This window comes from Equus caballus, chromosome 2, assembly GCF_041296265.1.
Source record: "Equus caballus isolate H_3958 breed thoroughbred chromosome 2, TB-T2T, whole genome shotgun sequence".
In the NCBI taxonomy this organism is placed as follows: Eukaryota; Metazoa; Chordata; class Mammalia; order Perissodactyla; family Equidae; genus Equus; species Equus caballus.
In genome coordinates this window covers 87,304,919-87,377,007 of record NC_091685.1, presented here as the reverse complement: position 1 = coordinate 87,377,007, position 72,089 = coordinate 87,304,919, and the positions used below count along the sequence as shown (strand labels likewise).

Genomic DNA, 72,089 nt, shown 5'->3' with positions numbered 1-72,089 from the left:
CAGGTAACTGTGGGGCTGCTGGGGCAAATGAGTTAAGGACCAGAATGGAAGGGAGAGAAGGAGGAAGTAAGGGAGTTGGCCCAGGGGACACTGTCTCTGCCAGCTGTGCATTTGACTTCATGATGCATCTCTGGAATCCAGGACTAAGGTCTCTGCCTGGAAATAAGATGAATAAATAAGAAGGGTCACTAATTTCCCATATTCGTTGTGATGATTTCAAAATATGTCCATGAATTCTTTGTCATCCTTCCCTTTAAAAGGTAGAATCTAATTCCCCTTTCCCTAATTGTGGGCTGTCTTTAGTGACTTACTTCTAACAAATAGGATGTGGTAGAAGCCACAGTATGAGACATGTCAGATTAGCACATAAAAGGCATTGTGGCTTCCTCTTTGTTCTCACTCTTGAATCACCACTCCAGGGGAAGCCAGCTGTGGGTCACGATGATGCTCAAGTAGCCTTAGGGGAGGCCAACAGGGTGAGAAACTGAGGCCTCCTGCCAACAGCCACGTAAGGGAGCATCTTGAACACGGATCCTCCAGCCCCAGTCAGGCCCTCAGATGAGTGCAGCCCCAGCCAACATCTTGGCTACCACCTCATGAGAGACTCTAAGCCAGAGCTACACAGCTAAGCTGCTCCCGCAATCCTGACCCACAGAAACTAGGAGATAAATAAATGTTTGTTGTTTTAAGTCACTAAGTGTGGGGTAATTTGTTATGCAGGAATAGATAATTAATTCATCATAAATATCAGATATCACTGGAACCTGAAGCAAAGGATTCGAAGAACCTTCTCTGGGAGTTCATGTGCAAGTTGGCTGGCAAGACCATTTTCCTAGTAAGCCCCTCTCCCCTCACTTCCATAATCAGTGCTGAGATGGGGTTACACGGCCTTTCGCGTAAAAAACGTAATTGTCAACCAGAAATCTAAAATGGAATCACATGGGAACATTTAAAAGTTATACTGTCTGAGTCCCTCACCCAAGGATTCTGCTTGAATAGGTGTGGGAGTGGCCTGGGCTTTGGGAGGCTCAATCTCCCTCAGGTGGGCATCATGCCGCCAAGGGTGAGAACCTCCGGCGTGGCATGAACTGTTCCCAGAATGCACCCCTTTCTGCTTTGCATCCCCTCACCTATTTTCAGCTCAGGCAGTTCATCTCTCAGGTGGTCCTGTTTCACCTGCTGGGGACTGGACAGAGTTTGATGAGTTCTTCTTTGAAAGGTGCCCAGGAGATTAAAAGAACTAACCATTAACACTATTTTTTAGTGGAATATTTTTTCCTCAATAGAGTAAGAGCAGGAGGCAATAAAGAAAATACGGAAGGAGAGAGGAGATTGAAAGACCCAGCATTCATTTTAGCCCCGGGCATTTTTCCAATTGTCAGACAAACCAATGGTCAGTGGATGCTCAGGAGGCAAAAAGAGAAGTGGGCGCTTGAGTGACAGAGCCCGGGTAAAGAGACAAGGAGAGGGGGAATGACGCTTCTTAGTAGCAGAAGCATGACTCCCGCTGAGGGGCTTGTGCAATGGTTTCCCACCGCCCGCGCCACCCCTGACAGATGTGAGACCTGAAGCCCCTCCTTCCTCCCTACTCAGTACGTAAGGATGCAGTACCCCTATCCGAGGATCAGTGAAGAGACCCAGGGATCCAGAGAAACTTCTGCTCTCAGTGATCCCTGATAAAACTCTTAAGTTAACTCGAACCAAACACGTTTAGGTCTAAGTTGGGTGAAGGGGGTCAAAAGGTACAAACGTCCAGGTAGAAGATAAATAAGTCCTGGGGATGTCATATACAGCGTGGGGACTATGGTAAACAATACTGCATTGTGTATTTGAAAGTTGCTGAGAGAGTCCATCTCAGTTCTCATTACAAGGAAAAAAAATTGTAACTAGGTGAGGTGACGTATTTAACTAAATTCGTGGTGATCATTTCACACAATATATACATATATCAAATCATTAGGTTGTACACCTAAAAGAAATACAATGTTATATGTCAAATACAGCTCAATAAATCTGAAAAAAAAAAAAAAGAACAGGTTCACTTGCAAATGGTGAGGCAGGCTAGTGCTGTGAACGAGGGCTCAGCTCTGGACTCCTTGGGTTCAAATTCCTATTCCGTCTCTCATGACCTGTGACTTCTACTCTGCTTCCGTTTTCTCACCTGTAGGCATCCACTCCGTAGGCTGGTTCTGAGGATTTAAGGAGAACTTTTTTCACACTGGTAGCATCTGATGACAATGTAGGGCACAGGTGGTGACAAGGCCCCACCAGACTGTGTCCTTATTGGAGAACCATGGCCAGTGCTTGTGGAGAATAGCCTGTGGATAATGAGACACAGGCTTGCCTGACTTACTGCTCGTTCTAAGGTAAGCCAGCTTTATCTGCTCACTAAACCTGACCAGAGTTTTCCCCAGGTTGCATTATTAAGGACAGCAAACGCAGAGTGTACTGGGGGCTGCTTCCCACCTGTCCTTGCCTCTGAGCTCCTCTTCTCTACTGAGCCCACGCTCACCAGCTCTGGCCACTGTCAAGGTGCCCAGTCCCCACGCTCTGTTCTGATTCTTTCAGGAGACTTTTTCACCACTGACTCTCTGCCTGGTGAGATGGGCTTTTAATCTCTCTCCAGAAGTCCCCATGTTCAGGTGGGACAGTTCTGGCTTTGGATAGAGCCACCAAGAGTGCAGCCTACCCCAGGGAAGGAAAGTGATGTCCCTGTGAAGTTCCCCTTCGCCGTCAAAGGGCGCCTCAGTCCCAGGAGAGCAGTCACATTCCCAGGGCTTTGGACGCCCAGAGAAGACCAGCAGGTGCCACTTCTGCGAGTGCCACACACGAAGACCAGGGCTGGGGTGGGGCTGTTGCTCCCTCTGAGCACTTTCTCCAAAATGAGCACCTTTCCAACAGTCTTCCTTAAAGATGGGAAAAGGTCCTATGCTGACATGTTGCTGTGATAGCTGTTGAGACGATCTTAGAGGAAGCAGTGCGAATTAGGAGATATTTGCATTAGGGGCCAGACTGTGGGGCAAGTGAAAAAAAAGGTCTTCGAAGGGCAGAGCCATTTTTCTGTGCTCTTTCTTTCACCAGGCCACAGCCTTGCCCTCTAAGCTCAACCACCTGTACCCCCCGCCTCCCTCTGTTTGTGATTGAAAGCTAGTGGTCCCTCTGGTTCCTTTGTGGACACTTACCTGGACACAGCTAACAGGGCAGGCCCCTGGCAACGTATTAAAGGAGACTGATTCAGTCTTTAACCTATTTTCTCTGCAATCTTTTCCACCTCCATCCCACTCCTACCTCCCCCCACACTGGGCACAATGATTTCCTACTCCCTAGTCTCATCAAATGATCCCAACAGGAAAGGATCTGGTCACTATGTTATTCTTACATTAAAACACACCAACACACTTTAAAGTATATATTTATAGAAGGAGTGAAAGGGCAAAATGTCTCATGAGGGAGACTGAGACACTAGTCACAGATGGGAAGATTATCCTCTGGTCATGGAAAGCAAGTCATGCTTAAGAACATACATCATTTTAGAGCCCTGGGAACTGAGTTAAAAAGGACAGAGAGGCCTCTGAGATGATCCCTTTTCTAAGCCCTAAGCTCTCCATCTCTCCACCCAGATGTCAGAGATCCAGAAATGTGAGTCACCGCAAACATATGTGCAGTGCACAACCTACACAATCGTTCAGGGCGGCCCTGCTAGCACTCTTTCCATTGTGCCTTCTCAAAGCTCTATGCCATCATTCTCATTTAGCAAACCCTTATTAAATGTCTACTACGTGCCAGGGACTGTGCTAGGCATAGGACAAATCAAAATAAATAAAATTCCTCCTTCAGAGGGCACGGTCTAGTGGAGAAGATAGATGCCTGGAGATAAATATCTAGTGCTAATAAAGTTATGCACAAAATATGATAGAAGGAAAGAGAGAAGATTTAATGTTGTCCAAAAAGATCTGAAAACTTCAAAGAGGAGGTGACTTTTGGGACAGAATCTTGAAAAAATAAGAGTAGGAACTTTCTAGACAAACAAGAACATTCTAGACATAAAGCACAAGCCGGGCCAAGGTTTGGAGACCTGAGGCAGGGCGACTTCTGCACAACCATTTGTCTTGACTTCTACCCCAGATCTCCCCACCACACTTAGAGTCCCCTTAGTTCCTCTTCCCTCACAAACTCTCAGGCAACTCTGCCTCCCAAGCTTTCCTTCATCTCAAGGGCTTTTGTCTCCAGGACCAGAAAGTCAGGGAAGCAATTCCTGCAGTGTGTGCAAAGCTGGGGTCCTGGAGGAGGAAGGCTCTTCGCTTGACCGAACAGATCCCGTGGTGTAGATGAGCAGTAAGTCCTTATCTTCTACAACAGACTTCCTCTAACTGCACGATATTCCCAATCAGTGAACGAGCATTGGGTTTCTTTTGTGTCCCAGGGGCTGTGCGAGGAGGTATACGTGTAAACCAGACACACATGCGTTTGCCCACAGGAAGCTTATTGGTGTGTTTCATATGTTCAGTCTCCCTGGACCCAGAATAGTGGCTGGCTCTGCTGAGGCTGAAAAGTGGAAAGACCATTCCTTTCCAGCCCAGGAGCCACTCCACCTTCTTTACCAGCTTTAAAACTTCAAGAGCACCTCCGAGAACTCTTGAACGTGTTTTAGAGACCCCTAGGTGTTTGGGGAAGTCCACATGGGACACTAGAGACAAAAGGAAGGAAAGGGAGATGGCAGGAAACGGAAAATAACCATTATCCTGCATAGCTTTGTCAGGGTCTGTTAAGACAATGAAACATGAGTGTATCTGCAGCCATGGGCCTCTATCTCCAACCACACACAGGTCATCCGTGTTTATTGCCATTGACTTTTCTTTTTGGCTCTTTCTTCATTTCTCTTCATTACGTTTTTTTCCCTTTGACTTTAAAAATAGTCTCTTCTCTTAGCACGGAAAAATACGTTCATAATTTAATTCTCACATTTAAATCATAATTTAAATCACATTTGACACATAGTTATCCAAAGTTTGTATTTTATTCAAATAAGAGGTATCAGTAAGTTCTAGGTCAGTAAAAAGGGAAGATGCGATTCATTAAAATCAAATGTTTTCGGAGTATGAAAAAACGTTCCCTGCCAGCCAGCACGGGCAGGAATCCCAGAGGCCTGGGGCAAGGTGACTAAGGGTTCCCAGTCCCAAGTGAAGCAGTATTTAAAAGTATTCATTGCTATCGGAAGGAGGAGGAGGCCGAGGCAGAGGAGGAGGAAGACCGGGAAGGAGGAGAGAGCGGGAGGAGGATAAAAGGAGAAGCAGCAGCAACTGCCAAGAGACAGTCGTTCAATCCAATAAAGTAATGATCTGTACAGACTCTAATTATTGTATTTGCAAAACAATACATGTATAATTTGTGGCCGTTTCCCCCCTCTATCTAACACAATAAAGGATTCATTTCACGAAAACCTCTTATGTTTTCTTTAGAAGATTTGGACAAAAACAATGCATCTTTAACTCTGCAAACAGAATAATGGATCCTTGGAAGAATTACTTGAAACCAAATGCAGTTGTCATTCTGTATTGATAATCTTTGCTTTTCATTATCATATTCAGCCCGTCGTTTATATGCAGATGACACTATCACTTATGGTAGTAGATTATGCTGGGAGAAAGCTTAATATTGTCTTCAAGCTGATTTAAATGAGCTTTAAGATCATCTGGCACAATCTAAATTACCCTTAAATATTAATGAAACAAAGATCATGTTATTTGGCTCAAAACAAAAAGTTGAGAGAACTGAAAAATTGGCACGCAGTGTGACTTCGGAAAGAGTAGACAAATGTCAAATAGTCAAGATTTGGAGATACATCCCACCTTCATTGTGACTGATAATACAACTGATCAGCAGTGAAGGATAGAAAAATCCCAACTCCTTACTCAAGTATATATACTTCTTAAAGAAAAAAACATGTTTTCCATCTCTCTAATGTCCCAATTATGTGCCTTGGGTTTTGTTGGTTTTATTTATCTGACTGCAGCTCCACATTTGTTAGCCAAGTTAAAGATGCCTTATCCTCTCTATCTGGACAGATTTGCCTTGAATTATACATCTCACAAACACTACCGTCTGTCGTCTTTTAAACAATTGGCTAAAAATTAGAAGACTCTCAACATTTTGTTGGTATAATAGTTTCCCTCACACTCTATTTCCCAACAGCAGACCACTTAACTCTTCTTTTTCAGTCATCCACATTTCCTCAGCAAAATTTGGTGAATGGAGAGAAAAAGCAATAGCTGAGAGAAGCAATCCTTTGACAGCCCATAATATTCAAGCTGTGCGTGTGTGCATGCGTGAATGTGTGCACACGCATGTACTTAAGTAGGTAAATGTCTTAAATTATGTAGATGACCTTTCTGGACCCCTTTTACTCTCAAATCTCTCACTAAATGGATGGAAAATCTCTCAGCTGCCAACCAGGGGTGTGATGGGGCTCATGGGATGCTACAGCTGAAGCAAGAACGTGGCCTTTTCTTGGCTCATTTCCCTGGAGAGGATGTAGATGAGCCCCAGGCCTGGCCAGGAGACAGCTCAAGCCTTGGCCAGAGATGGAGCAGAGCCATCTTCAAGGTAGGAACTGGGGGTGCTCAGGATGACAATGATAAAAAGTGTTCTTGGGGCAGACATCCATCTTTGTTGATGTTACTGCTAATGGTTCTCCTTTACTACAACCTGCCCGACTCGAAAAATTCATCCAGCTACCAGTGTAACTGAGCTACGTCTCTATGGTCTCATCATATCCATTGGCAGCAACTGCTGCCTTTTGGGTGCAGCGATTTTGTTTCCCAGGGACTTCCTGAAGGGATTGTCTTTTGGGTGTGAGTGTACATGTGGCTCAAATCTCATGTTTATTTTGTGCACTGTCTCTCACTTGCCAATGTTTCTCTGTCTCTGCTGTCCTACGAGAAGGGAGTTGAATCAGAGAAGGGTTGAGTGTGTGGGTAAGCAGGTGAATGATGGATAGATGGTGACTACATGGAGCAAGAAATTAGGGATGTGTTTTGTTGCTGGTTCAACAGACCTCCTCTCCATATCTTCAGAGAAAAAAAATGAGAGTGAGGAGAGGAAGAATAGCTTGGGAAAGCTATGGGGATGATACAGTCATCTCTCCAAAGGAGTGCCAGCATGACAAACTTCACATGTACCAGAGAAGTGTGGAAACCCGCCCACCTACTGGCAGAGCTTAGCTAGGCCATGCTTGTGTCGAGTGACTATTTTTAAGCTTATTTCTCAAGGCTCAGTTCAAAAGTTATCTATGACACTCTCTAACTCTCCTGGGAAGACTTTATCTCTCCCTTCCCTGTACTCCCATAGCAATTTATTCATACCTCATTCAGAGCCCTTATTGTTTGTGTGTGTTAGAATTGCGTACCTGTTGGACTCTCCACTGGGCCAGTCCTGGCAATTGTCTACCCAACAGTCCTTGCCACCCTCTTCTTCACTGGCAGCACAACCTAACTTGGTTTACTGTCAGACGCCACGTGCTTCAGGGGTGAACTCTGCTCCCTCTATCCAGCTATGGTGATTCAGTTCTGCATCCGGGGCAGAACCAGCATGTGAGGTAAGTCTTGTCAAAGAGACAGGAGGGGAAATGCCGGGGCAGGGGCAAGGGAGGCTTCGGAGAAGTGTTTATTCTTAGCAAGAGAAACAGAGGAAGAACATTCTCATGCAAGCTGTTGTGGGCAGAGATGCCCACTGCAACCATCTTGTGACCACGAGGGAACAAACTGAGGACAAAAGCCAAGATGCTGAGGAAGGCAGAAAGATGGAAAGAATGTGAATTCTTGTTAATGTCTGTCATAGAATCAATCCAAGGACCACCCCATCTCCAGACTTCTTGTCCATTTTGAGTTGTGTCTTCTATGACTCCCAACGAAAAGCATCCCATATCAAATATCCTCTAAACTTGTGCTGTCCAATACAGTAGCCACTTACCATATGTGGCCACTTAAATTTAACTTTGAATTAATTAAGATTAAATAAAATTTAAAATTCAGGCTCTCAGTCGCACTAGCCGCATATCAAGTACTCAATAATCACGTGTGGCCAGTGGCTACCATATTGGATAGTGCGGAATTATAGAACATTTCCAAGACCTCAGACAGGCACATTGAACAGCGCTGCTCCACACTGCAAACTCCTGGAAGGCAGACGCAGGATAGTGTTTGTCTCTATTCCGAGCTCCTAGCATATTATCACACAAAAATAAGCAAATTAGTTAAATTGCTAAATAAGGGAATGAATGGTCTAAGTATCCTCTATTCTGAAGGAACTGGTCCTACTGGGTTCTGACTAATTTTTACCCCACTGATTCTTGAGTCCACGCAGGTGGCAATGTCTGTGGTCACAGTCACTGCTCCCACTCACCCCCTGCACAAGCAACAGCTCCCTTCAAGCTGTTCACTTCTCTCCTTTTGCTCCAGGAGTCTGACTTTTCCCAGCTTCACTTAAAACCTCTCAAGATCTCCTAAACTCCTGCCTCTAAAAGACACAGCTACAAATAAAATAGTCATTGGATCTGTGTTTGCTCCATTCTTCAGAGTAGTGTAGACACAGGAATTATGTCCGTGTAGACAGAAGTTGCCCACACACTGGCCAGACATGACAACATTCCAGCTTGGCCTGTCAAGAGCCGGAGGCTCCATGGGGCAGCATTCCTCCGCAAACCTGATACTTGTCTTGGTGCCAAGATGCTTCATCCCTGAAGCCCGAGGCATTCTCCCACCTCTCGGGGTAAGGGAGTGCACTTGGAATAAAGCCCGGGTGAAAATAAACGTCACGTGTTCCACGGAAACTTCTGCAGAAGCATGCTGCTACTCCTGTGGAGTCCTAAAGCAGGCTTTACTGTAGGGGCCGGGGTGAATGGCGGCCCTCTCCTTCAGACCCGTGTTTCTGGAAGGTACTCTGCCCTTCTCCCCCAGAGAAGTCCACCTTCTCTTGTTTGAATGGCCCAGGGAAGAATCTTACCTGAGCCGGATATGGCATAAGTTAGGGTTTCTGCTGCCCTCTCCCCACTCCCACCACCCACCCGAAGGAAGTGCTACAATTCTGCACCCAACTCCAGTGTGTGAGGAATTCTCTGACACGAGCTGCATGTCGTATAATTTAACTCAATTCTGACACTATCTACCTGGAGATAGCATCAGATCCCACAGGTTAAGGACTCAGTCCCATGAGACTGCTGCCCCGCTTCAGACACCAATAGAAAGTCCGGGTTGTTACCTGTGCTTCTGACAGACAGGCTATAGACTAGAAGTTCCCACAGCCCCTTCCTTGGGTTCATCTAATTTGCTAGAGTGGCTTACAGAACCCAAGAAACTAGTTTACTTACTAGACCACTAGTTTATCATAAAAGGATATAACTCAGGAACAGCCAGATGGAAGAGATGCATAGGACAAGGTATGGGGAAAAGGGCACAGAGATTTCACGTTCTCCAAGGGCCACTCTCCCAGCATCTCTACACGTTTACCAAACTGGAATCTCTCCAAATCTGTCCTTTTTGGGCTTTTCCTGGAGGCCTCATCATATAGGCACAATTGGTTAAATCATTGGCCACTGGTGATTGATTCGACCTCTAGCTCCTCTCCCCTCCCTGGGGGTCTGAGGAGGGACTGAAAATTCCAACTCAGTACTTGTCGGGTTGGTTCCTCTGGCAACCAGCCCCCATCCTTAGGCTACCTGGGAAATTTCTAAAAGTCGCCCCATTAACATAACAAAAGACACCTTTGCTGTTCTTATCATTTAGGAAGTTCCAATGGTTTTAGAAGCCCTGTGCCAGAAGACCAAATACATGGATCCTATTATAAATCACAATATCCCAGGTGCATAGGCACTTTAAATAGTAACCACGTTTTAGAGATTTTGCTCTTGTAGCTGCTTAAAAGTCTTGGGTCATAGAGCAGGTCCACCAGAGGAGGCTGAAAAATTAAGCCCCTTGGGTTCATCCCAGCTCTTTTAGACAGTCTCTCACCACTCCTTCACCAGCAGAACTGCCATTTTTGCATCCTAACCCTTTGCATCAACTTTCCATCCCTTACTTGCATACACTCCCCACAGGCACACATAAACGGCTCAGACGGGCCAAGTGCTGCTCAGCAGATCATGTTTTGGATTTAGACCAATTAAACGTAGATGCTGGGATACTGTTAGAATCTGAGGGTACTCAGAGATTTAGGATCTGTTGATCTTTCTGGGGTGCCAAGGAGGGCTCCCGGCCGAGCTGCCTGAGACCCAGGCCTCATATGGTTCAGACAGGAGCAGAGGTGGGGGAGGGGGTCATATGTATACTCAGGGGCCTAACACTATTGACCCAGAGGTTGGATGAGGTGTCTAATTAAGCAATGTTCATACACTTGGCTTCAATGCATGCCTTCACAGTGCACCGATTTCATGGGCTTGAGCTTATGAGTATGAACTTTGACCTGCAGCGTGTCATGTGTGAAAGAGAAAGATTTAAATTCAACCTAACCAGGGATGAAATGTCCATCAGGCAAAGATGGCGTAAAGAGAACTGAGGTTGGGTCCCATTTTCACTTCAGGACTTGTGCTCTCCAGACTACGACCAGCCAAGTGTCTGTACAGGCAAGCATCTAGTGGATTTGACCTGTAGCAAGTCCACCAACAGCCTCCTCGAGGCACAAGAGGTGGTTGCAAGCTCTAGCTCCAGAGTCAGAAAGCCTGGGGTTCAACACCAGCGCCCTTGACTCATTAGCTGCCTCAGGACATCTGTCTTAGTTCTCTGAGTCTCAGTTTCCTCACTTCTTAAAATTTAGATTACAATAATAGAACCTTCCTCTAAAAGCAGCTGTGAAGAGTTGAAGAGAAAGCGCATGTATAGTGTTAGCACAATTCCTGGCACCATCCTAAGTGTTCAACAAATTAATGGTGCAGTTCTTTCAAAATATAAGTCAGATTGCACCATTTCTCTGCTCAAAACCTGCCAATGGCTCCCCATCTTGCTCACAGAAAATGCCAAAGTCAACAATTTTTTCCATTGAATAATGTGTTGAGTACTATGAGTTCTAGGCCCTGGGGATATATCAGTAGATAAACCAGACAAAAATCTCTGTTCTCATGGGGTTTATCTTCTGACAGGTGGTGGAGACAGACACTAAAGCTAATAAGTAAGCAAATTAATTAATATGTGGGAAGGTGGTAAATGCTAACGAGAACGAGGAGAGCAGGTAGAGCCTGCCAAAGGAGACGTGCAAGCTAGAATCTTAAAGAGAGTGGTCAGCAAAGGCCTCACTCAGAATGTGACTCTTGAGCAAAGACTTAAAGGAAGTGAGGGAGGACAGTGCTCTAGGCAGACAGCTCCTGAGTGGCCAGTTTGAAGGCCCAGAGGTTTTCAAGGAACGGCAAGGAAGCCAACATGACTATAGCAGAATGCATGATGGGAGAGCAATCAAAAAGGGGAGGAGGTGGGTCCCAGGTTATGGAGGGCCCCAGGTCATGGGTGTTGTAGGCTTTGTGAGAACTTTGGCTGCATTAATAAGGTCACATAACCTCAAAGGGCCTTGTTGTTTTTCCTTTGCATGGGTCCTTCCACCCTTTCTACCTTTTTTAACTTATCATTTTAACTTTTTTCTTTTTTGCTGGAGTGATGATGTTTGTTTACTACGTAAGGGACTTAGCAAATAGCTTCTAACAACATGGTTTCTGTACAGTGTCCCTTCCAGATAATCAGGAGTTCAGGGCTCCATGGGAGCCTGGACTAGAGCTTGGGGACAATATTTTATGGCAGAATCTTCCAGAATGTCAGAGTCACTGGCCAAAGTTAGACTCGCAAGAGGTGGGTTGTCATGTCCAAGTGAATGTGGGGAGAAAGCCTACAAGGAACCAAAGCTGAAGAATCAGGGGCCACGGGGCCCTGGTGGACAGGGAGGAGAGCAGCTGGAGGCAGATGTAGCCTGGGGCGTCCTGGGGTTCTGGACACTACAGGAAGGGGTGTGTCCTGAGAGCTAAGTGAGGGTACAGACTGGATGCAAGAGTAAAGTTCCAAATGTGTGAGTGCAGCATTAGTTTGCATTGGACCCCATCCAAAGAGGGAGAATTACTGCCAAATGGACCCCATAATGAGTCTGGTCTTTTTCAATCAATAATGTAGCGGGATGGGGGGAGGAGGCTGGAGCACAAGGCACTTGTGGAACGGGAGGTTTCACTGTCCTAGAGAAATGGCTCATCTCTCCCCAGACTAACAGGGTGGGACTGGAACATGGCCAGGAGGCTGCAGCCCAGAGCTTTGAGGTTGACTGTTCTTAGGTTTTCTCTTTTCTTCTTTCTTTTTTTTGTTTCTTGTTCACTTGTCTGTGTGCGTTGGTGGTTTTCTGTATTTTTTTTCTTGGTGTATTTTCCTTATTTTTGAAGTCAATTTACTTTTGAAAATCCTGTCTTGTCTGGGTTGTGTGAAAGGGAACAAAGAAAACGGACTGCGGCTTTGTCAGTGTTGGACCCAAGAAAGAGAGGTCCTTTGGGGCCAGGAGTGGTGACGACAGGGCCTCCCTAGGGCACTCAGTCTCCAAGGGTGGAAAACAGCATGCTTTGCTCACACAACGACCTTCTGCCACCAGGAGATCCCTCTTCTGGGCTTCCATCTGCCCAAACCTTGGAGGGCTTCCGTGTCCTTCTTCAAGCGCAGGCGGTTCCCTGGGACAGAACCCTGTTTTGAAATATATGTTTTATTATTATTCAGATATGGCAGGACCCACAGATCAGTAAACAACTGCCATTGAAAAGATAGTTTGCTGTATGCACAGATCCCAAGAGGAGGGAGCATGCCACACAACGGAAGGGAGCCACACGGGGGAACACCAGGGTCCCCAGGCAGAGGAGGAGAGGGAGCCTGTGGCGAGAGCCTTTATTGCAGTTTCCATAGGAAAGAAGAGGTGAGGCAGGGTAAGTGGGCTTAGGATTGGCTGGTTTGAGTAATGTCAGCAGGTTCTGGGGCATGGGGTCTGCCCCTAGTTGCCTGGTACCTAGCCCTGGTGTATTAGGACATGCGGTTAGTGGCCTGGAGTGTGGGAGCCTGATATAGGAGGTGGTTGGGGCTGTGGGCTCTGGAGTGGTTGGTTTGTACATGAAAGACATGCTTATTGGCTGGGTGAGTTGTTTACTATCTCTAGGAATTAGCTGGCCCTGGGAGTGGCAGCGTCTCTAGGTCAGCAAGGCCCCGAGGTGTCCAAGCATCAAAAATACAGAATAAAAAGGCCTGATTGGGGGCGGCCCAGTGGTGTAGTGGTTGAGTTTGCACGTTGTGCTTTGGCGCCCTGGGGTTCACAGGGTTAGGTCCCAGATGCAGACCCTCGCACCACTCATCAGCCATGCTGTGGTGGCGTCCCACGTACAAAATAGTGGACGGTTGGCACAGATGCTAGCTCAGCGACAAGCTTCCTCACACACACACAAAAGGCATGGTTAATACGGTCCTGGAGGCAGCTTAGCACAGGGAGGAGGAGCACTGGCCTTGGAGTCAGGAGCCACTAATACGGCATTTAACCCTTCCTTCTTTCTCCTGAGTAATAAAGCAGCTGCAGATCAGCACAAGGACCCCTTGTATCGTGAAAATTCTATTATCTTCATCTAAACCAAATCAATGACCATCCAAACTGACCTGAGAAAGAAAGGGCTGAGGAAATGGAGACCAGGTAGAAAGCCAGAGGAACCCATCCTCGCATCACACTGGACGGGCGGGACCATACAATGAGAGATGAACAGTAAAGTCAGAATTTAGGTAATTGAGGCAAGAAAATAAGGGATAACATGAAGGTTGGTGAGGTGAGGTGTTTCAGGAGTCAAGTGTCCCACATCGGTCCCTTCCAATCCACCTTTTACATGACCTGCCAGGCCAAGCCCAGGTAGACAGCCAGGATGAGATGGAAAGGAAGAGACAGCTGTGAGAGTCTTTGCATAGAAGAAACACAAAGTGCTCAGAAATTAATTGGACTAATTCTCACTAAAGTGATAGTGACTTGTTATATATTTCCTTCCAGAAGTACTTTTATTTAGAAAGAAGACACCAAGAAAGAAAAAGAGAAAGATCAAAAGAAAAAGTCAATGCCTAGCCTAGCAATATTTTCCAGGCTCAAGCACTACTCCATCAAAAACTGAGTTGACGATTACATAATATTGGGAAACTGCTACATATTCTCTTTCTTGGAGGTTCATCCATTAACATCAGCACCTTCGCAGCTCAGAGAAGACTCAGGGTAAGAGAACCTGTTTGGCCTTGTTTAACCCAGAATTTCCCAACTGATTTCATCATGAAACCCTTTCCCCCTCCAGGTAGAAACTAGTACCACTCAAGCTCTACTTCAGACCCAGGCAGAGCTACTGCACAGGGTCAGAATCCAGGAGAGCCCGAGTCAAGGGTGAGAGAGTCAAATCCAGTACAAGGCAGCATGTGACATTAGGGAGGTGCCACCTGTTCCAGCCAAAGGTAAAGGTTGAAGTCCAGGGGCAGCAGCTGGGTATGGGAGACAGGAATGGGTCACAGGACCTAGACCATGAGGTACATTTTGGTGGTTTGCTCATAGTCTGAAATGGGTTTTACTGTGCCAGTCCCACGGGTGGCATCCTTGGCCCTGTCTTAAAAATACCACACGGGCTTGCAGACTGGTGCCTCTCAAGGCGGACCATAAAGCCATTCCCATATATAATCACGTATTCAGTTAGATGCCCACAGCCACCAAAAATAGTGAGAAAGAACTGAGTAATGACTGCTCCAACATCACTGTTCATAGATAAGGGACTATTACACTATTTTCAATCATACAGACAACGAGGGAGCTAATCTGTTACATGGGCTAGAGCCACCCTGTTCATTAGAGTAAGAGACGATCCTCCTGGATGAAATAAGCCTGTATGGACCCATTCTCCCTACCGCATTCCCAAGGGAGGATGAGTTATCTAACTGGCCAGTAAAGGTCACATTGTCTCCGATGCAGAATTTGGGTGGCACAGACCCGTCAGGATGAGAAAATGTGTCATCAGGTGCATGCACAGTGTTCACTATCACAGAGAAAGTGGATGAACGAGTCCCACAGATTTCCCGATAACAGGGACTAACGTTTATTGAACGCCCACCTTGTGACGAGCACTGGGCTAAGCACTTTACCCAGATTATCTCATTTAGTCCTCACAGCAGCTCCATGAAGCTCGGAAGGTTAAGCTACTTGCCCCGGGTCAGGGTAGCTTAAGGGCTGGAACCCACCTTCAGCTCTGGCAGTGGATCTCCAGAGCCCATGCTCAAACACTGAGTTCTTGCTGTCCCCTCGCTGGGCCCACTGACACTCTCCTTGTCTCACGGCCTTTGCCATGCCCTCCCTCCCCTCCGCATGCAGGGTCCTCTCCCCACGCAGCGTCCTCTCCCCACAGCACTAGCCCATCTCTTTGTGCTGATGGTTAAGTCCTTAAACCATCACTGCCCAATGGATCTAACACCCAATGGGCTATAAGTGAGCCGAGATTTGGTGCCCCATCCTGAGGGACAGTAGGCTGGGACCTGAGGTAGCCAGACACCTTGAGCTGGTAGTCCTGGGCATCAACTGTTAGGCTACTGTCTCCAGGCTCCAAAGCCACCCTTTATACTCTGCTCGGAGATGCTGCAGCTGGGAAGCTACAAATATGTTTCTCCTTTTACAAATGACTCCCTAGACGGTTCTAACTACAAGCAGAGGGAGCCTGGGAGGCCAGAGGAGGAAGGGAGGACTTGCTCCTCCCTGTTTGCTGGCTGTTCTGTCCGCGATGACCTAGCATTGCCTCTGTGCCCCTGCCGCAGCAGTGGGTTCCAGTTTCCAGCTTTTGTCCACCCTCCCAGAACCTGTCTCACCACCCCACAGAAGGACCAGCAGCTGCCAGGCAGTGCCCCTCCCTCGAAGTGGATTCTCAGCTTCCTGGCTCCCTCGTCCAAGCTCCTAAGATACCAGGAGCCGCTCTTCAGCAACCCTCCGCAGAGGACTGCTCCCAGCCCTCCAGGACCCTCTTCCAAGCTCCAGGTCGGATAACCTCACCTTCTCTCTTCCCCAGCCTAGAGATGGCAGCGGCAATTCCCCCATCTGCGTTACTCTGTCAGTTCTGACGCCTGTTTCACCAATTCCCTGTATTCAACTCTCTCTGTTACAATTACCAGAGCAGTTTCTGATTTCCTGAACTGGACCCTGGTTAACACACCTGGTTATCGCATCATCCCCTCCCAACATCATTTTCTATGTGTGTCAGAATTTTTGGAAGCACTGCCCCCCATCCGCCAACACGAGCTCAGGAAAGGCAGCCGATAGACAATAGAGTCAGAGTTCATTTACTAATATACACACCCAAGAAAATAATTCCAAAATCGGAGTTGAAAGGGGTGCTCATGAACACTTCATTGTTCTGGACACATGCCTGAGTCCTCCTGGGACTGGACACACGGACCAACCATGATTGTCATTACCTCTGAGTCACAGGCGTTCCTGAATGGCAGGGGGTGTCTTCTCTTTCCTGCTCCAAAGTTAAGCTGTTATGACACGGGAAGGTTTAAGTTCAGACTACTTTAAATATTAAAAGCAAAAAGTCTGGGATTGCAGCCTTTAGTCAGCTTATCTTTTTCTATTAATCAATCACCCAGTATTTATCGGGTGCCAGTAGATGCCCACCCCAGAAGACGTGCACTTGCAAATGAGTGCGGAAGGTCGCCTCTAGACATGCATTTGTTTCCTTTTACAGCCCAACTGGGCTTTCAGTGACTGCTCAATAGGCACTTTTCATAATTTCCCATTGTTGTTGGGCTATTTTTATCCTTCCTGTATGAATCAAAACGTGACGCACTGTCCCACTGTTAAAATCCTTATTCTGGCAAAGCCATTATTATTATTTGATATCTTCAAAAAAAATTTTATGGCTTGTTCCCCCACCTCAAAGTAAAATTTAGGTGATCTCATCACTAAGTACCTTGTGCTGAACGGACAGAAGCAAATGACATCAGTCAGTAGAGAATTTACAAAAGCAGCAACTTGAAAAGCCAGGTCAGCCCGCATGCCCGTGACCTGGGCTTCTTTTAGAAGGGAGGTGCTGACATGCTTTTAATTCCAGACTTGGGCCAGAATTGGCTAGTTCTGTGCAGGAAACCTAGAGACCAGCATTCCAGATGGCATGATTAGAAATTAATCATGTAGGGCCAAATGTGTCCTAAATAATGGCAATCTAATAATAACAGTAACACAGCAATTCTTCAATATAGCTCGAAATTCTCTACTCATATTAATCCACTGTCATGGACTGAATCATATCCCCCTAAAATTCATGTGTTGAAGCCCTAATGCCCAGGACCTCAGAATGTGACTGTGTTTGGCGATAGGGTCTTTAAGGGGTGATTAAGTTAAAATGGGGTAATTAGGGTGGGCCCTAGGCCAATCTGACTGGCATCCTTATTAGAAGAGATTAGCACACATTGAGAGAGAGAGAGAAAGAGAGAGATAGAGACCAGACATCTGCACACAGAGAGACAACCGTGTGAACACAGGAGAGGGAGGCCACCTGCAAGGCAAGGAGAGAGGTCTTTGAAAAACCAACCACGCCCGTGCCTTGATCTCTCAGTCTTCTTGTCTCCAGAACTGAGAGAAAATTAATTTCTCTTATTTAAGCCCGTCAGTCTGTGGTACTTTGTTGTGACGGCCCCAGCAGACCAATATACCCGTGAACTTTCAAGAGACTCCCTAACATGGAGGAGAGTTTACTCAGCTACAAATCTTTCCCCTGTTTTTCAGTTGAGTAAATGTGGGGCAGGAAAAGACTGGGGGGCTTTGCCTGGGTCTCTCCATTCACCCCTGCATGGATGGGACTTAACCCAATCCCCTCCTTTGTCTGCTGGCCACAGCTCTGTTCTCCAGCCTAAGTGACTGAATGGGAAAACCAGTATTAAGCAGATATTTTCAAAGAGCAATCAACCTTAGATTGTACATTATTAATGTGGAATAGAGCCTACACAGAAAATTAAAATACGCATATATTTCAAAACCCAATATTAGCCATTAACGTCAACCTGTTCAAACACTTTAGACTTCATCAACCCCTGCTGGTTTCCATTGAGGAAAATCTCAGCAGTGTTATGAATTCATCTATTGTCTTTAACTATTCATAATATCTTGGGGTTGGGAAAGCCCAAACTTCTCTTTGATAGAAACATTTTAAAGTTTATATTTATTCTTATGGGGGAAATGGAACTTCTATATACTTCACATGTTTAAATTGCAAATGTTAAATTGACATTTTGTAAGATGGATCTGACATGCAAAATCATTGGTGTAGTCTTTCACAATCCTCTATTTGGAAGAGAGGAAGATATGTTTTCCTAGGTAAGCCAACTAGAACCCACTAAAACATTATCTTAAAATTATAGTGCCAGAAGGGATCTTATAGATCATCCAGAGTCTCACAGATTTCTTTATCTTTTTTTTCCATTTTTGGTAGTAGACCTCTGTTTTTAAAAACAACCTTTTTGGGCAAGTGTGATGTATAAAAAAGCTAAAAGCTGGGCTTCTCTGATTGAAGTGGGCATGGAAGATCTTGAACCTGGCCCACTCAGCCTTCTTCTTGCCCCTTGACCCTGGGACTACAAGGAAAACAGCATGAAAATCACAGGCTTATTCCAATCCTTTCATCTTACAGATTTGGAAACTGAGGCCCACATGAAAAACATTGCCATGGCCAAGGCTGAGCATTTGATAATGACAGAGCCAGGCCTGGAACCCAGGTCTCCTGATTCCTGGTCCATAAACTTCGCTCACATCACATTGTGTTGCTCACACTGGCTATTTTCTTGCTTGACAATGTGGGTCCCAGAACAGCGTCAATGCTTCTATCAGTTACAGCTGTCACTGCAAGGAACATGCCTGTGTGTCGAGACACACATGTCAGCATCAGTTACATTAAGCAAATCTCTTAAGTGCCCAGAATTCGTAGGCAGATTTTCAGACTTCAGGTCTGAAACCCTGAGGTTAAGGATATTTGCCTGATGAAATATTCCCAGATTCTAAGGCAGTGGTTCTCCAACGTTAGTGTGCCTTTAGCATTACCTGGGAGATTTGTTAAAAATACAGATGCCAGGAACTCTGATTCAGTAGGCTTAGGGTATGACCCCAGAATCTGTATTTTAACAATGATCCCAAGTGCCTCTGAGGAAGTGGTCCCCAGACCATGCTTTGAGATAGATAACCTTAATTTTTCTTTGTCGCTAAAGCCTTTCTCAGATGACTAAAGTTTTTCAAATTTCAGGAACCACAAACTTTTAAATAAATTTTCAATCTAATAAGCACATTGTTCCTGCCTCCCCAGATTCAGAGCATCGCACCCCAGAGACATCTTGCTCTCACAGTGGCATCCTGACCAACTCCGCAGCAACTGGGCATCAGCTCAGGTGGTCACACTGGCAGAAGCAACAGGAACAGAAGTAATGAAGAAAACTCTGTTTTCATGCAAATGGTTTCCATAGAAAATTAAACAACCAACAAAGACATACAAAAAGGTATTGTATATAACAACAACAAAAAAAAAGTCTCTTAAGGGATAGCTCATCTAAATTTGAAAGTAGCACTAGCTTTCAAAGGCCATGTGTTCAAATAGTATGGAGGTCAGTGCAAGGAGATGGGAAGCCATCAAAGGTTAAGAATCCAGGGTAAAGATCAGATCTCGCATCAAAAAATCCTCGTGTTGAGTTGTACCAAAACCAGATGTTTTTACTGGTAATTATTATGATGATAATTCATTTAACTAGGAATAAAATAGGGCATGATTGTTTACTGCTGCCTGCTTCCCCAGACATGCAGAGAAATGAGAAGAAAAATCTCAGAGGTTTTACTCTTGGCTAGATGGAATAATTTTCTCAATTAACCAGGAATAAACGTAGCAACAAAATAATTTGCCTTTACATTATACAATGGTTGTAAATAGGCTTCTTACACTTCCTTGCATGGGAAAGTCAAGGTGGAGACAGGCTGCCAAGGAATTAAAAACATCTTGAGTTTGGTTTCCATCTGAAAAGACACAGTCCTTAGAAACCTACTCACGTTGTCAGCCTTGGCATGAGCCTTTCAAATGCTATTCTTGGTTTCTCTCCTCCGTACTGAACCCATTCCAAGGCCACGAGATTGTGGGTTGAACTGTGGTAAGATGAAAGATGCTTCTGGGTGCTTAGGAGAAGCTCAGAGGGACACAGGGGAGAGCAGAGCGCATATCTGAGAGGACGTAGACAGTACTGCTGGTTTTTAGGTGAATCCTTAATATAAACTAGGAATTGATGGTGGTCAATGAACATTCTCATGATCATGGCAAAACACACCATCAGTAAGGGAGCAACTGGACTGTCACTGTGTCAGGCTGATGGAGCCCAGGAAGCGGGCACAGCAGCATGTGACACCCTCACACACATCCCAGAAGAAAAACTATTTCTAACTGTCAAATTTACATGAAATCAGCCAGATATTATGCAAGATAAACCACCTTGCAACAAATAAGCCACAGCCATATTTCTTCAATAACCGGGCAGAAACTGATTTTTTCCCCCTTAATGATGATTTTTAAATAGAGAAACTATGAACACTTTTCTCCAAATAAAATTTCTTTTTATGATTATAAATTAAAATCCTTTTTCCCACCCCGTAGTTATATCTCTTTTACGCCCTCTCTCATTCTCTGCTACCACTACCTCTTGCTTGACCTCACCCAGAATTTCTGGAAGAGACTGGACAGGAGATGTTCGAATCTCCAGGTTAGGAGATGTGACCGTGTCCCACTACGTGATGACGTTCGTGTTCAGGACCAAGGACAGAGGTCCAAGTGCGGATGCTGCCACTTCTCCTAATCCCCTTCCTCTCCCCACCCCCATATTTTAGTCATACCACACCTATGAGCAGAGGAATGTACACCATGTGGTTCAGATTAGAAGCCAAAATAGAGCTGAATTACCATATAAGAAAAGATGCTTTCTCCACCGAAGTCCCTTTTCTATCAGTCAACAAACTCCTCCAAGGTCAGGGATGGGACGTGTAAAATTCAAAGTGTTTATTTACTACTTCCTTGGGGGAGTCTCCCCTGCTGATAGTTCGGTATGTGGCAGTTGTAGATTTGGGGGAGGGGATGGCCGAGTACCTTTGTTTGAGCTCCACAGTGGCTGCTGCTTGCTCCCCCTGGGTCCTCATCCCACTGCAGGGCCAGCTCCGCCCTGCCTCACTGTGTTTCCAAGATTATCATGGTCTTTTAGAGAAGCTCTGTCTGAGGCATAAGGACTCAACACAAAACCCTATTGGCCAAATCTGGGTCCACCAATATACTGGAGTCAGAGATTCAACTCTGAAGAAGCCATAAGTGGTGGGAAACTAGCTTCTTTTTGCACTTTCTGGAGTAAGGTCAGAGCACATGCATCTCCTGGAATGATGTGCTTTTGCAAGATAGAACAGAAGGTGCAGAGGATATAAATATCCTACAATTCTGTTAAATACCTTTCTTTATAGAGATAAAAGTTAGGAAGCGGGATTAATTGCTGCAATATGAAGAAAGTAGAAGCTAATTAAAAATGAACATTTTAGCATACTATCAAAGGGTTGGGGCTCCCTTTTAAGGTGCCCTTCACAAACAGAAAGAGGTTACAGCATGGAAGAATTATTCCTTTCCTGATTTAGTCACCATGTGTTTCTCTCTCTCTCTCTTTCTCTCTCTCTCTCTCACACACACACAAACCCATATACCTCAGTACACTTAGAATATTGAGATCAGAGGAGAAAGTTAAAAGATGGTAGATCCTAGCTAACCCCAGCTTACTACATCCATTGTCTCCATTTTCAGGGTTAAATGAAAGATGAGGGAGTTCAAATGAATCTAGAACCTACATCAAACCTAACAAGACTTCCATGTACCAAGGGTCATATTCCAGGTCTTGACAGTGTCAGACAAGGCCAACAGCAAACAGTTACCACCTAGTAGCATGTGGGGGATCGTGGCCCATTTGGAGATGCTAAGACAAGAGAGAGACAGTCACGGCAGCCTGGAGAGTTACTCCAGCTGGCTGGGCACAGCCTTACCCCGAACCTGTCCAAAGTTACCATTTACTCCTTGGAAAATGATATGCACTGGCCATTTATTATGCACCAACACCCAGGTTATAGCAAGAAATAAGAATGGAGATAAATGAGAAAGGAGCCAGACATGGACAACATTGTGCCAGGATCATTTTTATTATTATTTTAATAAAGAAAACACTAATTCGAATAACAAAGCAAAAAGCATTCTTACAAACAAAGCCCATATTGTACGGCTATTTTAATCATTGGCAATAAAAATTGACCCATTATTTTTTGTCACTGCAGAATTCTCCTCTGTGATATCTAATTGCCCTTAAACTTACTTCTCTGTATTCCCAGGCAACTTTATTCACCGGCCCATTGAGTCTGTCCTATTGGATAAATAATTTGGCCTCTTGGGTTGAGAAACATTGACTTTCATTTGCCTCCCAAACAGAAAACATCCCTCACGTTTTTCTTATCCCCTTCCCCTAAGTCTTTCACAAATCCCAATTTCAATCTCCCACTTTGGTTCTCCTCGCTGAAAAGATTACCCTCCAGCTAAACAAGACATTACCCGGTCTGCTTGGGGGAAGTTGTCAGTTCTTTGCTTTTTCCAAGACTTATTAATTTGGGCAGGACCTTAGGAAAAGGGAGAAGGGACTGGGGCCAGGAATGAATATGCTCTGAGCTGTGGTGGGTCTAGAGAAGGAACCTGGCACTTGCTTTGTTTAAACCTCTGCTATTTCCACCCTGCAGAGGGTCTGTCTACCCTTGCTAAATCAACCATACTAAACAGAGCTGGATTCTTAGCAACACAATGCTTGTATCTGGGTATCTTTGTGCATGATGAGCAATCTTGCTATCTATTCCCCCAGGTACTTGGTGCATAACATTAGCGGGATTTCAATATTGTCGTGAAAAACTGTGGTCTTCTGGAAATGCTTATGTAGGCATCCCCTCCAAATGGATTCTGGTCACTCCCTACAGAAGAGATGGATTTCCTCCCCTAGGACTTGCTTTGAGTCATTTCTCTCAAGCTCTTTCCTTAAGAACCCATCTCCTAGGGATGGGGTCAATCAAAGCCCAATCATACTTTTTCTTTCCAAAGGAAGATATTCCCCTGGGGCCACTGAGGCACAACTAACAGGTTTATTTTACAGAAAGAAGTCTGTTTCAGATGGTCAGTCATTTTTTCTCAGAGATACAAAGCTATTTTCAGCCACCCGAGAAGTGTCATAAATATATATACACATGTATATATATAAAGTTTAAAAAGCAGGTCAGGAGGGGGCCTCTAACACCGCCTAAGATAGCCCAGTGCTACTGCCGAGGGGAGAACTGCAGAGGAGCAAAGGTGATCTTTCCCTCAGACAAAGCCCGATTCTGACCACTCGCGAAATCCATTTCCCCAAAGCCCCAGAATTCCCATATGTACCTTCACCTTTGTTGCCTGTCCTTCGAGACCCTCTCTCCTTCACCGGCAACCTCCCTTCACATGGAGACGGAAATAAATCGCCATCTTGGGAGAAATGATTTTCAGCTACGACAGCTAAGTCCACAAATGATTTTCAGTTGAATGGAAGCTCTTCCCAGTCCCAAAGGGAATTAAATAAGGACCTGTGGAAAAATTAAAATCCTGGATGGCAGCTGTGGGGGCTGAAATGAACCAGCCTATTACCCAGTGCCTCTCTGACGGTGAGGGTTAATTTATCCCAGGGAATCCAATCACTTCTTATAAAACCAGCACAGGTTTCATTTAGTTTGATGAGGCATATTGCAAGATTTCAGAAAATCAATTTTACTGAGAGCCATATTAAGCCCCAGGGAATATAACACTACATGTACCTCACATAAGTTTTTGTTATTACTCAGAGGATCACTGGGGAAATTATATACTTAGCCCAACAAAGGGTAATGGCTACGTTCATTGTCTTGGGCAGCTCCCACCCTGCTTACCTCTGTGAAACAACAAATAAAAATGGTTGGGCTCCAAACTGTACTTACCTAACCTCTGCAGAGCCAGAGGCATGATAGGACTGAGCAAAAGTAACTTGATATGCCAAAGATGCTAACCACACACAGGATGGTATATGACTAACTCACGCTAAAACCTAACAGGCGTCATGGATACTGCCTATTTCGACCAAGGCCCTATTCTGATGGAGCCCTCTAATTTGAATTCTCAGATTAGTATTTGCAGAGGAAGCCACAATGGGCTCAAAATTGCTTTCACCCGATCTGCCAGGTTAATATTTCCGGAGAGGTATATTTCTTAGTAAGAAACTTTTCCACTGCGGCTAAGGAACATTCCTGTCTATACTCCTCTGGTCTCTTGGAAACTTTTGTATACAAGGCAATAAACCAAGCTAGCTTTTTATGGGGTCCCCAACTTGAAGTTAGTGACAGGGAGTGAATACCCTAGCCAGTTTTTGCGATATTTTCCTTCTCCAAAGGCCATTCAAATGGATAGCAGAGGGTATGAAGAGTATGTGTGTTGGGGGAGGGGGGTGATGCTCCAATCATAGTGGATCCCACAAATACTAAAGCTGCTCTTATTTATCTTTGGTCTATGACTGTGCTGTTCCATATGGCAGCAATTATCCGCATGTGGCTATTTAAATCTAGATTACTTAAAATTAAGTAAAATTAAAAATTCAGTTCTTCAGTTACGCTAGCCACATTTCAAATGCTTAATAGCCATATGTGGTTAGTGACTACTGTATTGGATGGCAGAGACAGAACATTTCCACCATCACAGAAAAGTCTATTGGATGTTGCTGGGGAGCCATTCAGTCTGGGGACTTGGCAGCTATTACACAGGGCTGAGAGATTAGTTCAGGCTGAGTCATTGCCCATCTACCCCAAGTGTCCTCATTCCCCAGATCTTCTTTCACCAGCATAAATTGGGGCTGTGCATGACCTCTTTATGGTCTTTAGGTCAGAGAAACTCTCTTCCATCAGACCAGAACCAGCCTCATGAAAAACTCAGAACTGGGTTTGGAAATTAAGAAATAAGGATGAAGAATGTAAGCTGTAGGACAAAGCTGGTATTTGGGAAGCTGGAAAAAAGGTTTTTGTCAGTTGAATGGATGCCCTGTACCCAGAAGAAATTTCCCCACCATTAAGCGAGGAATTGTATTCCCCCTAAATCCATATGTGGAAGTCCTAACCCCTAGTATCTCAGAAGGTGACTATATTTGGAGAGGGGATCTTGAAAGAGGTAAAGTAAAATGAAGCCACTAGGGCAAAGACCACTATGACTGGTGTCCTGATAAGAAGAGAAAATTAGGACACTGACACGCACAGAGAGAAGACCATGAGAAGACACAGAGAGAAGATGGCCCTCAACAAGCCAAGGAGCAAGGCCTCGGAAGAAACCAGCCCTGCCAATACCTAGATCTCAGACTTCTGGGCTCCAGAACTGTGAGAAAATACCTTCCTATTGTTCAAACCAATAAGGCTGTGGTACTTCATTGTGGCAGCCCTAGCAAACTAATACACCTACCAGGCAGATTCTTCACAGAGCAAACCAGACGCCTATGCAACACAGACCGTCTGGATTTCTTCAATTCAAGCTGGAGATTTTTTGAAGATACATTGCCCATCATCACAGTTTTTACCTCAAGCCTAACAAAGCACCTGTTTTCACAGAGGGTTGTTGTTCTGTGTCTTTGCCTTTAGGAAAATTCAGGCTTTGATGCCACTCACAGAACCAGTGGGGCAACTGGAACAGCAGGAAGTGATGGACAAATTACCCACAAGAAAGGGCAGATTTCAGGAGAGGGTTTAAAAAATCATTTTGCCTCCACTGATATTATTCTGTGACATCCATTACCAATTTTTTTACGTCAAGTCTAAATTAGATTGTGTGTTTGTTTATACACATTGAACAGAGTTATATACATACACGATATATAGATTTAGCAGCTGTTCTTATTGTCTCTCCTCTTCGAGGTATTTAACAAAAATTAATTAATGGTACATGCAACTTACCATATGTTCAACGTGACGTGCAACAACTCACAAGGAATGTGATGCAAATTTTAAAGCAAAGTGAAATTCTAATGCTAATATTTTTTGCTTGATAGGATTCCTAGAGCAATCGCTGGTCAACTACCGAATGGAGATCTGAATCTCTAGTTAAAAGAAGGGCTTAATATTATCCAATTACTGATCTGTAGAGCCTAACTGTTATCGGGAATAGAAATTTTAATCTTAACCTTTTTTGCTATTTTTTTCTGGAAGCCTTGCAATATTGCTTTAAAAAAAAACTTTCTGCCATATTGAGCAAAAGCCATATCATTAAAGTAACAATTTAAAACAAAACATTTGTATGACATTTCAGAATTACAAGATGCTTTGAGAGCCAAATTTTCACCTGATGCCCATCACATTTTAAGGTTCAGTTATTAGCCCCATTTTGCAGATAGGAAAACTAAGTATCAGAAAGGTTAAGTGACCTTCCAAAACTTTCACGGCTAGTCAACAGGGAGCCAAGCCAAAATTTAAACCTGGGATTTCAACCGATTTCTCACAATGTCTCCAAAGGCCCTGTTCCTTCCACCACAACACATCACAAACTACAGCCAACCCACCATGAAAGAATGTTAAAACGGTGCTGCTCTGTGAAGCTACCCCCCCTGCCCTTCATTAGTGCTGTTGATAGTGGTTCTTCTGCCTGAGAAGGTGGCTGCGAGGACAGATGGGCAAGTCCAGCAGGACACATGAGGTGACCTAACACCATCTCTGTGGAGTCCAGAGCCTGCCCACTGTGTATCGGCCCCAGCAGCTCCTGCCTCATGCCACCAACCTTTTCCTTATGAATGAGATGGGGCCAGGGATAAGGGATCTAGAGTGCAGAACAGGCTGCTAGAAGCCATGGGTAGGAACAGAGAGGCAAAGGTGAGAAAAGCAGAGATTAGCTTCCTCCTCCTGCATCCCCTGCAGTCTTTACCACCTGCCCAGCCCACCTAGCATTAACGATAACGTGTCTTTCACAAGGATCACCCACCCTACACTGGGGAAAATCACAGAGGTGTTCTGGAGCAGGGTCCATGAGGTAGTAGGAGCCTGTTACGCCCTCAGCCCCCTACTGAAGAATGCTCTTCTAAAGCACAGCATTCTTCTGTCCATCACTTTCTACTTTGATTTAGTGGATCAGTTGTGCTACCTGGGCCACAACTGATTATACCCAGGACTGGTCACCTCTGAGGTGATTTGGCACAGACTCAGCCCAATAGAAGTGCCATGTATTGGATGATGATACACTGACCCAACCAGACGTCTCTCTTGGAGAATAGAAATGGTGGCTGTGTGGCTTGAACTGCCCCAAATGACTCAGCTTCTCCACTTTCTAGTCCTGACTGTGCTAGGCCCAGAATGTCTGTGGTTAAAGAGGAAAAGATGTCCTATTCCCTGTTCCCTATTCCCTTTCCCTGTATCCTGGAAGTAAGCCCCCATCACCCAACGAGGTCCGGGTAAGTCCCTTCTTGGCAACCTTAAATAACCCACTTGATGGAGAACAATTCCACTCTTCGAGGTAAGTCCCAGGGACCCAGATAGAAATGTGAGACACACAAAAATCACGTCACCAGCTCATCAGAGGGACACTGGCTCAAACCCCAATTGTTAAGGTACTCTTTCTCACGTTTTTATTTTCTGCTTCCTGCATCGTTGGACTAAGAAAAAAAGGTACTGAATATTCTCCCCAAAAGACTCCCACGGAAAGTAGCTGAAAACTGTCAGAACAGATAAAGCAGAGATTATTGCTTTCTTTAAGGTCTGTTGCCTGATTTCCCTTAGGGCTCCTGCTGTGGACAGTGGGGATCTGCCTAGGAGTCAGGCGTGTGTTAATTTGCATGATTGTGTTAACTAACCATCAGCCACTCCATCCCAGGCCCTGTATAACCTAAATTAATTCAATAGGAGCAGGTGGTTTAATTTGTACATTATTCATATTTGCTAATAAACAAGCAATTTGGGTTTTAGCTGGAATTTTCTCCTGGGGACAGAGCCAAGGATCTCTGCTGAGGATCTGGCCTGGGGAAATTCATACTGTGTGTTCCTCTCATTTCAGACACCAACACTGACCTACCCTTCAAGCTTTTCATACTGAGAAAATAAGGTTGGAATTCTCCTCCACACTCCACACTATTTTTCAGGATCCCTCCCGATTGGAGAAGTAAACAGCCCTGTTTAACCCACGTTACAGTTCAGGTTCACCTTTGTTGCCAGCAGGACTGGCTGGGCCTCCCCTGTAGGAAATGGCCTTCCACTGCTCTGAAACCCGAGCCCTGGCGTCCTGCCTCTCAGATGGGGTTTCTGCCTGGGTCTAATTCTTCTTGGATTCTTTCTGGCTATCTGCCCACTTTGTCCTTTTTTTTTTTCCTGAACTAGGGGCTGTCTACTCTGACCCTGCTAGCCCCTCTTGTTGAGACCAATATCTCATTGTGAACTCAGTCCAGGAGCTACTAGATGACCACTATCCTTGAAAAGGGATCCATGGAGTCCCTACCACTGCATTTGCTCATCCGTTGAGTACAACAACAATAACAGTACTAATAACAATAGCTAGCATTTATCATGCTATTTCTGCGTGTCAGGAATTTTGCAGAACTTAATGCTAATGTTCACACAATTGGATAGTTGAGGAGACAGGCTCAGAAAAGTTAAGTGTCTTTCCCAAAGTCACACAGCAAGTAGAGAAGAGCTGGAATTTAGCCGAGGTCTATCTGGACTCGAGGCCCACCTTAATAACCATGTTCTTGTTGACTCTGCCTCCCATCCCTGTTTGATCGTTGTCCACTGCTGCCTCTTGACCTCGTTTCAGGGCAGGGAGAACAGGCATGGTTGGCTGGGTTAGTTTGGGTGTTCAGGAACAGAGTTGCGCAGTGGGAGGCTCCCAAATGTACTACAGCTGTGGGGAAGCCAAGGGTAAATACTCTATGCAGTCAGAGAGAGGCCTAAGTGCCAAAACTAGAGAAGCACGTTGATTGTCCGGAATATATTGGAGACTTTCCCCACTCTCATGTGAAAAGGGTATAAGCATCCAGTGAGATCCATAGCTATACTCATAGGGATAGTACCCAAAGTGAGCTCCCTAAGTGGCCTGTGATGGCTATTGAGTTGGAGGGTCTGGTTGTCTGATGCCAACTCAACAGACAATAATGTCATGTTTCCAGGTTATTGTCACATCCACCTCAAATGAACTGTCATCAAATGTGATGGTTGATGCACTTGAGGGGACAATTTCTGGGAAATCACTTAGCTTTCAGAAAAGTTTGCATGATCCGATTGCTAATAAATGTAGTGAGGTTTTGGGGTGTTATAAACCTCCCCTACCCACAAATCACTTATTATCCACCAAAAGGAACCTAAGAGTTGTGTGTGACCAAGTTGGATTGGGTCACTTCTCAATGCATTTCCTTTGCATCACCTTATGCTCAGTCCCTGAGCTCTAACACCTTCACTTTTGACATACTCCTAAGAGGAAAGAGACCAGCTCCACCCAGTGCAGCTCCATGAACTACCCTTCTTTCTCAATACTTCTTCTCTAAAAGAACATGGAGCCTCCATTTTGCAATACTCCCCAGCCCTGTTCTTCACCACCATTCCTGGGGGCCAGCAATAGGCTGTTGACCCTGAGGAAAAGCCAGTGATGAGGAGAAAAAGGAAAGGAGCTCTTCTAGACTGAACATTCATGTCCCCTGAAAATTCATATGTTGAAACCCTAACCCCCAAAGTGATGGTATTAGGAGATGGGGCCTTTGGGGATAACTAGGCCATGAGCACAGGGCCCTGGTCCGAGGAGATTAGCACCCTTATAAGAAGAGACAGAGAGAGCTCTCACTTACTCTCTCTCTGCCATGTAAGGACACAGAGAGAAGGAAGCTGTCTGCAAGACAGGAAGAGAGTCCTCACTACAAACCAGATTGGCCAGCACCTTGATTTTGGGCTTCCCAGCCTTCGCAACTGTGAGAAAATAAATTTCTGTTGTTTAAGCCACTCAGTCTATGCTATTTTGCTATGGCAGCCCAAGCAGACTGAGATCTGCAGACAGGAGCAGGAGAAGGAGAGAATCCAGTACTCAGCATTAATCAAAATGTCCAGTCTATTCAAGAGAAGGTGAAGTTCTGCTTGTCCCACCTTTTCCTAACACCTTCTTCAGGCAATTCCTGCCATATTATAGGCAGAAGCAGTGGCTGCATTCGTTGGGTGACTTGAAGGACTCTGAGAGTGCCTCCTGCTACACATGTCTCTGTGCCACAGAGCCAGGGCTACCTGCCCCTTACCTGGCTGGGAATTCTCCCTGTGGAACTTGCTAACAGGTCTGGAGAAAAGAAGGCCCCTGGGATACTGACCTTCTTTGTTGTTATGGGGATTCTCACTCTGCTTCTCTTTGGCTACAAGCACTTTTCTTTGGCGTAATTCAAGCGAGGTGGGAGCTGGTTGACAAGATCACCAAGGTCTTCAGATCTCAAGGCTCAGGAGCTCAATTTTGTGAGTTCATTGAAGTTCTGGATGATTGGTTCAGGCTAATCAAACTCATGAGACTGGCTGACAGCTGCTGAGTAAATTTTTTCCTAGAGTGGAAAGTATTTTTGAAAAATCAAATTACTAACTCAAGGCAAGGTCATAGAGCAGAGCATGGGAAGATTTTTAATGGTCGGTGTCATCAAGTTCTAATGACCCTCTGCCCTAATGAGCGGCACCCACCAAATGAGCTGGAAGACCCCCAGAGCGAGTCAAGGCACCCACCCCTCCGGACAGGACCAGAGACAAATGGTAACTCTTTAACTCATTCTTTACTTTTATTTTTGTTAATATCCCAAGTAGAGCAACTACTCATTTCTATTATTAATGTGGCACTGTTTCCATGATTACCGTTTGTCTCAGAAAAATTGCATTCAGATTGCATCTTTGCGATGAGTCTGGGGATGCTCTCTAAGCTTATCTGCAGAACACTTGATGGCTAACCACATCTACAGGATGGTGAGTCTTTGGGGCTTCAATTTCAGATGATGGCATTTCCAGACCCTGCCCCCATCCTCTTCTCTTTGGGTTTCAGTATTGAAACTATAAAGTTTAATGAATAAGAGATCTACACGAAAGAAAACAACAATTTTGGAGAGATTCTGGTTGAGCTTGAGGTAGGTTTATCTGACTTCCTCTCATTCAAATTTGGAACTGGGACCCAGAGTCTCTCATTGGGTAGGGTTGGGTCTTATGCTGATGGGTCCTGCAAAACTACCGTTGGAGTGGCCACTTTCCACCTTGGCAGAGAGAAGAGAACGAAGCAGACACGGAGAGATGAAGAAGTAAGAATCCTAGCAGACTCCTTACAGACAAATGGTCACCTCCTCTGGTGCAACTGTATGAACAGCCCCTGGGTGAGGGGATGCAAGTGTGACTTCTTTTGTGGGTGTTTCTGTTCTGGTTTCAGGGTCACAACAGCAGACTGTGATACCTGCTCTTGGAGACTATGCATTATCTATCTCTCTCCACTTTATTTCCTTCTTTTCTCGAATTAGTTTCTGGTAGATTTCTTTTTCTTGCCATCAGTGGGCCTTGATCAGAACATCTTGGAATTCTTCAAGGCCTCTCCTGTGAGTAGATGAGGAAGGCATCAAACTGGTTAGTTGACACATTAAATAAGCATCAGATACAGGTAGGGAGATTTACAAGAAAGTAAAGTCATCTAAAGGACTAGGTAGGAATTGGGAGCCAGCAAGAAGAGATCTGGAGTGAGGGAGCCCATTGGAGGAGACCATGTGAGTTTCAGAAACAGCACTCAAGTTAAAATTTACGTAACGCATAACACACCTGGATACCAGTCAGGTCTACAGGAAATGACTGTCATTAAGGGGACTGAAAGTACCAACTATTTTATCCTCAAAGCCTGGCAATTCCAGAAAAAATAGGCATTTTGGAGCCTGAAATATTTAGACTGGCCCACAGCGCTGATCACATTTTCTGTCTAATTGCTCAGCTCCCCACTTCACGGTACCCGTGTAGATTGCTCTGAGATGTTTAAGCTTCCATAATTTCGCCACTCCCGTACTGAACGAGAGCAGAGCAATTCCTTTTTCAGTCCAGTCATCCTGTCCTGTAAATGCCTGTCTATTCTCTGAAAGTGTAAGTGGATTGAGGGATTTTTGCCCCACCATAGCTCCAAGGAAAACTCAATATTTGTTATTCTCAGAGCTTAATGCCTGCTCATGGTGATTTTAATGCTGCTTTTTAAAACTGCTGTGGTATTTTAATAATACAACATTCTTTCTGATATTGTTGAAACATTACATTATTCAATGTATCCAATTGCAATACATTTTTCTCTGCCCTGGTGGTGCATGATTACTGTGTACTCTTCATAGAAGCATAATTTGGGGAGCAATTTTCTGGCAAACCACTGAAGGTGTTGCATTATAAATGCGAGGTGATGTGCCGCTCTGCTCACGGGACTGCATTACAAGGCCCTCCGAGAGCCTTTTTTCAGGGTAAACACCGTTTCAGCACAATGGTCCCAATGAGACCCACGCCTCCCACCTCACTCACCTCAGACATCCTCACTCTGCCTCAGGAGTCTGACTTACAAATGCAGCTTCTGATGCCTAAGATGTACTGCCATGAACAGCGCCCTGGCTGACTGACGTGGTCACATTCTTCCTGAAGCCATTTTGTCCTTAGAGTTGGATTTCTCCTTGGTGAGGTCACATCGGTCATTTCCTTCAACTGGATTTGGCTTTCTCTAATATAAAACTCACACACTGGTGGTCAACAGATAGCCTCGGACCCACAACTGTGGAGTTTTAATTCTTTCTTAACTTTAAAATTTGAAAACCATTTTTTAAATGGTTGTACAAATTTAAAACTCAGGAGTTTTCCCATAAAAATCAGGACTTCTAGATTATTTTAGCAATCCGTGTGGCACTAAGTCAAGGTTTTTCTCTTTCATGAGGTCATGCTCTCCCGAGTTCACCATAGACCTTGTTATGCCCTACTAACCAACTCTGGAAGATTCACTGAGTTATTGTGCCTGACTATCTTTGTAGGCATTTGAGACTGCAACCCTGCTTTCATAGACATGGTAGGCAGAATTCTAACATGCTCCCCCTAGATTCTTGCTATCTTGTGTACACAGCCATCCCCTTAAATAATCCCCTCCCCTTGAGTGTGAACGAGACCTGTGAATACAATGGTAAATCCCTCTCTGATTTTTGGCAATGAGATTTTGCTGATGTAATTAAGGTCCCTAATCAGTTGACTCTGAAGTAATCAAAAGGGAGATTATTCTAGGTGAGCCTGACCTAATCAGATGAACCTTTAAAAGAGACAAGAAGCATCAGCAGATGCTCTCCTGCTGGCTTTGAAGAAGTAAGCTGCTGTGCTGTAAAAGGGCCACATGGCTAGTACCTGAGGGTAGCCTCTAGAGGAGCAACCCCCAGCCCAGAGCCAGCAAGAAAACGGGCATCACAGTCCTACAAGTGCAAAGGACTAAATTCTGCCAGTAACCTGAATGTGTTCAAAAGCAGACCCTGAGCCTCAGATGAGATCTCAACCCCAGCGGACATTCTGACTTCAGGTGGTGAGACCCTGAGAGGAGGATTCAGGTAACCTGTCCTGGACTTCCAACCCACGAAAACTGCGAGATAATATGTTTGTGTTGCTGCAAGCCATTAACTCTGTAGCAGCTCGTTATGCAGCAAAAGAAAACAAATACAATGGCTTGTCTGTTGGTTCATGTGCTTTCAAAGCTGTACTCATATCCCTAACAAAACCGGAATCATGTCAACTGCTTTCACCTAAGACCAAGAAACACATTAGAGAGAATGGTCTAGTACCTCACGTGAGATAATAAAATTATATATATATATATATAGGTCTCTGCCCCCACTTCCTGGCACAGAGCTCCTAAAACTCTCGTAATTCCATAAGTGAGAAGAGTGCTAGGAGCATCTCTTGTTCTAATATTTGGTCTTTGACCCCATCCCTGACACTGGGCTCCTAAAACCCTTGTCAATTCCTCAGTGGTAAGAGCACTTGGAGCATCTTTTTTTCTAATGAGGCGACTATGGGTGGGCTTCTCCATGGCTCCCGGATGAGGAGTGGTCCCTAGAAAGAGCAAGCCATAGTTAGAAGCTTGGAATTTTCAGCCCTGCTCCCCATTCTCTTCAGAAGGGAGAGGGGCTGGAAGTGGAGTTAATAACTGATCACGCCTACATGAGGCAACTTCCATAAAAACCCGAGAGTAGGGGCTTTGGAGAGCTTCCAGGTTGACAAACAGATCCACGCTGGAGGGTGAGGCACCCCAACTCCACGGGGACAGAAGCTCCTGTGCTCAGGACTACCCCAGACCTTACCCTATGAGTCTCTTCACCTGGATGTTCATTTGCATCCTTTCTCATATCCTTTGGTAAACTAGTAAATGTCTCCCTGAGTTCTGTGAGCCACTCTAGCAAACTGATCAAACTTGAGGAGGGGGTTGCAGGAACCTCTCATTTGTCGCCAAATGGAACCAAAGTTGTGGGTAACCTGGGGACCTACTACTTGAGATTGACATCTGAAGTGAGGAACAGTCTTGTGGGACTGAGTCCTTAACCTGTGGGACCTGACGCTATCTCCAGGTAGATAGTGTTAGAACTGAGTTAAATTGTAGACACCCAGCTGTTGTCACAGAGAATTGCTTGGTGTGGGAAAAATCCTGCACACATTTGGTGACCAGAACTGTTGGAAGCGAAGCATTCTGTGTGAACAGTAAAGGAGACCCACAGGAGGGGAAGAACTGGGTTTTTCCCTGCTCAGAAAGACTGGGTTGTTTTTCAGTACACCTCAAATGAAAGGTGGAAGGATTGCAAACTCAAATGTCTTAAAAATGCCCCGAGGGCCAGCAGCCAGATCTGGGAGAGAACCATGGAATATCAATGCTGTAAAACATTCTTAGATATCAACCAGTCCAGCCCCCACTCCAATTTTCAGATGAGGAAAGTGAGGCCTAGAGAAGTTAAAAGACTTATCCAAGGTCCCACACCTTGATGAGCCATATTCACTTTTCCTACAGTTGGCACAAACCTTACGAATTCTTGAGGAACAACTCCTGCGTCTGGTGGTAGGTAAACATGAGGAGGTTTGAGGAGGTAGGTTAAAGAAGGTCATCCTTTGCTTAGGAATCAATATGAAAGCTCTTGATACTACACTAAGTCCAAATGGTTGTTAATTTAACAAATATCCGTTTCCCAAGCATGGTCAGGAGCAGCTGAGAAAGCAAAGAAGTAGGATGCGTGGCCACTGCCTTTAAAGCATTTCTAATCCTCTCCATGAGAAAGCTCACTGCTCTCAATTTAAAGAACACAGGGGCTGAACAGCAATGCAAGACAAGCAACACATATTTGACGTATGTCTTCCTCTGATAACTTTGCTGAAGACTGGGATCCCTCGGCTATCCCACACCCCTAAACTCCCTCCACCCACTGCAGTGCCTAAGAGTCAAACATACACTCCCGATCTGTTGTTCTGTCTTGCACTGTGTTTTAGAATGCAAGATACAACTCAGCAATGGTCATGAAGTGGGCTGTGGCCCGCAGTTTGAGAAGCACAGATCCAGAAAAGGGTAAGATGTGGGTGGTGCTAAAGAGGAGGTGGCCATAAGCCCATAGTGGACGCTCAGCAGATGTCCGCTACCAGTGGAGAGAACCGGGATGTGGGAATCTTGCCTGGAATGTTGATGGTGAGAGAGATTCTAGCCACTGTCTCACAGATACAAGCTCCTGCTTTGTTTTACCTTCAAGATGTTCAACCTTCTGTTTAAGAAGAACTATTTCATTTAGTTCCCTGGTTTCAGGCAGAGCCACACCCAAGACAACAGTGACAGCTGCCTCCTCTATTATTAAACACCTCTAAGGATAGAGACTCTAAGTCTCCCTCGGCCATCTCTACTGTCTGCTCCACCCCAGCACACCAGCTGTCCTCCTGGTTTCCCCATTTCCATAACGGCTCCACCATTTCCTCACCTACCATCTCCAACCAATTACAACCAATAAGCAATTGTAATTCTCTTTAACTCTGCCCGTAGGTCCAAATGGTGACACAGTTGGGTCCATTCTGTCTCTGATGACTCTGGCATCTACCTTTCTGCTCTATAGCTGTCATGGCTTGTAGGTTACCATGGTCACCTCAGATGGTGGAGGCTCCCCAGCTCTTCAGCATCATTCTCCCCTATTCCTTTCTGTACTAGAATAGACCCACAACCTCTGGAGTTATAGCTGGTCACACGCCTTTTCAACTCAAGTATTACTCAGTCTTTCATGCAGCTTTGTGACTCAGTTTGGGCCTGTGGCACATGAGTAGTGATGTGTCCAGTTCCAAGTTGGTCTCAACCTAAAGACAAGCCATTTGCCCCAGATTTCCTCCTCCCTCATTCCCTTTAGTTAGATAGCGGAGATGGAGTTACATGTTAAGGACAGCCCAGCCAACTGGTCACAAAACAGAACTGCTACCTACCCACCTACATTTGAACTATTATGTGAAAGACAAATAAGTGTTGATTTTTTTTAACTGAGTTATAATTAACACCCTAAAAATGCTCAGATCTTAGGGGTTCCCGTCACTGAGCTTTGGCAGGTGTATGCCCCCATGTAACCATCACACCAAAAGAGACACAGAATACTACATCCATGCTATTTAAGCCATTGTATTTTTGGGTCTCTTTGTTATAACAGCTAACCTGTGGCCTAACTAACACACATTATAAATGGTCTCTGCCTCCTGCCCCCTGATATTTCTTCAACTCAATCTTCCTTAATAGCCAAGTTAGGTATTTTGCTTTCCTGCGTAAAAGCCCAGAGATGCCCTCATTGGTGCTCTCATTAATATCAACCCACTGGATCATTAATAGGATTATGCCTTTCTTCCCTTAGCTAGGAACTGTCCTTTCTTATGTTGGATGGGATGCTTTCTGAATTGATCCCATCCGCAGTCAGATATTGATAGAGTTCCAGGAGGTCTTTGGTCAATTACTCTGTGTGGCCCTGAAGCTTTTGATCACACATTTTAATTCTTTTTTGGGAAAAAAATGGAAGGTAATGAAACTAACCAATTGAAACTTTTAACAATTGTTCTGAAGTCGTGTCAAAATTTGTACGCACCTATCTCTGAAACCTAAATTTTCTGTTGCTGCAATGAATGGTACATACGGTGCTTAGAAATTTGATGTGAGAAATCCCAGTCAGAAAAGTGCTTGCTGTTTAACATGGCTACAAAAGAACAGAAAGGGATCTGCCCAGGAAACCCTTAATTGAAATAATGGGTTATGATCGAATGCCACACCCGCCAATTATTTCTGCCCCAAAGGTGACAAAAGGGGTTGGATACCTTGAAGCCGACATTCCATTGTGATCAAAATCCATGTGTTCACGGTCCAAAAAGAAAGGGAGGGATTAAAGTTTGCTGAGACTTATGAAAAAAATTTAACTCCCAACTAGAGGGCTGAAACAAATAAGGTAATATCTAAACAAGTTTATCATTTTGTTTTGCCTAGAGAATAAAGAGGCAGAAAGTCTGATCTGTACAGGTCTCTTGGAGTCCTGAGTCCTTTCTTAATTATGGCTTCTTACAAAAAGGACCAACTAGTAAGCCTGATGCAGAGAAGGGAGTCACCCCTGACCTTAGCAAACACCCGACCCAGGAGGGCTACAGAGAACCAGGAGGGGGATCATATTCCATCCCTCTGGTCCTGCCTGGCTCCCAGCTCGGGGTACTATCCCATACCTGCCTCTGCTTTCCTTAAAGCAAACCCATGACTTCCCTGTGACCAGAGTTGGTGACAGAGCTGCATTGCCTCTAGGTCAGATCCATCCCAGCCTTGCTTCTCTGCCAGGCTGGCCCTCAGAGGTGAGCAGAAACTTGCTTCTGGCCTAGAGCGAGGAATGGAGCATACTGCCACTGTGTGTACAGCTGTCCCTCGAGGCCAGCGTGGAGCCGCTGTGGGCTACTCCCAGGGCAGAACTAGGGTACCTGGATGGACGGGCCCAGGAAGCACATCTTAGCTTAATGTGGAAGAACTTCCTATCAGTCTGAGAGCCTGAATGATGGAGTAAATGAGCCCTTGTCACTGGACGTGTCCAAGTAGATGCTACATGATGTTCTGCCAGGAGATTTACAGGAGAGATTCTTGTACTGACTAGAAAATGGATTATAATTTCTAAAACCTCTTCTTGCTAAGAAGAGGCTGCCTCTCTACCCCAGAACCCCTCCTCCCCTCAGTCTTGGAGCCCCTCAACTCTCATCAAGGCACCTGCCCCTCCCCCTGTCCCTCCTGGCCTCCAGGCTCAGTCCTGGCCCAGGCTCCTGGACAAACTGTGACCTCAGCCCAGCAGCTTTCGAGACTTCGAATCCAGCACTCTGGGACGTGGAGTGAAGGAGCAGAACCGCCAGGCCAGGCTTGACTTCACAGCCCAGCTGTGATGCCTGGGGTGTTCCCTTGTTTCTGAGATCAAGTCATCCTCGTGTGTGGGGCCAGGAGGGGAGCCTGTGCAGGGAAAGGAGAGCGGCTGCCTTCAACCTGCAGGCCAGGAACAGTCAAGAACTAAAACTGAGCCCTCATGCCTGCTTGTTACACACGCATACCCACTCACACGCAAGCGTGCACACACACATGCACACACACAGAATTCATCTGCCAAGTCGGGGCCCTGGGTCACCACAATCTAGAGGAGGTTCCACAAACCCACCAAGACCGTACTAGTACCGATTTCAAAAGCCGAACCATTGAGCCCAGGGGCCAGAGGGCCAAAGCGGAGAGAGGCAGCCAAAGCCAGCTGAGTCTCAGCGGGCCCAGGCTGCAGAAGTGGTGTCATCTCAGGATCGACAACAGGAAGCCAGCCAGGGGCTGCCTAGAAATAGTTCTGAGGCTGACGGTGACCGGTGGCCTCCGGCTGACAGTCAGCTCACACGCAGTCCCAGCAAGAAGGCTCAGTCCCCAGCCATTAAAGGCCCCGAAGGGAGCAGGCTTTTCTCTAACCCTCTTGGGTCTCTTTTGTAATAACCTGTCTGGAATCCCAGGTCCCCAGGCAACAAAACTAAATGCAGGAAGAAGGGCTTAGGCAAGGCTATTCCTGACAACGGAGGCATGAAGACGCAAAATTTTATATTCGATAATTTACATGTGCACAGGCCAAAAAAACTGGAGGCATAACTACATCAGTGTGGTTATTTTTGGTGGTGGGATTATGGGTGATTTTTATTTTTTGTCTGCTTTTGTACATATCTCAAATTCTCTGCAATGAATATGTATTAGTTTTATAATCTGTAAAAGGTTAGTTTTAAAATTCATATGAAATTACTATTTTATGGGAGTCATTTTGCAATCACATCTATTTTGCTTACGTGTAGAATTCTTGTTTTTACTGTTCTTCCTTTATGCTGTTTCCCCATCTCTATTTTTACTGCCCTGCTTTCAGTGCACTACAAAGCCAGCTATGCACTCCACTCAGGCACTCTGTGCATGTGGGTTTGAGTGATACGTGTGCACAGAAAACAATTCCAGCAGCACAGAAGCCTTAGGTGCTCTTTCCTGACCCCACGTGCACTCTGTTCCTTGGCTCCTTCATGACGTTCCCTCAGGCAGGACCAGCTCCCCCACTTATGCCTGATAAACCCAATCCTACATTTTCTTCCGTTCTCTGTTGAAAATTCTGTTCCTGTAAGAAAGCTTCCACAACTCAGTTCATTCACAAAATAATTACTGAACATCATCTACACACCAGACTTTGTGCTCAGGACCGGAGACACAGCCACAAACACGCCTGGCCCCCTTCTCATTTAGAATAGAGTCTCCCAAACAGCTTGCCATGGGGGTTACAGACAAGCCCTTGGGACCGGCTGCAGCAGCTCCAGTTGGGGAGCAGGGGTTTACAGCACTGAGGGGGACACTAAACCGTAATTACCACAGCAATAGCTAAGACTGTTACATCACATAACATTATGCATCATATATAATGTATGGACACATGTATGTATGTATATGTATGTATAAATACCATAAATTATTGCAATTATTTTAACAAGCAGCCATTACCCTAACAGGGGCTAACATTTATTGAGGATTGAGTACCCACCAGGCCCTAGTCTAAGCACTTCTACATATATAATCTCATTCATTCCTCACAACTGCCCTGCGCCATAAGGACCACCATTATCTCCATCTCACAGATGAAAACACAGTGACACAGGGAAGCTAAGCAATTTACTTAAGATTACCAAACTAGTAAGTGACGAGTCTTGGTTTCAAACCCAGAAGGTCTGACTTCAGAGCTCTGCTGGCTTCGTTGAGCCCCAGTGCCTGCCACTGAGAATGCTCTGTAGTAAGTGTGGGCCAGGGAAAGTTCCAGAGCAATGGGGGACCCACAGGGAGCACCAGCCCAGGCTTGGGCAGGTAGAGGAGGCTTAACTCTAACTCAGAGAGAGTTTCAGGAGAGTTAGAAGGGATGAAGCCTAAGCTGAACCTGAAGAAGAATTGGAGGTAAGTGGGCAAGGGAGTGAGAACATTGCGAGTGAACAGAAGACCAACTGTGAAGTGGAGAGAAGCGAGCCCGCTTCCTGAGGCACCAGCAAGCCATTCTGCCAGGACGCAGGGGATAGCTTTTGCCTACCAAGCTAAAGGCTTTGGGCTCTTTCTTGAGGTCAAGGGAAACACCATAGTCAGATTTACGTTTAGAAAGATCCTCTACTAGTTCAGTAAGGAGAATGGGCTGGAAGGGGCAAGACTGCAGACACAGAGATAGTGATCCCATGATGCAGTGATCCCATGACACAGTGATCCCATGTAGCAGTGATCTCATGTCTCATTGATCCCATGATGCAGTGATCCCGTGTCACAGTGATCCATGACACAGTGCTCCTGTGTGGCTGTGATCACATATTGCAATGGTCCCATGACACAGTGATCCCACGTTGCAGTGATCCCATGATGTAGTGATCCCATGTCGCAGTGATCCAGAGAGAGAGGACAGGAGCAATGAGGGTAGAGAACAATCATCTTCTCTTATTTGCATTTCCTCTGCATCTTGATTTGAGGGCTCTGCCATGCTAGCTTGCACTTGCTTAAATGATGCCTTAGAGCTAGTTGTTCTCCAGTTGTCCTGTTTATATGTCTTGTCTCAACCAGACTGTAAGCTCCCTGAGGGGATAGGGACCACTTTTGACAAGTAAACCCATCAGTGCTTAGCACAGCACTGGACATGGAGATCAGCTATTTATGCTTTGAATAAATAAATTATCATGTTTGCTATCTCATCGATCTTGCAGTCAAGAAATTTTATCATCTAAATGCACCTTGCTGAAATCGAAGACTAGTTCTGTAGCTCTTTCCTTTGGGTTTACAGGCAATCACAAGCGGAGGGAAACCAGGTAACTAGTACACGTAAAATGCTCAGTAAAACAGCTCTAAGGATCAGTAGGAGGAATCAATTACGTGCAGGTGCAGTGTGCGCGTGTGTGTGTGCATGTGTGTTTGTGTATGTGTATTGAGTACACAGGGCACTACAAGATACGTTATCTTATCTATATTGGCATCAAAGCTGGATTTAGCTTCTTAAAGTTCGTTTCTCTCTTCTCCAGGCCTTCTGAAGGATTCATGCACCAAATAACTAAATTATGTCTTGGTAGCTAAACAAATTATGCAAAATTATACGCCATGAATATTTTATAATTCTAAACCCTGAAGCCAGACTCCAGACAGTTTTATGTCTGCAGCAACCTGTATCATACCCAGATGAATTCGGCTAAAGACAAATGACTGCTTTCAAAAACTTAACTTTTTTTTCTAGTGGCATTTCTCTTTAAGCCTGTCTCAAAGGTTTTATTGTACGTAGGTAACGATAGTAAATGCACGCCACCTTCCTCTCAGCTGGCTCAAGCTAGAGCTTGCGCCTAGCATAACTTAACTCTCCAGATATGCACAAAACTGATTAAGGCGGCCTACCTCAGACACACATTGAACAGATATAATATGAATAAACAGCTGACAATTGTCCAAGGTGCAACTGGTTCCACATACTTCCTTTTGCCTTAGAAAGTTGAAATTGCCTACAAAATACGTTTTTCTAAATAATGAGGTTTGAGTCACGCAGGAATAAGAGAGGGGCAGCAGTGCACCATGTCAGCACTAAGGAAGATCAGAACTGCTGGTACTTTACACTTGGTTTCTTTCTCAATCACTCTTGCTAGTTTTGATCCACCCCTTCTGGTTTTAAAAGAAAGAGCTACCCTGCAAAGGTTCATGGCCGTGTTCTCAAAGAGGCCAGCAGAAGAAAATGAAGAAGCTGTCAGTGAATAGGCCTCTGCTGGCCCCTCTCCTTGCCTCCAGGATGCGGAGTCTGCAGGCTAATGCTGCAAACTGAGCAACTCCAAAATGGCTGTGACTCGGAGGAGCGCAGAGGGAGACTGTCTCTCCCCACTTCTTCCGACTACTTTGTAGGCTCGGAGAGGAATCAAGCAGAACTGGAAAAACTGTACACGCCTCCAGCCAGAGGCTGACAAGGAACACCAAGAAGTGGAAACAGTTGATTTTGCTGGGATGGTGAAATGCTGGGACACTGATTCTTTTTTTGTTTGTTTTTTTCTAAATTTCTGTTAGCCTTACCATTTCATTTGTGTAATAACAAATACAATTTCTCTTTCAAAATATTGCTGACTCATGGTAGCACCATAGAAGTCATAAGCATCTTTCCTGTCTAATCAGCAGGCTGGATTTCCAGAGATAACGTTCCCATCTTCTTTCCCAGAAAAGGGCAAAGGAATAAAACGAACACTAAAAAGACTTGTTCCTCAGAGGCCACTCAGCAGATCCCTGACTACTGCCCTCTCCTCTGAGACGACCTGATTCTGGGCACCAGCCCCAGAATGTGTCCAGGAACAGGCTACACCAGAGGCTGGAAAGCACCCATGTGGAGGGATCATCTCTCATCTCCCCTGTCAAGCCAGCCCAAAGCTGGAAGTAATGAAGGGAGGGGGCAGGAGCGGCAGCTATGGGTCCATGGAAAGAGCTCAGGGGCCAGAGATCTGGGGAAGAATGCTGGTGCGGCCACTTATCAGCCGCATGACCTTTAACCAGTTACTAAGCCTGGCTGAGCCTCAGTGTTTTTATCTTTAAAATGGCTACAAATTCTACTCACTTCCCATGGTTAAGATTGAAACGAAACAATTGTTTGAAAGCACTGAACACAGTGCCCGTAGCACAGTGGATGTTCCATGGCAGAGGGGACTTTGAGGATAAGCCCCATCTTAACTGATCCTGCCCCTCCCCTAGTGACCCCATTGTTCCCCTGCTGGGAGATACACACCTCCTGCCCATGTGCTCTTCTCATCAACATTCCTCCATCTTTCCTCGCTTTCAGAAACTGACTCAGAAAAGGATTTCATAGGAGCATTCATACTCAAGAATGAATGTCTAATAAACATTCCCTTTTCTAGGAGTATTTGCATTTTCATTGGGAATCAAAACAAAATTATGTCTAGCAGTGCAATTTTAGGTCTCAGCAAGCTAATAAGGAGGGCATGTTGTATTTGTTTTGTTGGTTGGTTTGTTGGCAGAATGGATAATAAGGAATTCTTCCATGAGCTCTTAACATTACACAAAGAGGTGCCTCTTTCAATGGCTGGTTAAGCCTCTAAATTTTACTACCAGTTTAAGGAAAACACAGAAGATAGAGGAACATGATAAATGACACTAAGAGAATTCAACCAGCAAAATCCAGACTGTGAGAGCTTCTAGAGAACAAATAATATTTTTACAAAATGAATAACAAGGAAGAGAGAGAAATATTTGGAGAACTTGTAGATTAAGAGGTGAAAAACACATATTTAACCAATCACAAGGTGTGGACCATAGCTGGAAATCCAACTGAAATAAACTAATTGTAAAAATGAAATTTATGACATGAGACAACTAGAAAGTTAAACATTAATTTAATTGGATATCTGACAATTTTAAGATAATTGTTAATTTAAGTTAGGGTGATAATATTATGGCTGTTTTCTAAAAAGTTCTTATTTTTGACATGCATACTAAAATAGTTACTAATTAAATGGTCTGTGATGGTTAATTTTATATGTCAACTTGGCTAGGCTTTGGTGCCTAGTAATTTGGTCAAACATAAGTCTAGATGTTGCTGTGAAGATATTCTTTAATGTAATTAACATTTAAATAAGTATTTTTTTGTTTTCTATTTTTATTTATTTATTTATTTTATTTGGAGGAAGATTAGCTCTGAGTTAACATCCACTGCCAGTCCTCCTCTTTTTGCTGAGGAAGATTGGTCCTGAGCTAACACCTGTGCCCATCTTCCTCTACTTTATATGTGGGATGTCTACTACAGTGTGGCGTGATGAGCAGTGTGTACGTCCGTGCCCAGGATCCGAACCAGCAAACCCCTGGCCACTGAAGCAGAGCACACAAACTGCTACACCACTGGGCCAGCCCCTAAATCAGTATATTTTAAGTAAAGCCAATTACCCTCTAGAATGTGCATGGACCTCATCTAATCAGTTGAAGGCCTTAAGACCAAAGACTGAGGTCTCCAGAAAAAGCAGCAATTCTGCCTCAAGTCTCCAATATAGAAAAAACCCTGCCTGAGATTCCAGCTTGCAGAATTCAGACTCAAGACTGCAATGTCAACTCTTACCTGAATTTCCAGCCCCCACAATTGGATCAGCCACTTCCTTAAAATAAGCCTAGATAGATAGATAGATGATAGTAGATTGATAGAGATAGAGATATAGAGATAGAGATAGCCTATTGGTTCTGTTTCTCCGGAGAAGCCTGGCTAATACATGGTCTTTTGTCTGAGATTTGCTTTGAAATGATCTGAGAAGTGATGGAGAGTGGATCAGCGGATAGATGGGGGGAGACTGATCATGGGTTAATGGTTTGGGGGCTGGATGATGGGTATTTTTTAAAATGGGGGTAATATAATCTAATTTTATGTATGTTCAAAATTCTCCATAATAAAAATTTTTTTTAAAACCCTCTCTTGATCCATGTAATTATTCCCCAGGGTCATTTGCAAGGTGCCAGGGGTTATATAAGCAGATTTTTCACCAAGTTTGTCCAGTATTTATAAGCCCACTCTCCCCTCCTCCCATGCTGTATCTTGAGCAGCCAACGCCAGTGGGGCCAACTCTCCAGGAAGGCTGTCTTACAGGGCCTCCTGGGATCACTTCCACAACCAAAGGCAAGATCGGGGGGAACCCCCATTCCAGAGGCAGGACCTGAGAAAGGCAAGGGCTCGCTGTAGATCACTTAGCTCCTGAAAGATTCAGAACTGGTTCTAGAATCTTGTTCTCTACACTTCCATCCAGAGCTGTCTCACAAACACTTGTTTCCCTGAAAGAGTCCTGGATCACAGCTTAAGGAGAGAAGCCATAGGCTCGCCTCTCCTGAGATGTTTCCTGTCACCCCACCTGATCCCCAACAAACAGTAGCCCCAGCTCTCCTTCAAAACCCCTTGCATTTGGGGGTGGGGGTGGGATTGGCCCTGAACTAACATCTGTTGCAAATCTTCCTCTTTTTTGTTTTTTCCCCCAAAGCCCCAGTACATAGTTGGATATCCTAGTTGTAGTCATTCTGGTTCTTCTGTATGGGATGCCTCCACAGCATGGCTCGATAAGCAGTGCATAGGTCTGTGCCCAGGATCCAAACTGGCAAACCCCGGGCCACGGAAGCAGAGTGCGTAAACTTAACCACTCTGCCACAGGGCCCCCTCCACCTCCACCCCCCCATGCATTTTTTAATGAACGATTTCAGGCACAGTAAAGAGTATAGCTAATAATATCATGGGTAACTTCCTGTGAATTTACCACCCGGTTGAAAAAAGTAAGCATTAGACTTAGCTGAAGACTCTGAGCCCTTCCCAGACTCACTCCCTTCGTCCTTCCCACAGGTAACCACGCTCCTGAAGTGGAGGTGTGGCGTTATCATGCATTTTCTTTCTTTCCTTTAAAAAGAAGAAAAATGGATCTGTTTGGGTTTTTTTTTTATTACCGTACATTTTTTAAATGCTCACACTGCATATATGCTATCCATAAGCAATATAGAGCGTAATTATTATTGATGTTTTACATTTTTACCAATGTTTCCATATAGTCGGTATCCTTACGCTACTTGCTTTCTGCACTCAGCAACACGGTTCTGAGATTCATCCACGTCGATATACATAACTCTGGTTCATGTATTGTCACACTGCTGAATTGTATTCCATTGTATGAAAGTACCACAATTTATTGATCCATTTCTCCTGCGATAGACGTGTAGGTTATTTTCAAGTTTTCTTTTTTACAAACAAGGGTGGAATGAACATTCTTGCAGTTTCCTCGTGCTCAGTGAGAGCCTTTCTCTGGGCCTCTTTTTCACTCCATCATTTCCCTCGGGCCTCTACCCAGCCAAGTTCACGGGTGAAACCTGACAGTATTGGCCTGTATCCTTCCGCGGGTTAAGGGCTTGCTCTCCTCCTCCCTGGGCAAAGGGAAGGAAGCACTGAGCAGCTGTCCAATGAATTCAGGTGGGTGTCGCTCGATAACCCAACATTTCCTCATAGCATCTTACTTCAAGAATAAGGTTTGAGGAACTTAGTTATCTGAATAATTGCCCTGTCTAGACTCAAACGCCACCTCCCTGGAGTTTTTGGCAGCATCCAAAAGGGGTCAGCGCTAACAGAGCACAGTTAAATATAGACATCTAGGAAGAAAAGGCCTAATTAAGAACCAGGAAGTTGCTCTCGGGAAATTTAAAAAGTTTGCCAAAGCATCTTTAGCTGTGCCAAAGCCTAATTTGGCAGGAAAATGCTGAGGAGAGCCCTGAGTTGAGGGGGGAAAAAAAGCAGATTTATCTCCCAAATCACTAGGGTTTGCTGGCTGGCTGCTTCTTGTGTTTGCCCCCAAGCCACACTTTCTCCAACAGGGAGGAAGGAAGACCACCGCGAGGCAACTGGATTAGATTTCCTCCCGTGTCACAGCCACCGTCTCTAATTTCTCTGAACTACTAATTTACAAGAATGAAGAATTTCAGATTCTGAAAAACCTTTCTAATTCAAAACGCATTTCTGATCCTCCAGACTAGAGAAGAGCTGAAGTTTCCTTTTATGCCACCTGTGAGGAAAAAAATTCACCCCCCTCCGTGAGAGAACACGGGAGAAACACTTTTCTCATCCTGATGTGAGGTAACAGAATGGAGACCAGCATTCTGGCCTATCAGCTTTTAACGAACTCCCGCTATCTTTGATTAATATAGTTTGACAAACTCTACATGCTAATCTGGGTTTGAGGCCATGTTTCTAGTAGATTCTCAGGGATTAAAAATAACCTTGAGTTAGGGATGTTTATTCTTCATACAAATATAAATGAGACTCTTAAAGCTCCATAACACACCCTTGGTACCAAATATAAAGTTGTCATTTTTATCTCGCGGACATCAGGCCGCTGGAGGCGGGATCGAGCAGCACAGACTTGGTTCTGAACCACCACAGACGGCGTCTGTTCTGACCTCACCTGTAAAATGAGGCTGGCTGTCTCCTAGGGTTCCCGGCCGGATCAATGGAGATAATGTACTAGAAAGCACTTTGAAAAATACGGTGGGCGATTCAAATGGATTATCGACGGGCCTTTGTTAAGTGTTCGTTTGATTGCTGTCTGTCCTTCGACGCCATGAAGAATCATTTCTTATAAACCGTTTTATCACTCAGACCTTTTCACTAATTCAGAATGACCTTCCAGTCAGTTCGGCTCCCGTGGTTGTACGCCAAAGCCCAGGAAGCTGCTGCATGGAATCTTGTAAAGCAGAGGAAAGGGCTTTAGAAGTCATCTGTGTCCCACCCACTGCCCCGCCCCCCACCAGGGGTCTCCTCTACAACCCCTCCCCCAAATAATCGCAAACCTCTTCTTGCCAATCTCCGGTGACAGCGGCTTCCCAGGGCAGGAGCAGCCCCTCCTACAGAAGCGTAGGGTACTGAAGTGAGCTCCACGGGGTCAAAAGTCCCTGCGGTCCAGAGCAGGGGTTGACAAACCAGGGTCCGAGGGCCAAACGCACCCCAAAGCCTGGTTTTTGCAGTTTGTAAGCTAAGAATGGGTTTTACGTTTTTAAATAGTTGAAAAATGTTTTAAAATAGTATTTCATGACACATGAAAATGGTATGAAATTCAAACTTCAACAAATAAAGTTTTGTTGAAACACAGCCACGCGCATGTTTTCATATTGTTTGTGGCTGCTTTCACGCGACAGTGCAGAGTTGAGTAGCTGCGACAGAGACTTCACAGCCTGCAAAGCCTAAGCTATTTACTATCTGTCCCTTTACAGGAAAATTTTGCCAACCCCAACTTTAGAGTTATATTGGCCATCCTAACCCTCTTTAAACACATGAACAATGTTTTCATGTCATTGACCCACCCTCACAAATATTTTTAAGGGTTTATTGGGGTCCAAGTGTTGTACTAGACACTGGGGATGTTTAAAAAAAAAAGAAAGAAAGAAAACACATAAAAAACTAGATCTTAAGTGTTCTCATCACCAAAAAAGGAAAAAACAGAGACACCGTATGAATTCAGAGGAAGGAAAGGGAGCATTTCAGAAGGATTTCACACAAGGAAATTTGAGCTTCAATTTCAAGAATGGGATAGATTTCGGAGAGCTGGAGAGAATTAAGAGTTTTTAGCAAGAAAACATCCTATTCAAAGCCATGGAGTCAGGAACTCTTAGGATGTGTTCAGAGAACCCAGTCATTCATCCACTACACACTTCGAGTGTTGACTTGAGGTACCAGGATACGTCAGTGGACAAAAGAAGGACCCCCTCCCCGGGTGTAGATTACCTTCTAGGTACCACGTGCCTGGAGTAAAGGTTCACAGAGGAGAAGAAGGGACCTAAGTTTGAGAGTAGGTAACAGGCAGAGTGGAACACCCACTGAGGAAGCACCCCAGTTCTGCTCACTCAGGAACAATGGAATTACAATCAGAAATGCATGTACCTGGCCCTGCCCTTCAACACTACCACAGACTCTGGCCTTGGCCCTGAACCTTTCAGCACCTTTAAAATTAGGGAGGAGGCCCAGATCTAACTCAAGAATACTATGGTGGTGATTACCTCTTGGTTTTCAAATAACAAAATTTCTGGGATTAGTAGCAAAAAAAAATCTAGATAGCTACTCATTTTGGTTTCAATTACAAGTTGCAATTGTGCTTATTTTTCTTATTTTGGTAACTGAAGCTCTCAAAGTGTTTTTGGATTTTTTGGGGGTAATATCACCTACTTCCTAACTCCAGGATCTGCCGTCCAGTGGACAAGAGACAGAAAGCATGCAGTGGTTAAGAGCATGGGCCCTGGAGCCGAAATGCCTGGGCTTTGATCCCACCTTTGCCCTTGCCACTTTCACTAGGGGAGTTACCCGACCTGCCTGTGCCTCAGTTTCCTAGTGAAATGGAGAGAGTAATGGTATTGACTGTAAAGGTCTCTTGTGAGGATTAAATGAGACTGTGTGTAAAGAGCTTAGGACAGTGTCTGGCTAGCAGCAAATGCTCATGGGCATTATTACTATTACAGGCAAACGAGTAAGTGTGATAAAGTGTGGTTGAGGCAGTGATCAAAGTTTTCAAGGGAAGAATTGGGATACAAAGTAGGGAGTGCTTCCGTCTGGCAAAGAGGAGGGTTAAGGAAGGCTCCGTGGGTGTCGGAGTGTTGGCGGACAAGCAGGTGTTTTCCCAGCAGACAAGTGGGATGGTGGTATTTTAAGGAGACGAAGCTGCTTGAGCAAAGATGTCCCAAATTGACCTCATTTCTCCCAGAACCAAGGCTCCTTCTCCTCTGCTCCTCATCTTCGTGAGTAGGACTCCGTCCCTCCACGCCCCGACTTCACCACTAGCTGCTCAAGACGGAAACACAGGGGTCTTCCTTGTCGCCTCCCTCCAGCTCATCCCCCCACTGAGTCATGCTGATTCCACCTCCCACACATCTCTCCGATCCATCTTCTCTATCTCTATATTCTTCCATCTCTCTATATCTCTAGATCTTTCTATATCTCTATGTCTCTCTATATCTCCATATCCCTCCAATGGTTTCCCCTTGCTCATAGGGTCAAATCCCACTTCCTGACCCTGTGGGGTCAGTTCCCTCCCTCCCCGTCTGCATCCCAGCAGCCGAGCTTTCTCTCGCATCCTCAGATGCTTGCTGTTCCCTCTGTCCGGAACGTTTCTTCCTGCTCCCCTCTTCCACACTCCCAGTAACTAGCAATACTCACCTTTCAGGTGGCAGCTTTAACGCCACCTCCTCAGGGACACATCCCTGACTCTTGCACTTGGCTGGGTACCCTCCCTGGATTCTCTGCACACACCACAATCAGAAGCGATCAATTCGTGTGCTTGTTGTGTGTAACCTGTAAACTCCACGAGAGCAGGGACTTCTATTCGTCTTTTGCACTGATGCACTGACACATACCCAGCACCAAAAGCAGTGACTGACAGAGACTTAGGCACTCAAAAAATATATATTAAATGATCATCTTTTCCTCACTAGACAGACAGCTCCGTTACACCTGGGCTGTGTCAATCTTATATCCACAGAGCCTAGCTCAGCACTCGGCTTGTAGTAGACACACCATAAATATTTGTGGGACAAATGAACAAATGACTGAATAACTTCAAAATATATCTCCAAATGTGTTCCCAATTTGTGATGCTCCGATTTGTGGTTTGAAAAGCAGGGAGCAGCATCTCCTCTGCCTCACCATGTTTCTGTCAGCGTGGCCTAAGAGGGCAGGAGCTTTTAGCAGCCAGGCCCACTAATCTGACCGCGGCATCTCAGAAACAGAAAGGACCGTGTGGGTGATTTGATTCGGCCCCTACTTGAGGTTCCAGTCCTGTCTGCACTGCTCTCATTGTGCCTTCGTTCAGCTTAAGCTTGAGTTCTGCAAGAAGCAATGACTCGCTGCTTCCTGAGGAAACCTATCCCATCTGCTGTCACCTCTACCTGATTGAAGTTCTTTGTGATCCGGAAGCAATATCTGGCACCTCGTAGCTTCCATCTGTGGATCCTAGCCCTTGTCCCTAAGACAGGGATTTTTAAACTATGAATTTCAACCCATCAATAAGTCAAGTTTGATGGGCTCAAAAAGTATTTTTTTAATGAAAAAGAATAAAATGAATAGAATAGAATAGAACGGAAAATATCAAAGTAAATTGAACATAGTAAGGGCAATAACGTTTTCTGGAATGCTCATTTCAGTTACTTATGTGTGTTTATGTGTATTCTGGTTGAGATCTAGAATGTAATTCTCACTATAGGTAACAGCCAAGCAAGTCTGAAAGTCACTGTCCTGGAGAATTGGCAGGCCTGCGCTCCTGCATGATGGCCCTTTCAGTGTGTGAAGACCAGTCAAGATGGCCTCTGAAGTTGTCTCTTCCCAGTTGAACATCCCCAGCTCCTTTCTTCCCTTGTTCTCTGTAGATGTGGTGGTTCGTTGCTTTCCCTTGGGACTTTGTCCACGTCTCTCCTAAAGAGTGACTCCAGGAAATGACAGCGATATACCCTGCTGCCACATTTCCCTCTCACCAGTTGACTTCTCAGGACTTTTGGCCCAAGAATACCAAAGGAAAAAGAAGGAGGAGGAGGAGAAGCTCCTTGCCACCTGTGCTGTGGTCTAGTGATCACCACATTCTCTTCAAGGTGCTCACAAATTACTCCTTCCATAGCCAACCCTTGTCCAAGATGGACAACAGGCTTGCTTACCTGTCTGTGGTCTGTAAAATCAACTCCCTCTCCATTTCCAAAAATAAACAAACCTGCTCACCAGCATTTTTCCCCCAGAGGCCTTCTTTCTCTAAGATTCTTCTAATTTCAACCAGTACTGACTGAAGAATCTCATCTACAGGTTGCCTCAGTACCTTGCAACATCATTCATTCACTCATTCCAGAGATCTGAATTCATTCAGAGCAGCTATATGTTTCGTAAAAGCTCGCCAGCTTCCACTGTCATTTACCAGTGCTCAGTCTTTCTCCACGTTCTGTTCTACCACTGTCCTTGTCAGGGAAAACAGACGAAAGTCGGTCTCGCAGACGCCTGCCTTCTCTGGGCCATCTAGCTACAATTGCACCATCAACTCCAAGCCCTGGGTCTGTTTCTCCCTCCCTGACCTTCTTGCCCTGAACATCTGAAAGCCCTTTTTGTAGCCTTTAGAAGCTTTTTGCAATGCCTCAGTTCATTTCAGACTCTCACCTTCCCAACGCTTCTCTTGTAATCACTCTTGCCGGTGTGCTTTTTCTCAATGTTCTGCAAAAGTCTTTTTAAAGCTTGAGCTCATTAAGTCCATCACAGCTCCCTTGGATTCTTTCAGTACTTCCCCCATTTCCTACCTCCTCCGACCCTGTGGTGATTGCAGAGACTGAGTTCATTTTTGAGAACATCTCACTGGCAGGAGAGGTCCTCCCTTGTAGGGTCACATATTACAGACGGACACAGTGGGCCTGTTTTCTCTCCAGAATTCTCGACACTCGCCTTCCTTATGGTATGTGTCTGAGCATATCCAGGTTTTCTCTTGCCTATCAAGAACCCTAGGATGACACAACCACTTTCTTCTTTTGGACAGAATATCAGGTCCAAAGTAATGATTCACCTTGTTGCTTCCTATCCCTCTGGGAGAGCAGTATACAATCCAACGAGCTTATCAGAAAACTGCTGACTGCAGCTTGGCAAGCTATAAAATAAAGGTCGGAATCTTTCTTCTTTGCTTTTTCTAAAAGAACCCTTTCTGAGTAATAATAATAGTTGTTAAATCTCACTGAGTACTTATGGTTTGCCAGGCAAGTTTCTAAGCACTAGAAAGGCAGTATTTCATTTAATCCTCCAACAATCTTTTGGGGCAGGACCTATTACTTCCATTTTACAGATAAGGACACTGAAGCACAGAGAGGTGGAGAAGTTTGTTGATGATCATAGAAGAAGTAAGGACAGAAGCATGATTGGAATGTGGGCCTGTCCCACTCCACATCCTGCGCTCCTGCCCACTAGGTCACATCCACAGACATCCCTGACCATGTCATTATTCCATTGGTCTTTTTAATCCTATTCTGGACCATATATCTATATCTGTTAAATAGTATTTCTGCTAGTTTCACCTAGGACTTGGGGCATATAAATGTCTACTTGAATTTTGACTATCTATAAATTCATTGACCACTCCTACTTTTATGCTAGAAACGTCTGCCTTCTATATCTGCCTTTATTATGCTCATTACCACCTTGCCCTGAAATAATTTGTTTACATGCCTGTGAGCTCCCTGATGTGAGGGGCTGTTACTCATTCATTTTTGTGTATGTTGAATGAATGAATGAACAAATGAATTCTATGTGTTCATTCACAGGATCAACTTTAAACATGTTGACTAGGCTGAATCTAAGGGGGAAACAATAGCACCAATAATAGCACCTGTGTTTTTTCAAGAATGATGCTATCTTTTTCCTGTGGGGTCCACCTTTCAGGGTATGCTGCCTGGTGGAATGTCATAAAGCTCCTTCTTCTCACAAATTCTCACACATTCCTGCAATTCCACAGTTAAAGATTTATTCCTTTGACCTATGTCTTACCAGCCACTTGCACCTTAGTCTCCTCTCCTCCAAAGAAGGGAGATTTCATAGAGCCTAGAGGAGGGAGCATGAAGGCTGTGGAAACTGAGCAGAGGACCACAGAGGTCCTCCGAGAAGGGCCCAGAGCCAGCCAGGGGTACTGGCAGTGGAGACCATGAGGTCTACAAGCAGAAGCCCTTGAATAATAAAATAAAGTGTCCTGTTGGGTGACTCTCAAAATGTCTTTCAATGAGATGTAGGCTCATAATTTTGAAGTAGGAAGAAACTTAAACCAACTCAGCTTCTTTAAAAACGAAAGCTTTTATCAAAGCAGTTCTTGAAGAAAATGGCCTCAAAGGCCTTGGTAAAAACCTGAGGAATTAGACCAAGTGAGGTCAGTTTAATATGTGTTGTGTGTGTCTATAAAGACGTGAACCAAATTGAATTGTACTTATCAGCAAAGTACTGAGTCGGCAGAACAGCCCAGCTGCCCCCCAAAGTGCCCACTTCTGAGAGCCTGTCTGTGGCTTTGTCTTGGCCCTGTGCCCACCCCTATCTCAGCACATTGCTGACTTCCCAGTTATCCATACCCAGGGATAACTTGCTGTTATCGTAAATCAGCAAGTTAGCCCTTATTTAGTCGTTTCTGTAAAAAACAGCTCCCATCAGCGTGCTGGGTAGCAGCATTCCATCCCCTGTCTGGCCTTTGGTGCAGACTCTGGGGATCTTGGGCCAAAAATTTCAGTTCCCTCTGCCTTCATTTCTGCCTCTGGGCTTAGGGATTGGGGGGCAGGGAAAAGGAAGTGATTATTTCATTAGTAAAGTGCTTTATACCATTTCATTACTCCATTAGCATCTTCCTTCCTTTCTTCCTCACTGGGATATTTTGAGAACTAATGAGATAATGGTCTGCAAGTGGTTGGAAGCCCCTCCGGGGGAGTTAGACAGTACCCAGGACACTGGCCCCACTTCCTCCTAATGTAATTCTGGTTATCAACAATGCTCACTCGTTTAGATCCAAGGAGTGACCTCACGTGGCAGCGCATGCCACACACATTGCCTCACAATCAATTATCAAAAGAAACATCCACTTCATTTACCAGTTTCATTCTGATCCTCAAAGCAAATGGGTAGAGTAAATCTATAGCAATTCTGAAGGAGACCAAGGATTTCATACTTTAAAATGACAATAGTGAATAAATAAGAAACAGAAATCCACTCACTTCTGACCCAGAAGCAAGAGGTTGCACAATGTACTTGGAGTAAGCATGCTAAAAAAAATTCAAATTCACATTGAAAAAAATCCATTTGTGTGCAGGATAAAATATTACTAAGGAATGCTTGTCTTCCAGGGTGGGTGCTGCTGGTAAGCAGGCCACAGTAGAGGGAGTTCACTGGGAACCTCAAAACATGAAAGGCAAAGACCTAGTTCTTTAAAAAGCTCATCGAGCTCAACCTAATTAACTAATCAATTTGGAGTAGGCGCGGATTAGAAAATCCATTCAAGTATCTGTTTGATGAAATTGACGGGTGAGTTTGGTGCAAATAGGTGGGGAGAAAAGAGAGAGAGAGACGAATCTCAAGCAAGCAAATCCTTCTAGGTCTCTGGTTGGTAGATTTTGAGGACAGCCCCCTCTCCAGTTTCACAGCTTTGCAAAATTTAACTGTTTCTCTGTATTCCACTGAAATACTCCGTTTCAGAATCCCGCAAAATGATTTTGTCGTCTGTTCATTTGCATTAGGAATTTAGAGACGGACATCTGAGTAGTGCAGGCTATGGGAATTAGGGAAATAATGTTACAGTGATTTAGATTCCTGCTTTTCATTCTACAAATATAGGGGGAAGATTTTTAAATATTAGATGGGGGAAATAAAATATGGATAAAGAGGTATTCAGACTGGGTCTTTACGGAATAGTAATTGTAAACCTTTTCCAAGTCTTTCTCCAAATTGTGTCTCAAATATTGAAGCTGCCTGTCTTTAGGTTTTTTTTATTTTTACTTTTTTCCAGAAAGATTGGCCCCGAGCTAACGTCTGTTGCCAATCTTCCTCTCTTTTTTTCTTCCCTCCCCAAGGCCCCAGTACATAGTTGTATATCTTAGTTGTAAGTCTTCCCAGTTCTTCTGTGTGAGCTGCTGCCACAGCATGGCTACTGACAGACGAGTGGTGTGGTTTGGCACCCGGGAACCAAACTTTAACCCCCAGGCCATCAGGGCTGGCTCTGCTTGTCTTTAGTTTTTACGGCTACATTCACCTCAATAGGATTATGTTAGGCAAAGAATTGTGAACATGAACAGCTCCTGTTGTGTCTCTCTGCCCTGGGGTGCTGACAACTGGTAAGTGTGAGGGGAGTAATTTATTACAAATAGTGAAGAATTGAAGTTTATCAACGATTTATTATACAGCATATAAACAGAATATTTCAAGGTTATTACCATAAGGATAACTCTCACTCACCCAAATTCCAGTTTGACTTGACACCTTTTCTTCTCTTTTGGACCACAGAGTTGACTCAATTCTACTCTTTAGTTGGTGGTGCACTCGTCAATCCATCAAAGGACCCTCTTTTATCTTTTTGTGGTTTTCTCTCCTACTTCCTGATCCCCACTCTGATCTCCCCAACTCCAGACTCCCTCACTCCTATCTTTATGTAGACATATGTATAGACTTGAATAAAATATGGTGTTGCCTTTTGTGTGTGTGTTTAATTACAAAAGGCAATGGCAATGTGCTATAAATCTCATTCTCTTTCTTATTTTCTTCATCCAACTCTATGCTTTTGTAATCCATCCTTGTTGTTATATGTAAATCTAATTGGTACTGCTCACTGCGGCTTTACAGATAGCCACACTGGCCTTGCCATTGTCCTAGCAATGGACTCCTGGTTGACACCAGTTCGTTGCTGCCACAAATGGTGCTGCAAGGAGCATGCACAGAGCTGTCCCCTCCCAGATTTGTGCAAGCCTGTCTCTGGGGTCTACACCAGGAGTGGGATTGCTGAAGCATAGGATATGGCACTCCCACGAGCAGTACCAGAGGGTTCTCATTTCCCTGCATCCCTTTCACACTTGATATTAATAAGATTTACAATTTTTGACAATCTGATGATTTTAAAGTGGATCGCATTGTAATTTAAATGTACATTTCTCTGATTACTAGTGAAGTGAATATCTCTTCATATGCTTATTAGCAATTTGGATTTCTCCTTCTATGAACCGCTTATACCCTTTGCCCATATTTTTCCTATGTGGATTTCCTATATTTTTCTTGCCAACCTGCAGGAGTTCCTTGGGGGCATTAATTCTTTATTGATTTTAGACACAGCAAACATCTTTTCCCAATGCCATCTGTCAGATAGGTTAACAGTTTTGAACTGAAATCTTTGCTTTTGATGCAGTCATACCCATCAATTTTCCACTTACAGTTTATATTGTTTGGGTCTTGGTTAAGAAATTTGCTCCCAAACCCCATAGCCAGAAAGATATTCTTCTACATATCCTTCTATAAGATTTGTATATTTTCCCTTCATACTTCGGTCTTTAATCTGTGTGGAATTTATTTTTGTATATGTTGCAAGGCAGGAATCCAACTTTTTTTTTCCACCATGACTCAGTTTTCCCAACACCATCTGCTAAATGATCCATTTTCTTCCCACTGGTTTGGGAGGAAGCTCTATTATATACCAGTCCATATGGATATATGATTTGGTGTCTGGGCTCTCTATTCTACCTCTTAGGTCAGTTTGCCTGTTCCTACACTACTGCCCCAAAGTTTTATTATGGTAGTTTTGAAATATGTCTTACTCAATACTTTTTTTAAGTGGCAGGGAATGGTAGGGTTACAGTTAGTAGACTCGGAATTATACATAATCCCACAGACTCTCTTACTCTCTCTTATTAAAGGAATTATCTCCTTTAAAAATAATCCGTATCTTGTTGATCACAGCAAAAAATAAAAGTAAAGATAGGAAAAGGAAAACCATTCTAATATTTGGTTAAAGTAATTCCCATACTGGGTCACCCATGGGAGGGTATCCTACATGGAAATGTCATCTGCAATGTATGTCAAAATGGGGAAAAAAGACTAAAACATCTAATAATCATCTGTTTGCTCCATGCAATTCTTTGGAATTAAAATTACATATTTTTCAAAATAAGAGAATCAATATTTTTTACTCTTAAACTTGAAAGGTAATACCTTGAGAACCTATGAGACAATTCTATAGAAATTAAACGTCTTCGGGAATGATTTCCATGGGTCCCCAAGAGTTACTACAAGGGCAATATGTATGAGGCAGTTGAGGGGCAAAGTGGTTAGTAATTTGCTCCACTCCAAGAGCTAATCTGTAGGGGAATGGAAACCAGAACCCAGATCTCCTGAGACTTCCTTGTCAACTTTACAAATAGGTATCCAATGTCTCCGGTAGGCAAGGCATCATTGCATGGAGCAGGAAAATGAGCAAACAGACATGGTCTCTGCCCACCTATTAATCAACCAGGGTTTTGCCTGCAACCTGGGTCCGTGCCTTTACTCGTGGAAGAATAGACCTGTTACAAAGTTGGACAGTTTTTAGTCCAACCTTTCAGCCGGAGGCCAATTCAAACACATTTTACACAGACCAGCTGGCAATCAGCTAAAAATTCTAAATAGATCCTGCCATGGTGGATTTATTGGCCAAATATAGACCTAGTCTATAACTCAGATAAGACAAAATGGCATGCCAAAAATGTCCTTCCAGAAGAGCAATTAGACTGAAGCTACAACAGAGTTTCTGGATATTCACAGTTGATGAATTTCCAGATGAAGAAAAAGACAGAAATTGAGGGTCAGGGAAAAAAAAGGAAGAGGAAAGAAAAGAAAGGAAAAAAAAGAAAAAACTGGTGCTCAGTTGGGAATAACTAGAAACAAAATATAGTATATCATAGAAGAGACATCCAGAAAGAGTTTTGCCCACTCAACCTCTCTGACTTCACCAGAATCTCATTCTGAGCCTGAATACTTGTGAATAAATATCAGCACTTAAATAGCACAAACAGGCTATGGCTGACACACAGAAAGTGTTCAATAATTATTAGCATTTCATCAAGTTGACAATTATCTCTTGGAAATAGTGGAATCGAGGAATGCCTCAAACTATCCTTTACAAGCATGAAATAAACTAAACATCGTTGACATTGTTTACTTATTTTTCACTTTCCCTAAATTCATATTCCTGAAGGAATTATCTCCTTTAAAAATAATCCATATGTTGTTGATCACAGCAAAAAATAAAAGTAAAGTTAGGAAAAGGAAAACCATTCCAATATTTGGTTAAAGAAATTTCAGCATACTCATATTTGGGAATTCTATTCAATCTTTATAATTATTCAAAATCATGTGGTGGATTAAGAGTAACATGGGAATATAATGAGAGTTTATTAAATTTGAAAAGCAGGTTAGCTAACAGTATACCGTATTATTTAAGAGTTCAGGGGCTGGCCCAGTGGCATAGTGGTTAAGTTTGCGTGCTCCACTTCGGTGGCCCAGGGTTCGTGGGTTCAGATCCCAGGTGCAGACTTAGAACTGCTCATCAAGCCACACTGTGGCAGTGCCCCACATACAAAATAGAGGAAGATTGGCACAGATGTTAGCTCAGCGACAATCTTCCTCAAGCCAAAAAGAGGAATATTGGCAACAGATGTTAGCTCAGGGCCAATCCTCCTTACGAAAAAACAAAACACAAACAAAAAAGAGTTCGGAGGCTAGAGCCAGACTGCTTGGGTTCAAATCCCTCCTCTTCCACTTAAATAGCCGTGAGGTTTTTTGGGCAATATTTTTAATCTCTCCATGCTTCAGCTTCCATGTGCAAAATGGGAATAGAAATTAAACCCACCTCATAGGATTCTTGAGATGACTCAATGAATTAATACATGGAAGAGCAATCAAAACAGTGTCTGTTACATAGTCAGAAGTCAATAAATGTTAGTAACTGTTAATATTATTATTATAATAGAATCATCTCATATCTCATATCTCTCTATCTAGCTATATAGAAAAGTCTGTAAAGGTATACCATAAAATTTTAACAGCGTTTATCTCTGGAAGGTGAGATTATGGATTTTTCTTCTTCTTTCTGCTTATCTGCATCTTTCTAATTTTTCCAGCCATGAAAATACATTGATTTTCTAATAAGGAGCAACAAGTTATTTTTAATTTTTGAAAAAAGATCTATGAGGTGGGTAGGGTTCGGGGAGAATGGCTCACCCATATAATCAAGAGCTCCCTGCAAATAAACAGTCTAGGAATGAGCCAAAGTTTTGAGTTATATCCCAAAATAAATAGGGCGTAGGGGGCTGATGAGGGGAGAAACAGAAAAGGGAGGAGAGTGACATTCTTCTAATTTTTTATTTCGTGCCCAAGGTTAAAGTTCAAGGCAGCAGCCAAATGAACAAAAAAATGAAGTGCTGTGAGAGGTCATGGGGACAAACATTGACTGGCTCTGGAGTTTTGAAAGGCATTGGATAATCTCATGACCATTAATAACATCTGCAGTCCTGCTGGGAAGACTAATGGCAGGGGTAATTAGAGCCTGTGCTCTGAGACGGATGACTGCTTGTCAGAGCAGAAGAGCAAGCCCACCCCAGGGGCCACGCTGCCCACGGGCAGGCAGGGCCAGGAGGGGACGGGGCCTTCCCAGGAAGGACTCTCCCTGATCATAGCAAAGAGATGACCTGGACCAGGCCCTGGAGGCAGATTCTTAGCTCACGAAAGAAATAGTGGGTGCAGGTGCCACTCAGGGCTTGGGTCTGGATATAAAACTGGCCCACACTAATATCCTACAGTGAAATATTTTCACACTTCATATGCCCAGGATTTAGGCTTACAAAAATACATTTGGTTTAAAGAAGTTGTGAAATCAATAACTTGTATCGTTAACCAATAGTGATTAAGCACTGGTGGAGTGATTTTTCCAGTCACTCAAATTAAGTGAGAACAATGAGTTTAACATGAATATTTTGGGCTTTCCTTGTCTCTAAACCAGCTTAAGTCATTCAGTTCTTTAATTAAGATGACTAATATATCTCTTCCAAAAGTTTTGTTATGAAATGAAAACATATGTTTTCAAAGTGTAGGTTTCCATCTATATAAGTCTTGGAATTAATCCTTCTACCCACAGGATGGTTCATGATAGAGAATGTCAAAGGAGAACACTTGTAATGCCACTTAGGAATTTGTCCCAATAGTTTCACCTAGCAAAAACTATATCGAATGACTGTTTCAGTAGACTTCTGTACGAGGTTCCTTTCTTGGAGATATTAGACCTTCTAATGCAATGCTACACAATTCTAAAAATAGAGTCCTAAGCAACTTCCATTTAAACACTTCAGATTAACAAAAGCGTTTATCTCAAATTTTTCCTGGAACCTCTCTAAAATGACAGAGAAGGAAAAGAATAGAGAGAATGGAGGAAATGCAAATGTTACTCAACTAACGAAAAGCAAGAATCTACTCATCCAGGAAACAATCTATCTTAGAAGAAATTCACTAGAATTAACACCCTTTTACTTTTTTTTAGTTGGGAGGTATATTCATGGGTGTTCATTGCATTATTACATGTTTAACATACATATATGTAAATGAATCCATCAAAACGTATTTTAAATGGCATTATTTAATAAAGTATTTGGATAAGCAGGAACTACTTAGGTTTCCGCTTTCTGGACTTTGCTAAGTTTCTCTAAGAGGGTGGGGAAGGGTCAGGAAGCCAACAGGAAGCAAGTCAATGCAAACACTGGACCCTGGAAAGTTTCAGAGGCTGGAGGCGCCACATACATGTGAAGGCAGGTGTGAGCGGTGAGGCTGAAAAACAGAAGATTGGTTAAAAGTCTGTATAATGAAAAACTGGATCCAGATTCCGTCTTCTACGTACTCAGCCAGAAAGCTGTCCCTCCTCTACCCCAGAGCAATGGAGGGTTTCTCTCTGAAGAAATACAGTCAACAGGCTCTGGCCTTGGGGATACCAGATTTAGCTGAAAAACTTTCTGAAAGCCCCCTGGTTTAAGTGAATTCCCTTTCCCTCCCCCATAACCTCTTACCTTGTTTAGCTCCCACAATTCTAGCTTCCAGAGTTATGACCAGCCCCACCCTAACTCCCAGACAAAAGGTTAGAGGATTGGTATCTGAAAAAAGGGACTGACCCAAAAGAAAACAGCTACAGACTCTTCTCTGAGGGGTGAGGCGAGTGCTCTCCAGTGAAACAAATGGGTCCCCATCTACCATCTATATTAGTCTGCTAGGGCTGCCATAACAAAATACTGCAGACTGGGTGGCTTAACCAACAGAAATTTGTTTTCTTACAGTTCTGGAGGCTGGAAGTCTCGCATCAAGATGTGAGCAGGTTTGGTTTCTGGTGAGACCTCTCTCCTCAGCTTGCAGAAAGTGCCTTCTTGCTGTGTCCTCACACGACCTTTCCTCTGTGCACAGGGAGAGAGAGATCTCTGGGGTCTCTTCCTTTCCTTATAAGGACACCAGTCCTATTGGATTAGGGCCCCACCCTTATGATCCAATTTAATCTTAGTAACCTCCTAAAGGTTCTTTCTCCAAATACAGTTATATTGTGTTTAGGGCTTCAACATATGAATTTGAAGTAGACACAATTCAGTTCATAACACCATCCTATCATGAAGGAAGTCTCCCAGTCCATAAGCCTTGCCCCATCCCACCCAAAGTTTCCCATCATATCTTTTGTGTTTCAGTATTAAATGTAAACAGATGGCCATGTGTTAACAGACATTTGAGGAAAGTTCCCAATATGAAAGTCGTACACCAAACAAACAAAAAACAAAAGCCAAAAAAGAGGCATTTGGAGAGAATGAAACAAGGCAGGAACAGAGAAAAACTATAACAACAACAAACTATAATTAATATTCAAAGATGAGAGATAATACTGCAACTAGGAATAACAGAATGTAATAAAAAGGAACAACCATAGAACAAGAAATAGCTCTTTAAAATTAAAAATATCATAATGCACATTTAAGAATTCAATAGAAAGAATTGGATGACACAAGTTGGGGAACTCTTATAGGAAGTAGAACAAAAAATATGAAAAATTGCACAGAAAAGATAATAAAATGTGACTATCAGTCAAGAGTTCTAACTAACAAATAACAGGAGTTCTAAAAGGAGAGAAGAGAAAAACATGAAGGGGAGAAATCATTAAACAAATAACAAAAAATTTCCCCCAAATTGAAGTATACAGATATCCAATTTGAAAGAGGCCATTGAATGCCCAATAAAATGAATCTTTAAGAAATCCACCCCAAGTCACATTGAGTAAACTTTCAATAAAATAAGGATAAAGAGAAGTTCCTAAAAGCTTTGGTGCAGGGAGTCGAAGGAAGAGGTCACATAGAAAGGATCAGGAATGAGAATGTTGTCAAACTTTTCAACAGCCACAATGAAACCTCATAGACAGTGGAGCAATGCTTTCAAAAAACTGAAGAAAAAAATATTTCCTACCTCAAGTTTTATACCCAGCCAAATTATCAATCAAATGTGAGCATAGAATAAAAGCTTATTCAAACAGGCAAGTTTATTTTGCATGCAGTCTTTGTTAGAAGTATGGAAGGTTGTACTCCAGTAAAACAAGGAATTAAACCAATATAGGAGCTAAGAAAAAGTGGAATCTAACACAGGAGAGTGATAAAAGGAACCCCTAAGATGATGGAAAATCAGACAATTAAAATAGAGGTATGTTATTTAGAAATTTGGGGATAAATACCAGAAAAAATTTTAAAAACAGCTAAAAGACTTGAAAGTGGTTGCTTCAGGAGAATGGAACCTGGGGTTGGATAAGAGTGGAATGATGGCTCTTTTTCAATATGTCTTATAATACTATTTGATTTTCAAAAATCTGTATGCATATATTACTTTAAAAATTTAAAGTATTTAAATGAAGAAAAAAATCTAACTCAAATCTAATCTAGGACACCCAGGAGCCTAGTCCTTTTTTATTTTTTAAAGCATCTCCTATAGCTTTTTTTAACACACATTTAATTTTTCCATTTAAGCAATGAAGCACAGTAGAGAAAAATCAGAAATGAAAAAAAGATCACATTACTCATAATCCCCCAATCCCATTCTAATCATTTCATTTACAGGCTTTTCACATGTAAATTTTACAGTTACAGTCATGGCTGCCATACAGTTATATCGTACTTTTATCCCCACAACATTATACCATGATCCAACTGGCTGCATAGCACGTTTCCATCTTGCTGCATAGCATTATAGCCATCTTTCTTAACAGTCTGACAGCATTTTGATCTGTGTCCCACTCAATAACATGGATCATCTCCTCACTGCCTCCCTCACGTTGTTGTTTCCTACGTTCTTCAGACTCTCCGAGCCCCTGCCCCTCTAAGGGCCTCGGCCCTGGGTTACTCTTCTATAAAATGGCTGCATCACTGTCACCATTTAAGAATCAGCTTAAATGCAATTCCCACAAGACCTTCCTCTACTCCCCACCCCCAGCTAAAAGAGGCTCCTTTTTGTCACATTCTGTTTTCGTCATGGCAGTTTTCACTCCCTGCTCCTTTCCTGTTTGTCTCTTGGTTTATTTCCTTATTTATGGTCCGTCTCCTCAACAAATTGTAAGCACCACGAAAGGAATTATATCTGGCCTTTTTCCTACTTCATATACAGCACAGAGAATGTTACCGAACCTGAAGTGAGTTCGCTCACCCGTTGCGCAGCAAGCCAATCTCTGACACAGGCTGTGGTGGAAGAAAGTAGGACTTTTATTTTTTGCACAGCGCTGAGCAAGGAGAGAGGGCAGCTAACACTCAAATCCCAAACTCCCCGAAAAGCTAAAAGGAAGGGTTTTTATTTGGGGCTTTAGGTAGGGGAGGGGGAGCATATGGCCTTGCTCGTCAGAGCTTTCCCACCAGCCTGTCTTTGGCCTTGAGACACTTGCAGAGAGGAGGAAGCCTGTGACCTTGCTGGTCAGCAGCTTTCCCACGAGCCTGTATCTCTTTGTGGGAGGAGATAATCCAGGTGCTTGTCCTTGACGGTGTCTGTCTCCATGGAGGATAGTGGATTCTGGAGCCAGGAAGCCAGAGAGTAAGCAGGGAATGAGTGTTTTGGTTTTAACCCCCTATATGCTGGGTTTAGTGTGGGGAAACTGATATCAGGGTCGATATCAAGAACAGAGCATGGCGCAGAGAAAGCACTCAGTACATATTTGGGGAGTGAATGAATGAATTAATAAGTGACTGACGGATGAACAAATGAAATGCTCACCGTTTCAGGGCACAGGGAGAAACGTGAAGCCAAATAGAAGCAATGGAGGGTTTGTTAAACAGTGAGTCGGGAGACGGGCTTCTAGTCCCGGCTGCCGCTAACCAGGCACACAACTTGGAATAAGACACCCTTGACCTCACTGCACCTAGTTTTCTCACCCGTGAAATGAGAGGGTTGGAGCAGGTGGCCTCCACCATCAGTTTCAACAATAAGTATTGAGGTCTGCACCTTTGAAAGTCCTCACTTTGCTAAAGATTTCTATTATGAGTTTTGGAAAATAACTTTTTGGTTCTGTTTCCCAGGATGATGGATGAGTGGTAATTTCAGTCAAAAAGTATCTTTTTTTTCTTGGAAGCAAGTAATTAGTTTCAATAGTTCTTGTCTCTGTCTTTTTTCTTTTGAGAGAGGACATGGACTCATTGATCAGATAAATGGAGCAGCTGGAAATTGAAGAACACCCTGACATACAGAAACTTTCCTGATAGGCAATGATCTTTGAGGGAAATGGTACAAAACAGTAGTCATCTTAGTCCATTCAGGCTGCCATAACAAAATACCATACACTGGGTGGCTTATAAACAACAGAAATTTATCTCTCGTGGTTCTGGAGGCTAAGAAGTCCAAGATCAAGTCACCAGCAGATTCAGCCTCTTGTGAGAACCCACCTCCTGGTTCACAGACGGCCATCTTTTCACTGTGTCCTCACATGGTGGGAGGGGTGAGGGTACTCCCTAGGGTCTCTTACAGAAGGGCACTAACCCCATTCATGAGGGCTCCACCTCATGACCTAAGCACCTCCCAAAGGCCCCGCCTCCTAATACCATCTCATTGGGGGTTAGGTTTCAACATATGAATTTTAGGGAGACACAAACATTCAGTCTAGAGCACGTAGTCTGAGGTCAGACAGACCTGGTTTCAAGTAGCATCTATCCATGCATGAACTTGGGCAGGTACTTAGACAGAGAGGGTTGTAGAGTGGTGCTGAAGGCTAGAGCTAGACTGTAGGGTTTGGGTCCTAGCTCTGCCACTTACTAACTGTGAAACCACTCATGTCTCAGCTTCTCATCTGGAAATGGAGGTAAGAAAGTTTCTACTTCATAAGTTTGATGCAAAGATGAACAAATTCCAAATTCGTAAAACATTGGGCAGCAGGCGCTGAGAACACAGAGTCACCACTATTTGGGTTTGCTGCTGTCGTTGTGTTGTTGTTACTTAATGTCTCCAAGTCTGTTTCTTCATTCATTCGTTCAATGAATACTTACCAAATGCTTTTGAAGAAGAATTATATCCCTTCATTAAATTAAGATGATACTTCTGACCCTCTATAATGCCATTAGCCTATAAGACTGGGATTATAATCTAATCTAATCTCTCTTGCAGTAGTTCTCGAACATGCTCCCCTGGCAATATATTTGAGGGAGGATTGCCCCCTGGATGTGCTGGTCATCCACGGGGACATGTTTCACCACCACTATGCAACATTCCTCTCCTCCACCGTTCTATCAGAGGTCAAACCTAATGTGCTCAGGGTCAACTCTCCTGATTCCCATCCTGGGCCAGAATAAGCAGGGGAGATAAATGATAGAGAGAAGAGGGAGAGTACCTCAAAAGCAAGAAATACGTTTAGACATTCAGAGAAAGAAAGACATGGCTGACAATGCACCAGACGTTACCTCATCTCACTAGAAGTGGCAAGACGCAGAGATGAATTTGGGATCTGGTGCTCATCTCTACCTTCACTTTCTCTGTCATTTCCCTCATTTCCATTCCTGATCAAGTGAGAATATTTCTGGCGGAAGGATTTGGATCAGTGATAGTAGTTGAAATATAAAATATTTCAAAGTAAATAATGGCAACTTCAAGGAAAATAGTATAAAAGTTGCTGAATATATTTATGCACTTGCACAAAGAAGCATTAAAATTTTAAGTTCGTAATTAAATGGAAGTAAATCTTGAGATTATAGCCATCGAATAATCCTTGGATCAATAACTGAAACCTATCATTGTGGAGTATTTCTAATTCTCCTATTCCACTTTCAGAATTAACATCAATGATCATGTTCTGTCCAACTGCTGTAATAGGACTTTGGACTTCAAACAGGATTCATAACTTTCTCCTGCAAGCCTGGTCTTCTTCCATGTTCCCTATCTCCATCAAAATAAGCCATAAAACCTAGGAATTACTTTTCGCATTCCTACTCCTCATCATATCTAAAACATCAGCAAATCCTATCAATGTGAGCACACAAGTATCTCTCAAATTGATTGATTTATTTCTTAGCCCAAAATAGCTATGTTTAGGATGTTCAAAGGGATACATAAAAAATAAAATCTATAAAAATGAATAAGAAATCATTAAACAAAAACAGGGAAAACTATAATAAGAACAGGTGGATAAGGGAAAAGAACCAATTAGAAACCTCAAAAATAAAAAAAAAGTCATTAAAATATAAAAAAATCAGTAGATGCAATAAAATTTAGACTAGACGTAGTCACAAAGATGAGTGGGAAGGTAGTACCGAAGAATTCATCCAGAATACAACACAGAGAAACAAAGAAATAGTACATGTGAAAGAGGCGTCAGAGAAACATGATGTGGTAGCTTTTCTCCAAAGATGGCCACCATTAATGTCTTTTCTCTCTGTGCACAGATGTGACCCTCCCGTCAAGAAGCAATGTCGTCCTCTCCCCTGGAATACCAGTTTTTTTATTGCTTTAAAAAGATGAAAGATCTTAAGCACAATAGTAAAATGTTAATTTGTTAAATCTGAATGGTGGGTACTTTTGTGTTTATTTAAATATTTCAAATCTTAACATAGCATTTTCACCAATAACTTATGGAAATCAGTTCCATTGTTTTCCTTTACAGCCACATCCCAAACATAGCTCTGCCTGTGTGCATTTTAGTGATAGCTCATTGTTTAGTTTGGCCCTGTGGGAGGAAGAGTGAGATGTCACCACTCCCTGAACTTTTTCATCCACATTTGGATCTCTGATGCTGCCAGATAGAGCTGACCTGTGCCCCCCACCTCACTCACGAGTTTGCATAGGGCTGGGAGAAGAGGTTCAAAGACACATGATTATATTTGATGAACTAAGTTCCCAAATGAGGCTGAATTCCATTTTTTTTTAAATGTAGTCCTGAGAGGAAGTTTACTTGCAGTAGGTGACTCATACTTGGAAATTGAAGTGATGTGCTGGACCAGGGGCAGAGAAATTTGATGCCCAGGTAAATGGGCAGGGATCAGCAGGAGTCACAATGGAGCAAACATGGACATGAAAGTGAATCTGGATCTGCCGAGCTTTCTCCTGACCAGCAAGTGGATGGCAGAGCCAGCAGACAGCTAGCCAAGATGAAGGCCAAGCAGGTTGGACGTCCCCAGCCCCCAGGGACCTGTACTGGTTCCTTCTCCAACATGGCGGCAGCAGGCAGGCAAAACAGGGACTGATTAAAGGACAAGTCTCATCCATCCCAGTGATTCTCAAGAATACCTTGGGAGGGAAATCCAAGGAAAGTCTGAGCTTTCTGTTGATTTGACAGGTGTGGCCCGGGCCTTTACAATTTGGGCATTTGAGAGGAATCAGTGTCTTATTTCGGATATAGAGACTGATGAAGGTGGGCTTTGGGTTACTGACTTTGTCTCCATCACCCACACACTTGGTGAGGGGTAAGTAGAGGTGGAAATGGCTCCAAACAGCAACTATCCCCAAACCATAGTGCCGTCAGTGAGGCCTTGCCTGCCCCCACTTTGTAATACTGTACCCATCCAGCCTAGCACTCCCCACACCCTTCCCTGCTGTATATGCCTTAGCAGACTTATGGCTTCAATTTTTAAAGGTTACTTAATATCTTTTCTCTCTCTCCAATTGAATAAAAACTCCAGGAAATCCAAGATTCTCTATTTTGCTCACTTTTGATCTGTAAGTTTTAGAGCAGTGCCTGGCACAAGATAGGAGTTCAGTAAACATTTGTGGAATGAATGACTGAAATTGTGTAGGTTTTGGAGTGGGCTCAGACGTCATATACATCACAAACATCCTCAGACACACACACACAGACACACACACACACTTCTTCCCTGTGGCTCAATTTCATGAAAAAGAGGAAAATCCAATCATGGATAATGGATATTTGTCCATAGTCATGTCAACATGTCCTAGGTAAGAGTAAAAACTTACGCAGTGGCCAGCCAACTGCTTGCCCCTTCTTGGGGCTTTGTACTTGCTGAATTTAGGTGGGGTGGAAAGCAAGGGTGGCCAGGAGGAGTGAGAATTGAGCACCATGTTTTTGGTTTTAAGGACAAGCTGTAACCCTGGTGGGGTTGGCAGAAAGCAGGGCCTGCACCCACCCCAACCCTTCCCTAAGGACCAGAAAGAGGCCAGAGCTGAGGTGAGGAGGAGATCCCCCTCCCTTGGGACTGGGAATGGCTACCCAGAATAGGGGGCTGGGTTGGGACCATGCCTGCCTCTCCACTTCTCTCTCTGTTGTCCCTGGAAGAGTGGTCTTGCCTCATGTTCAAATCCCCAACTTCCAGTAGCTTCTCCAGCTCCTTCTACTAGGCCAGGAGAAAACAAAGAGAGAGTTTGGGGAGGATGAGATTAGGGGAAAGTATTGGGCTGGGCTGAGCTGGTGAGCATCTCCCCAGGTGCAGGCCAGGGAGGGGCTGATGGGGAGGCAAGGCTGGACTTTTGTGAGATGTGATGGAGCGAACGCAAAATCCCTTTTCCTCAAGGTAAGGAGGCATTCCTGAAATAATTGTTAGGATTCCCAAAACAATGTCCATTGTGGACTTCCAAAGCCTGGCTGGGGTCCCCGATTCTAAAAGGGTTTGGCATGGTAACGAAGAACTCGCCTGTTTTCGTGGTGCTCCCTGGGCCACCTTATCTGACTGTCTGACCTTCAGGAGGCCAAACAAGACCAATTGTTCACCTTATCTCAGCTTGCTTGACAGGCCGAGTTATCAAGAAGAGGATCTGCAGGCGGTTTCCCTCTGTTTTGGTATTTCCTACTGTACACGCTGCCAGAGGCGGTACAATGGTGGAAACTAATAAACTCTATGTGTAAGCTTTTCATTCTGGTACAACAAATACAGGTTATGAGTTTCTCTCCCTATTTTAATCCTTGCTTAAAGTCTTTTCTTTTCCTCGCCTGTGGAATTCAGCAATTGCCACACTTAAAGGCCTTCTGCCTTTTGTTAAGCCCAAACTCAGTGACAATGCTCTCAAATTACGGCCTTCTTTCTCATTCTTTCTGTTTCTCTTTCCATCTGCCTCTCTCTCCCCTTCCCTTCTCTACACCTTACCCCATGCCCCAAACCCATTTTACTCGTCTGAAATTACCAAAACAGCATTTCCCACACCGACACTGGCAACCAGTGTTACAGATTCTGTGTTTCCAGTCCACTGCCCAAACGACTCACGGCATTTATCTCATGTGCTTCTTCCAGGCAGAACAGGCAGTAACAGACCTTAAGTAGAACGCAAGCTTGCCACAGTAAGCTCATACTTCTGCACAGACTGATTAGATCTACATAATGAAGTGCATGTAGGTCTTCCCCAATTGGGGGTGTTAGCCTCTAGTTTGGGAGTTGGGGATGGGGCTGGCAGGCAGCATAGAAGTGAGGAGGGGTTGCCAGGGATCCACGCCCCTCTTCTGGGCTTATCTCTCCTGGGGATCTTTGCCACCTGCCTCTCAGCCTCCATCAGCTGGGTAGCCAGGCTGCCTAGCATCTTGTGCCCTGGGAAGGAGGAAAGTGGGAAGCAGAAAGGGCCATTGTCTTGTTCTGTGTCTCTAAAAGCAAAACTACCTTAGTTCTAAGCTTTAAAAAAATACTCTTATAAGTAAGCAGCACATTTCAATCACTGGTAAATTACCCCTTTCCTCCTTCACAATCATATATCCAGTCTTAATCCAGGCGATCTTTTGACTTAAGAAATAAAAACCTACAAAAGAACCTTTAGGTGTAGATTTCAGTTAATTTTGCCACTGATTGCTGAGGGGTGGTAAGTGACTTGCAAGACTAATAATTCCTCATTTTAGACTGAAACCACCAGAGAATTATGTGAGTAAATATAATATTTGTCTGCAGCAGCTTAGCTCCTTTTGACCATAGCATTATTTTCTCTGTAGCTGGGCCGTGTCTGAGCCCTGGCCGGGAGGAGAGGGCTAGGCTGACTGCATCTCCACCTCGCTGTGTGGGCTCGGGCACACCACTTCCCCTCTAGCCTGTGTCTCCTCAGCTAGAAATTAGGAATTGCACTAAATTATTTCTAAAGTCTCTTTCAAGTTCATAAAATCTATGAATCTGAGATTCAGTTTGACTCATATTAATCCAAGTCCATTAATGATAATTAACCCTCAGACATCCCCACAAAGATGTGAGCTATTGGTGACTTCAAGGACTGTTATTTAAAAAGAAAAAATATATTGAAATGCAATACACACACAGAAAAGTGCAATAAGTGTACAGCTTGATGAATTTTTCCCAAACTGAATGTCCCCGTGTAGTCAGCTTCCTCATCAAGAGACAGAACATGACCAGCTCCCACAGGCGCCCATCCCATGCCCCCTTTCCAGGCTCAGCTTCTTTCTTAGTGCTTCACAAGTAACAAATTTTGACTCTACAGGTAATCTGCCTCCCAATCTGTTACTTAGGCAAATTCAGGAAGAGTTCACACCTGCATTGTCATGAAAATAGGAACAAAATAAGTGATTTCAGGGAACTAGAAGTGGTCCTTTATGACCCAGAGAAAGAGGTTATCAAACACAGAAGAGATACTCAAGAGTACAAATAAAGAAGAAATGTCTTTAAACATGACAATTGTGACAGCGGTCAAGAGTATCGATTGATTGAGTGCTCCTGCCTGGATGTGGAAATCAGTCCATTACTGAAAGGAAGATTACAGCAATCAGACACATTTCCCCCACACCCACACATGCACGCACACATACACACACACACACACACACACACAGTGGCATGATTCATTTCAGTCACTGGATCTAACTCCTTCCTTTAGAAAAAAACAAACGTTTAGGGTCTCACAAGTCATACAAACTCACCCAAACAACATTATAAACACCATATAACTTGTTTGAAAAGGTATGTGTAATTCCCTTCTCAGCTTGTTGAGGAGTCACTGACA

General features: G+C 44.0%; 1 long non-coding RNA gene across 1 annotated transcript; it reads right to left on the bottom strand.

Moving 5' to 3' along the window:
- Positions 1-46,074: 46,074 nt before the first annotated feature.
- LOC138921900 (uncharacterized) lies at positions 46,075-64,683 on the bottom strand. The gene is made up of 4 exons (XR_011434884.1): positions 64,386-64,683; positions 61,998-62,113; positions 47,987-61,499; positions 46,075-47,880 (listed from the first exon to the last, which is right to left on the bottom strand). It is a non-coding gene; the product is annotated as an uncharacterized lncRNA (long non-coding RNA).
- Between the last annotated feature and the right edge of the window lie 7,406 nt (positions 64,684-72,089).